The sequence below is a fragment of the Anomaloglossus baeobatrachus genome, chromosome 4 (genome assembly GCF_048569485.1).
Source record: "Anomaloglossus baeobatrachus isolate aAnoBae1 chromosome 4, aAnoBae1.hap1, whole genome shotgun sequence".
NCBI lineage: Eukaryota > Metazoa > Chordata > Amphibia > Anura > Aromobatidae > Anomaloglossus > Anomaloglossus baeobatrachus.
This window is the reverse complement of record NC_134356.1, coordinates 232144985-232217073: the sequence shown is the minus strand read 5'-3', so window position 1 is coordinate 232217073 and position 72089 is coordinate 232144985. Positions and strand designations below refer to the sequence as shown.

The window sequence follows — 72089 nt, the reverse complement described above, 5'->3', positions numbered from 1 at the left end:
GTATAGGAAGCAGGGGAGCCGGCCTGGAGCAGGGCTGCCGACGGGCGCCGGGAGCGGGGACCGGGCCGCCTGGGGACCGCAAGTGATGGAGGCTGGAGACCGTGGAGCGGGGGATGTCTGACAGAGGAGCCGGGGAGCGAAGCAGGGAAGCCGGGGAGCGTGGCAGGTGAGCCGGGGAGCAGAGCAGGGGACCCGAAGAGCGTGACAGTACCCCCCCCACGCCCCCTCCCCGCAACCGGGACAGGAAGGCACGTATCAGGGGAGTGCCCACATTCTCCCGGGGTTCCCAGGACCTATCCTCAGGACCATACCCTGCCCAGTCCACCAGGAAGAACTGTCGGCCCCGTACAGTTTTCATGGCCACAATATCCCTTACCGCATAGATGTCATCATCAGCGATAGGAGGAGGAGCCGAACTGGCAGCAGCGGTGAAGGGACCAAGGACAACCGGCTTGAGCAGGGAGACGTGGAAGGAGTTGGGTATCCTCATCGTGGCCGGGAGCTGCAGCTTGTAGGAGACCTCATTTATTCTGCAGAGGACTTTAAACGGCCCGATGTAGCGAGGACCCAGCTTGTATGAAGGTAGCTTCAATCGGACGTACTTGGAAGCAAGCCAGACGAGACCTCCTGGAGAGAAGCACAGAGGATCCAAACGCCTCTTGTCTGCGTGTCTCTTCATCCGCAGGGAAGCACGTCCAAGAGACGCCTTGACAGAGTCCCAAATTGTTGCAAAGTCACGGGCTACAGCATCAGCAGCAGGGACATCCGAGGAAGAGGATACAGGTAATGGGACGGAAGGCTGAAGTCCGTAAACGACATGGAAGGGAGAGCTGGAGGAGGACTCACTGACGTGGTGGTTATGGGAGAATTCAGCCCAAGGAAGAAGCGTGGACCAGTCGTCATGATGGGCGCTGACGTAGTGACGTAAGAAGGAGGTCAAGATCTGATTGACTCGTTCCACTTGGCCATTCGACTGAGGATGGTAGGCTGAAGAAAAGTCCAGAGTCACTCCCAGATGTTTGCAGAGAGCCCTCCAGAAGCGGGAGGTGAACTGAGTTCCTCTGTCGGACACAATGTGTGATGGAAAGCCATGCAACCGGAAGATGTGCTGTATGTAAGCGTCAGCGAGTTCCTGGGCTGAGGGCAGTCCAGCCATAGGGACGAAATGAGCCATTTTGGAGAACCGATCCACCACGACCCATATGACTGTGTGTCCGGAGGACAGGGGCAAGTCCGTAATGAAGTCCATTGCAATGTGTTGCCACGGAACTGAGGGTATAGGCAGAGGCAGAAGACGGCCATATGGCAGATGTTTGGGCGTCTTGTTCCTGGCACAAGAGGAGCAGGCTGAGACAAAAGAAGCGACGTCCGTACGAAGGGATGGCCACCAGTAATGACGTACAATCGTACTCCATGTTCTTTTCTGACCAGCATGGCCGGCTGTTTTCGAGGGATGGCCCCAGTGCAACACTTTTTGCCTGTCAGTCTCAGAGACATAGGTCTTCCCGGGCGGTATCTGGGCCAGGGTGACAGGGGCCACCGGAATGATTTTACTAAGGCAGATGATGGGCTTGGATGTCTCCTTCTCCTGCTCCATGGGCATGAATGACCTGGACAAGGCATCTGCTCGTACATTCTTGTCCGCAGGTCGGAAATGGAGCTGGAAATCGAACCTGGCAAAGAACAAGGACCACCTGGCTTGCCGTGGGTTCAGTCGCTGAGCGGACCGCAGGTATTCCAGGTTCTTGTGGTCCGTGTAAATGATCACGGGGTACACTGCTCCCTCCAGAAGGTAGCGCCATTCCTCCAGAGCCAGTTTGACTGCCAATAGCTCTCGGTCACCGATGGTGTAGTTGCGTTCAGGCGCTGAGAAGCTCTTGGAGAAAAAACCGCAAGTCACCATCTTCCCGGAGGAGGACTTCTGCATGAGCACTGCTCCGGCTCCCGATGAGGAGGCATCCACCTCCAAGGTGAACTGTCGGTTTAACTCCGGACGGTGGAGCACAGGGGAGGAAGCAAATGCCCGCTTCAGAGAGCCAAACGCGGCGTCGGCCGCAGGTGACCAGTCCTTTGGATTAGCCCCTTTCTTGGTCAAGGCGGAGAGAGGTGCAGTCAGAGCCGAGAAGTGAGGGATGAACTGACGGTAATAGTTAGCGAATCCCAGAAAGCGTTGGATCGCCTTCAGTCCAGAAGGAGGGGGCCAGTTGAGAATGGAAGAGACCTTCTCCGGATCCATCTGCAGTCCGGTATCGGAGATTACGTAACCCAGGAAGGGAAGAGAAGACTGCTCGAAGACACACTTCTCGTACTTGGCGTACAGACGGTTCTCTCTCAGTCTTTGTAGTACCAGCTGCACGTTCTCTCTGTGGGTCTGGAGGTCCGGAGAAAAGACCAGGATGTCATCAAGATACACCACCACACAGATGTAGAGAAGGTCCCGGAACACGTCGTTCACCAATTCCTGAAAGACTGCTGGTGCGTTACACAGGCCGAAGGGCATCACACAGTATTCATAGTGCCCATCGCGAGTATTGAACGCGGTCTTCCATTCGTCCCCAGAGCGGATGCGGACCAGGTTGTAGGCACCCCGAAGATCCAACTTGGTAAACACACGCGCTCCTCTAAGCCGATCAAACAATTCGGGGATGAGCGGCAGGGGGTATTTATTTTTCACGGTGATTTGGTTCAATCCCCGGTAGTCAATGCATGGACGTAGGTCGCCCTCTTTCTTCTTAACGAAGAAGAAGCCTGCTCCAGCAGGAGAGGAGGATCTCCGAATGAATCCCCTTGCCAGGTTCTCTGTGATGTAGGTAGACATGGCCCTTGTTTCGGCAGGAGACAGCGGATATATCCGTCCTCGAGGTGGTGTAGTTCCCGGGAGCAGGTCGATGGCACAATCGTAAGGACGATGTGGCGGCAGTACCTCTGACTCCTTTTTATCAAAGACGTCCGCATAGGACCAATAGGCCGAGGGCAGTCCCGTAGAGACTCTGGAACCGGAGGTCGTCGGATGGGTTGAATAGTCTTCAGACAGTTCTCGTGGCAAGAGGAGCCCCATCGGGTGATTTCACCAGTACCCCAGCTGACTGAGGGTTCGTGTGTCCGTAACCAGGGGAGTCCCAGCAGGATTTGATGGGACATGTGTGGGAGGACATAGAGAGCGATGTTCTCGGTGTGCAGGGCACCGATACGCACTTCCATCGGCTTGGTGATCCACGAGATGGTGTCAGAGAGGGGTCTCCCATCCACAGAGGCAATCACTATGGGTTTGTCGAGTGGAGTAACAGGCACCTGGTACTTGTCTACCGTGGCCTAATGGATGAAATTGCCAGCTGCCCCGGAATCGAGGTACGCCTCGGCCGTGAACCGCGTCTCTCCAGTTGTCACCTGAACAGTCCACGTAACCGGGTCTGAGGGAATCCCAGCACCTAGGGTGGCCTCTCCTACCAACCCTAGGTTTTGGAGTTTCCCGGCCTCTCTGGACAGGAGCGTAGAAGGTGTGTGCCCTCTCCGCAGTAGAAGCAGAGACCCTTGGCGAGCCGTTCTGCTCGGCATTGTTCAGACTGCCGCAAACGGTCGATCTGCATGGGCTCGTGGATGGAGACACCAGATGACGTTGACTGAAGTACGGCGGGCTTCTGCTGAGGAGAGGAATGCCGTATCGGACGTCTCTCACGGGACACCTCTTTGGATCGTTCCTGAAAACGTAGATCCACTCGAGTCGCTAGGGCAATCAGGGCATCCAGGGTGGACAGCACGTCACGACCAGCCAGCTCATCTTTAATACGACCCGAGAGGCCTTCCCAGAAGGCGGCGGTTAGAGCCTCATTGTTCCACCCGAGCTCCGAAGCCAAGGTGCGAAAACGGATGGCATATTGCCCCACTGTCAGAGTCCCCTGACGTAGCCGGAGGAGAGATGAGGCAGATGCGGAGGCGCATCCGGGCTCGTCAAAGGTGCCACGAAATGCCTGCAGGAACTCCTGGATGTTGGTGGTCACCGGATCCTCCTTCTCCCACAAGGGGTTCATCCAGGCCAGCGCCTCACCCTCTAGATGGGACATCATGAACGCGACCTTGGCTTGGTCGGAGGCAAACAAGTGCGGCAGCTGCTTGAAATGGAGAGAGCATTGATTGATGAAACCCCTGCAGGTCTTGGGATCTCCAGCGTACCGGGGTGGTGAGGCCAAACGAAGACTGGAGGCATCCGAGGAGGCTGCCACGGCAGCAGTGTCCGTGGATTGTACAGTGGAAACCCGAGATGACGAGGATGTGGCCGCTGCTTGTAGCGCGTTCAGGCGGGTATCCACAGAAGTCATGAAGTTCAGCATGCGGGTCTGGGTCTCACGCTAGCGTGTGAGTTCCTCCTGCAAGGCCGCTAGTGCTTGGGCGGGATCCATGGCCTGTTCTTACTGTTAGGGCCAGGTGGACGGGCAGACCCAGGAGGTGGATCCACTGGGCTGAACACCTTAATGAAGGCAAGGGGTCCGTTAGCCGGAGCACTACGGGTAGCAGGACAGTCCATGCAAAAGAGTGGAATGGAGAAGTCCCTGGGACCACGGAGTCACTGATGGTAGTCCGGGTGACGGAGCTCAGGTTCGGAGGCCGAGATGTTGTCAGGCAGAGTCCGGAACCGATGGAGAGAAAGGACGGGTCACCACAGGGATCAGAGATGGTACGGACTGACGGGATGGCAGATAGTCAGCGTTCGGGGTTCGGGAATCGGCAGGACCGGATGGCGAGGCAGGAGCGGCTCTAGAAGAGAGATAGGTAAGTATATCACAGAGACACAAGGAGACCTGACTCCTAGCTTAGGAAACACGAAGAACAGGCCCCGCCCACTTGGACATTAAACCCCTTTATACCCTGTACCTGTGTGTTCAATTTCCTGTCAGTGGATGCTGGCCCTTTAAGAGAGGGTCAATGACCGCGCGCGCGCCCTAATGCGCATGCGCGAGGCCCGGGTGCCAGAAGCCAGGGCAGGGAGCGGTGTATAGGAAGCAGGGGAGCCGGCCTGGAGCAGGGCTACCGACGGGCGCCGGGAGCGGGGACCGGGCCGCCTGGGGACCGCAGGTGATGGAGGCTGGAGACCGTGGAGCGGGGGATGTCTGACAGAGGAGCCGGGGAGCGAAGCAGGGAAGCCGGGGAGCGTGGCAGGTGAGCCGGGGAGCAGAGCAGGGGACCCGGAGAGCGTGACACCTGTGAGACCAAAATAAAGATTGCATAATATACAATGGCCTTTGTTATGCACGTGATAGCGTGTCTGATCTTGTACACTTTTGTAGCATTAGAGTCAATGAAATTGTGGCCCTAATGATACTGGGGCATGCCGTGCATTTACTGCATGGGTTACATTACCATGGTTGGCGATTGTAGTCAAGCCAGTAGTTGTTTTGTTAGTATTTTGGATTTTTACTAAGCAATCCTTCAGATTGCTGGACCTCCTGTAGGTAATGTTTGGTTTGGTACTGAAGTATTTGGAAAATATTAGTTCTGCCATGAGGATCAGCCTGAACCTGTCAATGCATACATACAATTTAGTGGATTGAGCATAGTAATTAGTAAAAAATCTTACTTGGTGAAATTGCTTTTTGGTAGAATTGGAAGACTATAATAGTTCTTGTCAAGATCTATGCTTAGCTCGGATATAAGCAAACTTGGTGGCCCTACGAATGTACCCTCTAGAATAAAAGTGGTCCTTGAGATCATTGACCTGAAGCTCAAAGATATTATCATATTATCATTGGAGCAGATACGGTGGAGCTGTAAAAATTGGTCAATTGGGATGGATCTAATCATGACCGGAGGGTGTGATGATGAAGCATGAAGTAAGGAGTTAACTGATGTGTTTTTGCGGAAGAGATCAGTCTGTAAGTTATTTGATGTATCTCATTAAATGATGACATCCAAAAACTCAATAGACATTTTGTGATACCTAAGGTGAATGTTGGAGTCATTCCTATTTAGTTCGCCCATAAATTGCTGTAGTGTCTATCTCTTCCGAGCCTTGCCAGATCATGAAAATGTCATTAAAAGAGGATATATTCCATGGATGGCTGCTGATCTGACAGGAAGAGGTCCCTCTCCCACAACCCCAGGAACAAGTTGGCATGCGAGGGCGCAAAGGATGCCACCATAGCTGTTCCCTGGAGCTGTAGGAAGAAGGATCCCTTAAAAACAAAAAACTTAGAGAATGTGAACTCCAGTAACTGAAGAATAAAACTGCACACTTGTTGTGAGTAAGTGGTTGTTCTACGGAATAACTGTGTAGCCTTAAGGCCATTCATGTGTCTGATGTTAGTGTATAGTGACTCGACATCACAAGTAACCAGTAAAGCCTGGTCATGAACATGTAGTCCCTCAATGTTCTTAAGAAAGTCCCCAGTGTCCATAGTGTGTGATGGAAAACGTTCCACAAGGGGCTGGAGTATAGAGTCAATAAATGTAATGGTGTTATCTAAATAGTTATTAGTAATTGAAATGATGAGTATGCCAAGGGTTGGTATGGATATTCTTGTGGATCTTTGGAAGTAAATAGAAAGTGGGGATGGTGGGTTCACTAACTTGCAAAGCTTGAAAAAGATCTTATGTGATGATGTTGTTGTCTTTGGCTGATTTGAGAATGGTATAAGGTTCAATCTGAAATGTGATAAGTGGGATGAAGGTTAGTTTGTTATAGCAGGAAGGCTTCAGCCTCATATACTGTATATGTTTTGGCCAGATAACCATGTTTCCACCTTTGTCGGCTGGTTTGATGACTATTGATGACTACTAGAGATGAGCGAACCAGAGATTTGTTTTTTGAACCGAACACCGACTTTAAAAAACAGAGATGCTTTATGCGCAAACTCCACTCGCACGATCATCACTGTACTCAGGAACGCTTGGTGCTCAGCCCTATGTGAGTTGCTTGCAGTGTTTGAACGGCTCTCCCTGGGGGTAACAACAGCGTGATTAGATGTGGTGTGTAACAAATTTTTTTTAAAAAAAAGTCCGCGCCCACCCTACCCCGGAAGTTATCTGCTTATAGACTGCATTATAGGCTGAGACTCAAACTGCCAATCAGTGATTTTGAACTTCACCATGCCATGTTCGAACCAGTGGAGATTCAGTTCATTTGCTGCAGCTTCCAAAGGTTCGCTCATCTCTAATGACTACATTGGAAAGATTTTTACACTTATTGAGGCTAGAGCTCTCATCCTAGTTCAGATTGTCAAATCCAATCTGGGAGGTGATCCGGTCAAATTACGTGCTTACCGTCTTGGCAAATAAGTCCAAGTTGGGGTAGACCGACAAAGGGTGACAATTTCTTGGAATTTGGTTTAATTTAGCATCTTACCTCCCTCACTGACTTCATTGTGTATTGCACCTTATAAAAGCCCCTTCCTTTTTTACACCTCTGACTCCCCTCTTTTGGTCCTTGTTCATTAACAACATTATAGAGCACATTCTATATACAAACATTCATGTAATTTTTTTTTGTCATATGCCTTCTCCCAATATTTAATTTTTATCACAGTCCCACTACAGTCATTCATTCTCACCTTACTTAACAAAATCCATCTTACACTCTGTAGTTTTATATTTATTATTTTTTATTATATTTCATTGATTTTTTTTCTCATTTTAAGGTCTATACGTTACAGCCATACTATTCCAACAGGCGGACAGCCCAACACTATATGAGTGAACCATACAAGGAGAAATGATAATTCCCACCATCAAGTCTATAGGGCCTGACTCCTTGTACCATCTTGAAGATGATGTGTTAGGGGCAGACAAGAGGAGGGCAAGAGAGGAGATCTTGTGAAGACATGAGATTTCTGGTAGGTGGTAACGGGAGATTATATAGGTATCTACACAGAGAAAGAATGGACAACAATATATAACATCAATTTTAATGTTTGTATTTATTCCTGGCACAACAAATTACACATTATGTGTTTCGCTGGAGGACAGATGGAGCAATCGTCCTCCACAGCGGCGGCAATAGAAGAGTCCGCTATTTTTTGGTAACGTCCAAATCTGCAAAGAGAGAAGAAATATTGGTTATCAGACTAGAATTAATGTTGGTTAGTACCAAGGATTATATGAAAAAGAACAAATTGAAAACCATTATATTAAGAACTGGTCCCAGTACAGAAAATATGCAGCATCCTTAACCCTACAGCTGCCAGCCGTCAGTCCATTCTGATATAAGTATAAAAGCATTATACGAACAGGACCGCACTGACGTCTCTCCACAGTGATTGTCTCAAGAAGCAAAAAATCTACTTACTTGTTATCACACAGAGTACATTGGCATTTGTACAAGTTGATGGTGTAATTGTGACATCTTGTCACCTCTGGAAGCTCAGGATGGATGTAATTTATCCTTTTTGCATACGCCTGCCATAGTGGGCCATGGTTATCAAGCTGTTCACTATTGATGATCCAACAAGCCGCATAACACATTTCGTATGCGACTGTGGATCGTAGTCGCTCTAAAATAAAAGGGATTATACATGATGAGAAAATCTAAGTACACCCTACTGGAACTCTTTACCTGTCAGGGCATAATATAAAATATATGTTCCTTAACCCCTTTGTGACCAGACCAAATTTTTCACATCTGACCAGTTTCTCTTTATGTGGCAGTAATTCTGCATTGTCTCACCATATTACAGTGAATTATGGGATTGTTTTGTTATGATATTTTTATAGATCTTATATGGTTATGATAAATATAGAATGATCATTTTTTGTGTTAATTTATACAAATATTAGTAATTTGACAAAAAAAAATCTAAAAATTAGCAATTTTCACACTTTGGATGATTAACTCTTTCATTCAGAAAGTCTCACCACACAAAATAGTTAATGAATAACACTTTTTGTTAAATAATGACACGGTATTTGCTATCATGTTTTTTTCTGAGATTGTATTCACTACTTTTCAGACCTTCTAAGGACCTGATGCGATTTTATTTTATACTGACATGTAAAACTTTCAAATTCAAAGAGGGTGTACTCAGTTTGTCTTAGAACAGTATGTAGGATGAGTATATAAGATGTATTATATCCTAAGGTGCAGCTTCTGCCCTGTATACAGGGTCTCTTATGAAGCTGCAGGATGGAAGTGATGTGTCACCTACCGGCAGAATCCAGAACTCTATTGGACAGCTGAAGTAATGACATACGTTGGTTATCCTTCATCTTGTGGAGGCAATGGGCAGATGTTGTCTTCAGCATCTTGTTCCACATCATATTTATTTTTTTAGGGAGCTAAAAAAGAAAAAACAAATACATTAAGTTTGGAAATTCTTTCACCCCAATGTAACAAAGTACCCAACTCTCATGTGTGATTTACACTACTGGGATCATTACTTGGGGTGTGAAGTCTTCTGAAAAGTGAGAACACAAATAAAAATATACTTATTATAAAATGTCCAGATATCAAGTATTTGCCAAACTAAGTGATTTTACCTGAGATAATCAATAACTACATTTCAGAACAGTGACATTGGGCTAGGGGGCCCTCCAGAAAGTTAGAGGTACTTTTTGGGGAAACGATTGTTTGAAGGTGGAGAAAATGGATAAGTCATATATCACCCAGATATAAGTGATAAGATAACTGAAGACTGTGCTGTTATAATGGTGGTATAGCTGCTCCACCAGCTCTTCCGTGTTACCTCAAAGTCGGTAACGTATATGGAATTAGGAGATATTATATTCTCCAGTAAGCAGCCGGGGATGTTACACAGCGGTCTCCTGGGAAAGATAAGGAATCATCTATAAATCTACAGGAAAAGTTTCTTACTATATAGAGATAGATGTGTCCAGAATAACTCACCTATGCTCTGCAGCATAACTTTCCTCACCATCACATGATAAATTATCTGTACAGAAATATGGAAGAGAGAAAATGATTTTTATATAGTTCAAATCAGACATGTCAGTGTGCAGGTCCATACTAGAGAGGGGTCTATAAACATGGAGTGTAGGGAGCTAATAAGACTACACATAAGGGATCAGATCAGAATACGTAGCTGACCAGACCACCAGAGAGCACAGGACCCTCCATTGGGACCAGGTTCTGAAATAATAATGGCGTTCAACCACAACAGGACCCTTGAGTTTCCACAAACGTTTACCCCACCTGTTACTTCGGTAATTTATTCTTAATAATAATGTATGTGCTGAGTACAAGATCAAAAATGAACCCGTCCTTAATAGCCAGTGTAGACCTCTGAGTTGCCCTCCCAAAAAAATCTGGAATTTTGTTTTGATTCTTTTTTTTTTGCAATTGCATCTTACTTAGAATTTTTTCCCATTTTTCGGTATATTATATGGTAACATGAATGATGTCATTGAAAAGAACATTTCATCAGACTGAAAACAAGCACTGATAAGGCAATGTGGGAGGAAATATAGTATAAAGTTATCTCTCAAAGAAGGAGAGGAAAAAACAAATGTTGTGGAAAAGCTAAAAGTTGACCAAATAAAGACACGGACTTATTTATAATTTGTCTTTAATTGTCAGATTTGGAAACTGTCCTGTGGCCATACAGAAAACTCATTGTTCTTTCTACATTAACATAACCTGGATTGTATCTAGAGTTGATCACTTACCATCACATGTGGAAATTCCTCCAATATTGGAATCCTCATCGTCACTGATAGTAATGACGGCATCGGAGCTGTGAAATAAAAGAAACAGAATATGAACCCAACATTAGTCATTAATCCCCATCAGATATCTGGTAATGGAGGAGATGTGAGTCTTACCAGGTGTTACTGTCCGGATCAGGTGTTGAAATCAGGTCTGTGGGAAAAACACAACATAAATCTCTTATTAGAATATTGTAATATAGCAGAAAGTAGTAGAGATGGATTTTTAAAGGCTGCGCCAATGACCAAAGGACGATGGAAATATAAGATTAATGTTGCTTTATTTTCATGCTCAGGTCAATGCGTTTCAGGAGACTCAGCTGCCTTCATCAGGACAAACAGGCAAAAGAAGATCAAATCTCTAGAATATTGTAATAGCAATGTTTGAGTCTCAACATCAAAGAAATAAATCCTAACAATTATTTATGACAAATCCTCAGGAAAGGTCGGTTGTCTGTCATCTGGAGCCTTCATCTAGTATAAGGTTAGAGGTCCTATGACCCCATCTACTGTTTCATGGCAGCCTCCATAGGTTTTAATGGAGATGTAGGATTGTTTGCTCAAGGCTCTCCGTCTATGGAAGTTACAGAAAATACCGAGCAAATGTATTGCACCCCTATAATAAATTCTATAGAGACAATGGAGACCATAAGTCATCATGGAGGTCACTGGTTCTCCCAGTTCTCCCAGTATAGAGGTGTCCCAGACATAGGGCACACACCAATAAAGCATATCTAAAATAGGATTATGCCTTTAACATAAATTTAAAAAGATACACATCCATCTGGAATTGGACTTCAATCATTAGATTTAGAAACGGACTTGTGATTGTACAGGAAATTCATTATTTCTTCTACAATATCCCTGGATTGTATCTAGAAGTATTACTTACTATTATATATGGAAGTTCCCACTCTACTAGAATCCTCATCATCAAATATTGTAATGATGTCAATGGATCTGTGAAATAAATGTAACAGATTATGAGCCCCACATTAATCATTAATTCCCATTAGGCATTGAGTAATGGAAGAGATCTGAGTCTTACCTAGTTGTACTCTCCAGATCATCAACTGAATGTGATGAAATCCTACCTGTGGGAGGAACACAACATAAATCTCTTATCAGTATATTATTAATATAAGTATTCCCTGTACCCCAGAGCCTTTACTGGATCAGAGCACAGTACCTGGTATACCCAGAGTTGGACCCGAATTGAAGCCAGTGTTGGTATTCTGGTCTGCAGACCTCGGTATTGGCTTCTTCAGTGGACGAGACTGAAAATGAGAAACATGTCAGATAAAATCTATAAACATGAAAATCTCCAATATATATAATTTAGTTTGTATTCCACTAACTCACATTTATTCACCTCTATGCATGTGATTACCATTGGCCTGTGAGTATTTTATGTACAGAGTATGACGGGTGTACGGGAAACTTATGGTTAGGATTTGGATAGGGGAGGTGGTGACATTTATATGTCTTCATTCAATATTATGAAATAACCTGTAAATGGAGATATCAGAAATACCAGGGTAGTCTTTACTCTGCAAACATGATCCAAACTATCCCCCAATATTCTCTCTCTTCAGAGCTATATTTTTTGTTCCATCATCTTTTTCTGGGATTTTTATCCTACATGTATTCTACTTATTTAAAAAAAGAAAAGTGACACTTACTTGATAGAAGTCGTCATCATCACTGCTGTCCTCGGTGTCAGTGAGAACAAAAACACGCTTAAAGCGCTTATTTTTTAGCATCTTTCCAAAACTCAACACACTCAACACCCTCCTCTCTTCTCAAATGCCTAAAACACCCTCAACGGAACTTAGGATGGTGGGGTGTTCTACATCATCCAGCCATTAGTAGCATAATCGGAATGCGGTTATTGTGGAGGTTTTTTTTTTACTATTTTATTTAAATACACAAAAAATAAAAAATGTACAAATACAAAAATGGAAATCAGAGAAAATAACAATCAATCTTATTCTTCCCCTACTACTATTTCCAATTATTCAGAAAAAAAATTACATCACCTAATATTAAAAAAAAGAAGCAAATAAATTAGACCCATTATTGTATAGGTGGCTGTTTATCCCTTTTCCCCAAATTTTAATCCTTTCCACTGATTAAAGGGAACCTGTCAGCAGAAATTTTGCACTAAACCTAAAAGATTCCCCTCTGCAGCTCCTGTGCTGCATTCTAGAAAGGTTCCTGTTGCTATTGTGCCCCCTGTGAGACCAAAATAAGGATTGCATAATATACAATGGCCTTGGTTATGCACGTGATAGCGTGTCTGATCTTGTACACTTTTGTAGCATTAGAGTCCATGAAATTGTGGCCCTAATGATACTGGGGCATGCCGTGCATTTACTGCATGGGTTACATTACCATGGTTGGCGATTGTAATCAAGCCAGTAGTTGTTTTGTTAGTATTTTGGATTTTTACTAAGCAATCCTTCAGATTGCTGGACCTCCTGTAGGTAATGTTTGGTTTGGTACTGAAGTATTTGGAAAATATTAGTTCTGCCATGAGGATCAGCCTGAACCTGTCAATGCATACATACAATTTAGTGGATTGAGCATAGTAATTAGTAATAAATCTTACTTGGTGAAATTGCTTTTTGGTAGAATTGGAAGACTATAATAGTTCTTGTCGAGATCTTTGCTTAGCTCGGATGTAAGCAAACTTGGTGGCCCTACGAATGTACCCTCTAGAATAAAAGTGGTCCTTGAGATCATTGACCTGAAGCTCAAAGATATTATCATATTATCATTGGAGCAGATACGGTGGAGCTGTAAAAATTGGTCAATTGGGATGGATCTAATCATGACCGGAGGGTGTGATGATGAAGCATGAAGTAAGGAGTTAACTGATGTGTTTTTGCGGAAGAGATCAGTCTGTAAGTTATTTGATGTATCTCATTAAATGATGACATCCAAAAACTCAATAGACATTTTGTGATACCTAAGGTGAATGTTGGAGTCATTCCTATTTAGTTCGCCCATAAATTCCTGTAGTGTCTATCTCTTCCGAGCCTTGCCAGATCATGAAAATGTCATCAAAAGAGGATATATTCCATGGATGGCTGCTGATCTGACAGGAAGAGGTCCCTCTCCCACAACCCCAGGAACAAGTTGGCATGCGAGGGCGCAAAGGATGCCACCATAGCTGTTCCCTGGAGCTGTAGGAAGAAGGATCCCTTAAAAACAAAAAACGTAGAGAATGTGAACTCCAGTAACTGAAGAATAAAACTGCACACTTGTTGTGAGTAAGTGGTTGTTCTACGGAATAACTGTGTAGCCTTAAGGCCATTCATGTGTCTGATGTTAGTGTATAGTGACTCGACATCACAAGTAACCAGTAAAGCCTGGTCATGAACATGTAGTCCCTCAATGTTCTTAAGAAAGTCCCCAGTGTCCATAGTGTGTGATGGAAAACGTTCCACAAGGGGCTGGAGTATAGAGTCAATAAATGTAATGGTGTTATCTAAATAGTTATTAGTAATTGAAATGATGAGTATGCCAAGGGTTGGTATGGATATTCTTGTGGATCTTTGGAAGTAAATAGAAAGTGGGGATGGTGGGTTCACTAACTTGCAAAGCTTGAAAAAGATCTTATGTGATGATGTTGTTGTCTTTGGCTTATTTGAGAATGGTATAAGGTTCAATCTGAAATGTGATAAGTGGGATGAAGGTTAGTTTGTTATAGCAGGAAGGCTTCAGCCTCATATATTGTATGTGTTTTGGCCAGATAACCATGTTTCCACCTTTGTCGGCTGGTTTGATGACTATTGATGACTACTAGAGATGAGCGAACCAGAGATTTGGTTTTTGAACCGAACACAGACTTTAAAAAACAGAGATGCTTTATGCGCAAACTCCACTCGTACGATCATCACTGTACTCAGGAACGCTTGGTGCTCAGCCCTATGTGAGTTGCTTGCAGTGTTTGAACGGCTCTCCCTGGGGGTAACAACAGCGTGATTAGATGTGGTGTGTAACAAAATTTTTTTTTAAAAAGTCCGCGCCCACCCTACCCCGGAAGTTATCTGCTTATAGACTGCATTATAGGTTGAGACTCAAACTGCCACTCAGTGATTTTGAACTTCACCATGCCATGTTCGAACCAGTGGAGATTCGGTTCATTTGCTGCAGCTTCCAAAGGTTCGCTCATCTCTAATGACTACATTGGAAAGATTTTTACACTTATTGAGCCTAGAGCTTTCATCCTAGTTCAGATTGTCAAATCCAATCTGGGAGGTGATCCGGTCAAATTATGTGCTTACCGTCTTGGCAAATAAGTCCAAGTTGGGGTAGACCGACAAAGGGTGACAATTTCTTGGAATTTGGTTTAATTTAGCATCTTACCTCCCTCACTGACGTCATTGTGTATTGCACCTTATAAAAGCCCCTTCCTTTTTTACACCTCTGACTCCCCTCTTTTGGTCCTTGTTCATTAACAACATTATAGAGCACATTCTATATACAAACATTCATGTAATTTTTTTTTGTCATATGCCTTCTCCCAATATTTAATTTTTATCACAGTCCCACTACAGTCATTCATTCTCACCTTACTTAACAAAATCCATCTTACACTCTGTAGTTTTATATTTATTATTTTTTATTATATTTCATTGATTTTTTTTCTCATTTTTTTCACATTGCAATGTTCTCCCAGAGTACAACTTGTCATGGGGGCCAGTTGCTGTTCCATGCGCTTTTAATTTTCAAGGTGATATGGTACACCGTATTTCGCCCTCCCCTGGCTGTCACCCTGCGAGGGCTTTAGTATATATCACATACTCTGATGATTCCTAATAGTCCCGTCTTGCATAAACTCAGCTATACACCACCTCTAGGCTCCTCCCTATAGCCACCGGCTTTGCTGCGTGTGGACCGGTCACTGGTCACTGCCCCCTCTATCCACAGTGCTCGGTGTAATCTGTGCACCGTGCTTCATGTGGATGTTGGAGGTCGGTGTTCTCCTGACTCCTCTCCACGTGACATGGCTGTATGTTGTAGCCTAGGTCTCATTGTGAACACTACTCAACACACCCCTCTGGTTTTTTTTTCTGACCCCTGAATGCTTCCTTGTGCGTCTGCTCGCAGTGCTGTTGTGGACTTGTCAGGGACTACTGTTCTCCACATCCACAATGTTCGACATGACTGCTTCTGATGGGAGTTACTATTTCCCCGTCACGCCCGCATCATTGGATCACTCTGCGCCACCCCCTCTGCAGTCATCACAGGATCGAGGGTGCACCACTCTGTTGTCTTTACCCACACTGCAGTAATCTTTCATTATGCCCAGAATGAGCATGTTACGCTCACCGCCAGGGAATGAGGCGGCGAGCAAGGGGGAATAATGGACTCACTGGACCCCAGGGGGAACCCAGGCTTACCCTTTAGTAAGAGGGGCTTGAACAAGCACCCGCCGTGAGGCAGAACACCAGGTGCTATTCCCAGGGCAGCGACCGGGATCTGTGGCAGCTAAGCAGTATAGGGTGACAGCAGGACTGGGAGAACAGCAACACAGAGCAGCACAAGGGGCACAGTCCAGATGAGGAACGGACAAGACAAGTACCATCAGGCACAGAACATCAGGCATAGGTGATCGGGCACAAGACATCAGGCACAGGTGGCATGGGTCATCAGGCATGGGTCATCAGGCATGGGTCATCAGCTGCACAGGTCATCAAGCCCAGGACATCAGGCATAGGTCCTGCGACTCAGGATCTCAGGCATGAGCCACAACAGGGTGATTCAGTCACAGCAGACCTTGACCACAGCAGGATGATGCCAACACAGAAGGTACTCAGGACTTCAGGTTGAACATGCAAACACAATTTTATTCATGAGATACAGCAGGACTTCGGGTACATAACACAGCAGGATATCAGGTAACACAAAAGGACTTCAAATACAGAACACACGAACAAGGCTGGAGTCTAAGGACATGCCGGTTACTGCATACGCCAGACCCTGAATACGCAGGTCCCTGAATATGCCGGATCCACGGTTAGCCGGACTACAGATAGGTTACCAGACGCAGACAGGTGACTGGACTCAGGCAGAACACCGGGCCTTCAGCAGCAGCAGACTCCAGCACTGCGGCAGCAACACAGACAGGACAAACACTCAGATAAACCTCATGAAATGCTATGCAATGCGATTCTCTGGTGCCTCCCGTCAGGGGGGAGCCTTATGTAGCTGGTGCCTCCCAGCAATAGGCTGGGGGCACCTTAGCAAGGTGCGCACATCTCCCTATAAAAGAATAGGAAGTGTGTATGCGTGCCCCCTAGGCTGGTAAGCAGGAAACCTCACACAACATGTGCATGTCCTACAGCCTAGGCTGGAGCACAGCTGACACTCATGTGGGCATCCATGAGAGGGACAAACCACGGACTGCACTACACGTGGACAGCGGGATAAGGGGAGAGCAAGGCCACTGCGCAAGTACGCAGAGAAGTGCCGGCATACTAGGGGAGCCGGCGCTACAGTGTAGCCAACACACATGTGAGCATCCAAGGGGGGGATGAGTCGGGGACCGCACCACATGTGGAGGGCAGGAACAGGAGAGAGTAGAGACAATGCGTAAGGATGCAGAGGCGCACCGTGGTACTAGGGAATCAGGTGTAACAGAGCACTCATTTGGGGAAGCTCTTTATTTAAGGCTGGACCTAGTGTGATGACCCCACCCCCTGATAAAGGTGATGGTGAAACGCATGTCGGGGTGGGTGCCACAGACACATTCGCTTCTTGGTTTGTGACACAGGTGATAACTACTTTTATATACATTGTTGTATACTCTTATGCGCACACACCTTTCTGTTCATTGAATGCAACCAGTAGAGACATATTTACCTTGTGTTCCCTTCCTTCCTTTCTCTACAGCTCACAATTGCATAGCTCACTATATCTAGGGTTATACACTCTGTACAATCACTCTCAGCTTTGAAATGAATCATTCACTCTGCTATGCAAATAGGTATGGTTGTATGTCTGCACACACACTGATACACCTTAAACCTTTTTGCATTACCATGTATTTGTAACCCTCTTCCCTGACTTCTTCTGGCACTCAGCACTTTATGGTCATTTGCAATACCTGATGACTCTGGTATTTACAATGTATGTAAAGCACTGCTTCGTACCTCAGTTTTAATTATTTTCCTGGCAGCATTCCTGTAATAACATTTCTGTTGTACACAATAGACCAAAAATACTATTTATGATAGCATGGTTTATCTGTATGTGTGGTGCCTCAGTCTTTGCAATCACATTGGAATACGCATTTTTAATTAATAAAGTTTACTACATGTTTGCATCGACCTTTTATTGGTTTTCCTCTTTTCTGTTGTCTAGAAGGTTCATCCATTAAAAAATAAGCTTTACCATATTCCATCAGCGGTCATTTTGTTTTATATCTACCAGGAGAGGACACTATAAATAACAAAAAAAATAAGAGAATCCTCTATGTAAGGGACGGTGCTGTACATAAGAAGAGAGGACACTATGTAATAAGGGGCAGTAATACACTTAATAAGTGTAGACTATGTAATATATAAAATATATATACACAAACAGTATATATAATTTGTACTTTTGTCGCTATAAAAGAAGAGGAGCCTAAACACCTTTCTTGCACTGGGTGTCAAACTGCCATTGTCTAGCCCTGCTTAAAATATAGATGTGTGCTCCCTGAGCTTTTGCTCTAGTCTCAATTAACCAGAAATGTGATGTGAGATGACCGGCACTCACAAAATGTCTATGTTATATGTACGGCCCCCAAGTGCTTGTGTAGCACCCACGGGGCAAGGGGTTAACTTTACTCATTGCCGGGCCGGTGATGTCGGGTCTGGGATGTCAGGAGTGGCCCCGCCTGGCTTCGTGGCCCCGAGGCGCACAATAAAAGGGGGTGAATGGAGGATGGGATGATGGGGATAGTTGTCTCGTGACGCCATCCGTGGTACGCGGCCAGAGCTGCAGGTGATGTCCTCCGGGGCTGATAGTGTCTCAGCCAAGATGGTTCTGCTTCCCACAGGTGGAGCAGGGCCCGGGGAGGATGACGAGGGTTGTAGTGGTGGCTGGCGCCAAAGTGCGGGGTGCTGACAATAAGAGGCAGAGTTAGCTGGTGCGGTTCCAGGTCTTTTTACTCACAGTTCCAATGCAGCCTCAGGGTACCGGTCTCTGCCGTGATGGGCTCAGCCGATCCCGGATAAGTTAGAGGTAGCCACCGGTATTTGAAAGTATCCTGTCCCAAGGGATGTCCCTCCAGAAGTGAGGAACCCGGGGCTGAGATTTCCACTCCAAGCCTCAGGCTCTGTGAAGAAAAGAAGAAGAGTGGTGTTGTGCTGTCAGTCCCGACTTGACTCCTCAAGTTTGTGTAAGAATTGCTCCTACTTCTACCCCAAGTGGTGTCCGCACCCCAGGTGGTTGTCCTAGTGACCGGGAAAGCCACATGCATCATGATGGCCACCCCCAGCCTACCCTAGTCCAGTCCCCGGTGGGAGGGTACCTAAGCTATATGTAATGTGAAATGTGAAAACACTGGTGGTTAACCCCTTCCTTAACCGAGATGAATACTGCACCTTAAGTGAGGTGGCGACTGAAGCCGCAGAGGCACCACATTCCCCCACCGTAAATGGCAGCACTCCCAGGCTGCAATAAAATAACAATGGTATACCGCATTTTTGTATGCAATTACACAGTTAAACAATCCTCCCTTTATGGGAGGCATTTCCAATCAACAATTTCAAACATTAAAGGGGGCTTTACACGCAGCGACATCGCTAGCGATGTCGTTGGTGAAAGCACCCGCCCCTGTCGGTTGTACGTCATGGGCAAATCGCTGCCCGTGGCACACAACATCGTTAGGACCCGTCACACGGGACTTACCTGCCTAGCGATGTCGCTGTGGCCGGCGATCCGCCTCCTTTCTAAGGGGGCGGTTCGTGCGGCGTCACAGCGGCGTCACTAAGCGGCTGCCCAATAGAAGTGGAGGGGTGGAGATGAGCAGGCCGAACATCCCGCCCACCTCCTTCCTTCCTCATTGCGGGCGGCCGCAGGTACGAGGTTGTTCCTCTTTCCTGCGGTGTCACACGTAGCGATGTGTGCTGCTGCAGGAACGACGAACAATCAGCGTCCTGCAAATGCAACGATTTTATGAAAATGAACGACGTGTCAACGATCAACGATAAGGTGAGTATTTTTGATCACTAACATTCTCTTGGAGCTGTTACACACAACGACGTCGCTAACGACGCCGGATGTGCGTCACGGAATCCGTGACCCCGGCGATATATTGTTAGATACGTCGTTGCGTGTAACGGGACCTTAACAGTTACCGGTCATCAGTGTGATCAATGCAACAAAACATCAATATTTGCATATGAAAACATTTTACTCTTTCTTGGCTGCTGGTGGTGCCAGAGGGCTGATCCCAGCCCCCTGGTTCTGGGCACTCAAGGTACATCCTAGGGCAAAGTGTCCAACCTTGTCACAGTGCCGGCAGATTGGTTGTTCATCAGCGTCGTAACGATCAAGAACTGGAGGCAGCGGGTTTCACCCGCATCGCAGCCATGGGAGGTCATCAGCACCAGAGGCCAGTTCAATGGTTTTAGGTTGCTGAGCCCCTTGCTTGGATTGCACCGCTTTGGTCAGAGTAGCCATAACTTTGATCAATTACAGGATCTGAAGCCGCAGTTCATTGATGGAGTCCTTACCCAAGGTTTGTTCCTTGGCTTCCACCATCACCGGTGTAGCTGGCATCAACTCCGGTTGCTAAACTATGTCACTGCGGTGCCTCAGTGGACATGTCCTTGCAGGCACAGGGTTTCCTGCTGGTTTCTGGCAGTGGGGCTCTCTTTCTCGCTCTTTCTGGGCTCCACCCATGCTTCACACTCTTTTTGGGTCCTGCCTATGATGGCACGCCCCTTCTTTTCTCACGCTGCCCAAATGATGGCAACTCTCCTTTTCAAGAAACACAGTTCAACACAGTTCTGTAAGGTGCACACTACCTGTTGTTGCGGGCACATAATCCTGTTTGTGATGCCAAGTTGTAGCACCCACAGGGCAATGGGTTAACTTTACTCGTCGCCGGCAGGTGATGTCGGGTCTGGGATGTCACAGGTGGCCCTGCCCAGCTTCGTGGCCCTGAGTTGTACACTAAAAGGAATGAAGATGGGATGGTAGTTTGTCTCGTGAAGCCAAGTTGTAGCACCCACAAGGCAAGGGGTTAAAGTGTTCAGATTACAATGAAGGATAAATGTGAGCCGTGCCTAACTGCAATACAGCCAGCAATAGATGTACAGAACTCATCCTGATCTTAGTTTGGGATTAATTTTGAAAACACTCTTAAGTTTTCACTCTCAAACAGGCAAAGGAGATGCAAGTTATGAGGTATGATAGTATGGGACACATGCTTGTGAAAGGTGGGCACAGACCACCAAGAGAAAAATTCATGGCTGGGGATCGAGTACCGAAGGATGGCTACCTCCATCAGGTTGCAGAAAGCCCAGAAAGCCTTGGTGTCCACCTGCCTAAATAGCAACATTTCCAGGACAAGCAGTTTGGAAATGTGGCTGTTTAGTGCTTGGACCCGTCGGTGGCTGAGTATTGCCGCTTATTTTGTGTCAAAAATCTTTACCAAAATATTGCACTTTAGGCAATGCTCCTTCTCAATAAACCATGGCCATCTAATAGCTATATCAACTGAAACATTTATTGTCAAAATAGCTACACCCAAAAGGGTTTAACCTTTTCGCACCAAAGCCTGTTTTTGCCTTCGTGACCGGGCCAATTTTTTTTTATTTCTGACCAGTCTCACTTTGACAGGTTATAACTCTGGAACGCTTCAACGGATCCTGGTGATTCTAAGAGTGTTTTTTCGTGACATATTGTACTTCAGAATAGGTATAAAATTAAGATGATATATTTTGCATTTATTTGTAAAAATATCGGAAATTTGGTGAAAATTTTTAAAATTTTGCAATTTTGATACTTTTAATTTTTATGGCATTAAACCAGAAAGTTACGCTACAAAAAATAGTTACTAAATAACATTTCCCACACGTCTACTTTACATCAGCGCAATGTTTCAAACATAATTTTTTTTTTGTTAGGAAGTTAGAAGGGGTCAAAGTTTAACAGCAATTTCTCATTTTTCCAACAAAATTTACAAAACCATTTTTTTAGGGACCACATCACATATGAAGTGACTTTGAGAGACCTAGGTGACAGAAAATACCCAAAAGTGACACCATTTTAAAAACTGCACCCCTCACACTGCTTAAAACCACATCCAAGAAGTTTATTAACCCTTTAGGTGCTTCATAGGAATCAAAGCAATGTAGAAGGAAAAAATGAAAGCTTTACTTTTTCCCACAAATATGTTATTTTAGCCTCACATTTTGCATTTTCACAAGGGTAACAAGATAAAATGCACCATAAAATGTATTGTGCAATTTCTCCTGAGCATGCAGATGCCTCATATGTGGTGGAAGGCTACTGCTTGGGTGCATCTCAGTTGCACGGAAGGGAAGGAGTGCCATTTGAATTTTTGAAAGTTAAATTGGCTGGAATCATTTGCGGATGCAATGTCACGTTTCGGGACCCCATAATGTGCCTAAACAGTGGAGCTCCCCTACAAGTGACCCCATTTTGGAAACTAAACCCCTCAAGGAATTTATCTAGATGTTTGGTGATCCCCGTGAACCCACAGGGGATTCACAGAAGTTTAGAACATTGAACCATGAAAATAAAAAAAATAAAAAATTAACACAAAATTGTTACTTTAACCATGTAGCTTACTTTTTCACAAGGGTATCAGGAAAAAATGCAACATAAAATGTATTCTGCAATTTCTCCTGAGTACGCAGATATGTCATATGTGGTGGAAATCTACAGTTTGGGCGAATGGCAGGGCTCGGAAGCGAAGGTGCGCCATTTGACTGCAAAATTACCTGCAATAATTAGCGGACGCCATATTGTGTTTGGAGAACCCCTGAGGTGCCTAAACAGTAGAGCTCCCCTACAAGTGACCCCATTTTGGAAACTAAACCCCTCAAGGAATTTACCTAGATGTTTGGTGATCCCCTTGAACTCACAGGGGATTCACAGAACTTTAGAACGTTGAACCATGAAAATAAAAAAAAAAAAATTTTAACACAAAATTGTTACTTCAACCATGTAGCTTACTTTTTCACAAGGGTAGCAAGAAAAAATGCACAATAAACTTTCTTCTGCAACTTCTCCTGAGGACGTAGATATGTCATATGTGGTGGGAATCTACAGTTTGGGCGCACGGCAGGGCTCGGAAGCGAAGGGGCGCCATTTGACTGCAAAATTAGCTACAATCATTAGCGGACGCCATATTGTGTTTGGAGAACCCGTGAGGTGCCTAAACAGTGGAGTTCCCCCTACAAGTGACCCCATTTTGACACCACGAGGAATATATCTAGACGTTTGGTGAGCACCTTGAACCCCCACTGACTTCACAGAATTTTATAACACTGGAGGCGTGAAGATGAAAAATGCATTTTTACCACAAAACTGTTATTTCAACCAGATAGCATTTTTTTCCACAAGGGTATCAGGAAAAAATGCACCATAAAATGTATTCTTCAATTTCTCCTGAGTATAGCGATACCCCATATGTGGTGGAAATCAATTGTTTGGGCGCACAGCAGGGCTCGGGAGGGAAGGAGCGCCAATTAAATTTTAGAGTGCACAATTGTCTGGAATAGATAGCGGATGCCATGTTGCATTTGGAGAGACATCCATGTGAGGTCTTGTTTTTTACGTGACAAATTGATGTTTCTATTGGTACCATTTTTGGGCACATAACATTTTAGGATTTTTTTTTTTTTTTTTTTTTTATTTTCATTTTTGGTAGGTAGAATTAACATGATACAGAAATTCAGGATTTTTTTTTTATGCCGTTCACTGTTTGGTAAAAGTAAGAACACAGGTTTACTCTTCCGGTCAGTATGGATACACCAATACCACATTTACATATTTTTGTTATGTTTTACACAATAAAAACAATTTTTTAGAAAATAGAAATTTTTTTGCATTGCTGTATTCTCAGAGCTGTAACTTTATTATTTTTCCACTGATGGAGCTGGATGGCAGCTCGTTTTTTGCGGGACAAGATGTAGTTTTCAGTAATATCATTTTTGTTTATGTTCAATTTTTTATGGGGTTTTATTCCCTTTTTTCTGCAGTATGATGAAAAATCATTTTTTTTATGCATTTTTTAAAAAACTGTTCACTGAAGGGGTTAAATAGTGTGACAGTTTTACAGATCAAGTTGGACCGAATGCAGCGATACCAAATACATTTACATTTTTTGTTTATTTTTGTTTTTATATAAATAAATGTGTTTTTGGGTATAATTATTTTGTCTCTTTTATTTTTACATTTTGCAGGGGGGGGGGGGTTTGTTTGTTTGTTTTTTACTTTTCTTTGCTTTTTACCTGTGGGACTTTCACTTTTCTAAGTCTGATCACTGGTATAATGCATTACCATGCAGCAGCAGCAGCACAGCAATGCATTATACTGAAAGTGTCAGGGTGCACTGCAGAATGCCTGTCACATTCAGCTGCAGGCTGGACCTCTCAGGCCACCGTAGATGGCAGAACCGGAGTCATGTGACCTCCAGTTGCCAGGACAACCCAAAGTCCTGCGTGATTTGACACACGAGACCCAGGAGAGGTAAGGGTGCCTTCACACTTTAGCGATGCAGCAGCGATCCGACCAGCGATCTGACCTGGTCAGGATCACTGCTGCATCGCTACATGGTCGCTGGTGAGCTGTCAAACAGGCAGATCTCACCAGCGACCAGTGACCAGCCCCCAGCCAGCAGCGACGTGCAAGCGACGCTGCGCTTGCACGGAGCCGGCGTCTGGAAGCTGCGGACACTGGTAACTAAGGTAAACATCGGGTATGGTTACCCGATGTTTACATTAGTTACCAGCGCACACCGCTTAGCTTAGCGCTGACTCCTTGCTCTCCTAGCTACAGTACACATCGGGTTAATTAACCCGATGTGTAATGCAGCTACATGTGCAGAGAGCAGGGAGCCGCGCACACTGCTTAGCGCTGGCTCCTTGCTCTCCTAGCTACAGTACACATCGGGTTAATTAACCCGATGTGTACAGCAGCTACATGTGCAGAGAGCCGGAGCCGGCAGCACAGGCAGCGTGAGAGCTGCGGAGGCTGGTAACTAAGGTAAATATCGGGTAACCACCTTGGTTACCCGATGTTTATCTTGGTTACAGCTTACCGCAGCTGCCAGATGCCGGCTCCTGCTCCCTGCTCGCTTCATTTCGTCGCTCTCTCGCTGTCACACACAGCGATCTGTGTGTCACAGTGGGAGAGCGCCTTTGAAGAAAACGAACCAGGGCTGTGTGTAACGAGCAGCGATCTCGCAGCAGGGGCCAGATCGCTGCTCAGTGTCACACACAGCGAGATCGCTAATGAGGTCACTGCTGCGTCACAAAAAGCGTGACTCAGCAGCGATCTCGGCAGCGAGCTCGCTGTGTGTGAAGCACCCCTAAGAGAAGCAGCTCTTTGTTCTGTACCTCTGAAACTTCTATGTTTATGATCACTATTGATCACAACAGATAGACGATCACAATGGGTTAACGTCACCAGGACCTAATCCAATCAGATCCTGGTGATGTCTCCGGACAGAACTATTGTTCTGCACCGGAAACCCAATGATGGCAGCATGCAGGGGGCCGTGATCGCCTCCTGAATGCAGACCATTGATAAACGTCAGTTCTGCACAAAGCCCAGCAGATACTGACGTTTATCTACCGTCGGCGGTCCTGAAGCAGTTAAAGCGGCGTTATTATAAGTATAAGGGATAGATTATTAAAAGTGTTGAGGGATAGAAACAGTTATGCAGCTTTTCTGTTACCCTGAGAAATAGGGTAGAGAAAAGAAGCATTGAAGAACTAATACGAGAGGAACCGCATTACATAACGGAAGAGATCGGGAAGACTGGAGTGCGGGACTGATGGGAAGGAGAGTTAATTAAGAAGGCCTTTTATTACGCTAAGTGTCTCAATTTTAAATTTATTTCCTTAGCAGTAATACATGTCCCAAGTTCCTGTATTTAATGTCTGTATACCTTAGCATTTCAGAGTGCAGCTGTTTATTTGTTCTTTATTTCATGTTCACTATTCACCTGTTCACACTTGTCTGTTAAGAAGTGATGTCAGTTTTCTTATTGTGCATTTGTATTCAGTCCAATGTAATCTGATACCTCTAAATAAAATCCTGAGTAAGCAATTGCCTCCAGAAGTCCCCTAATTAGTAAATTGAATCCACCTGTGTGTCATTTATTCTTTGTATAACTACAGCTGTTCTGTGAAGGCCTCAGAGGTTTCTTTGAGAACATTAGGGATCAATAATTATTATGAAAAGCAAGGAACACACAATACTGGTCAAGGATAAAGTTGTGAAGAAGAGTAAAGCAGGTTTATGTTAAAAAGATCCAAAATCTGATCATCAAAAGGAACACTGTTCAATCCATCATCCAAAAATGGAAGGAGAACGGTAACAACTATAAACCTAGCAAGACATGGCCGTCCACCTAAACTGACATCCCAAGCAAGGAGAGCACTAATTAGATAAAAAGCCAAGAGGCCCATGATTACTCAGGAAGAGCTGCAGAGATCCACAGCTCAAATGGGAGAATCTATCCCCAGGATAAATATTAGTCATATACTCCACAAATATGGCCTTTATAGAAGAGTGTCAAGAAGAAAGACAATTTTAAAAGCAAGCCATAAAAAGTCCCGTTTGCAAAAAGCCATGTAGGGGACATAGCTATGATGTGGAAGAAGGTTTTCTGGTCATATGAGACCAAAGTTGAACTTTTTGGGCTAAATGCAAAGCGTTATGTGTGGTGGAAAACTAACATTACCCTGAAAACGCTATCCCCACTGTCAAACACGGTGGTGGCAGCATCATGATGTGGTAATACTGTTTTCAGTAGGGACAGGACAGTTGACCAGACCTGTTGGGAAGATGGATGGAGCTAAATGTAGGGCAATCCTGGAGTAAAACCTGCTAGAGGTTGCAAAAGACTTGAGACTGGGATATAGGTTCACCTTCCAAAAGGAAAACGATCCTAAACATACTGCCAGAGCTATAATGTAATGGTTTAGATTTATGTATGTGAATGGCACAGTCAATGTCAAGACCTAAATCCTATTGAGAATCTGTTGCAAAACTTGCAAATTACTGTTCACAGATGCCTCCATCCAGTCTCACTGAGCTAGAGCTAGTTTGTAAAGAAGAATGGGCAGAAATTTCAGCCTCTACATCTGCAAAGCTGGTAGAGACATAATGCAAGAGACTTACATCAGTAATTGCAGTGAAAGGTGGTCTTACAAGACTCGGAGAAGATGAATACAAATTCACATTACAATTTTCAGAATTATATTTTAAAAACATTTAGAAAGCCATGCAACATTTTCTTTACATTTCATAAATACTTGCTACTTAGTGTTATTGTATCACATAAAATCCCCATAATATACATTAAGGATTGTGGGTGTAACATGAAGAAGCGTGGAAGAGTTCTTAGGGCATGATCACATTTTCAAGGCACTGTATAAAAGACCCTGCATTTGTTCTTTTGGTATATGTTCTAGCCATTATTTTTATGGATAGATCAGTGACCCATTATTACCAATATGCTTTTCTCAGAACGATATTTGAGAAAAAGAAAATGAAGATGTGTCCTACTTTGATCCGTGTTGTGGATCAAACTCACCACCACAAGACAATGGCCCAGTGATATAGCCATGGGCTGTCTATATTCTACAGTTTAAGGGGTAGGAGAAGATAAGAGAATTATTTATTTCAAAAAGAAAAACAGGTGCAACAAGTATTGCACAAATTGACACAGGGACCAAAAATGGGTCTAATGCACTGAAAAATAGAAGGACTATTTTTTACTTATGAGGACAAAAACAATGCATAAATCCAGACTTAAAAATAAGAAGATAGTGGGCTTAGAATTAAGAGAATGGGGGACGTGCTGATGAGTCGCCCACCTGTAGCGGTCGACCCAGGGACATCGCTCCACCTTCTGGGATGCCATGGGGGCTTCACTTTGGTATCTCTGCTGGCAACAGGTATGTCAGGTTTATTTACATGGTAGTCGTGACGCCACTCACAGTTTGCGGTCAGGGTTGTGGGTGACCGCCACTGCAGGTTTAACGAACGTCTGGGGCTGATGGTGTCTACAGTCTGGATGGTGTGGTGTCCCATGAGTGAGGCTGGCCCCAGGGGCTCGTGTGTGTAGAACAACAGGTTGCAGAATAACTCAGTCACAGTCCAAAATGTCTTTCAACTTGTTTACTCACTTTCTGGTGTTTTGTGAGGTAACCCGGGCGATGCTCAGATGAACCAGATGGAACCAGGTATTCCTTCAGGCTGGTCTAAGGGTAACCGTTAACTCGCCTTCCTAGCACTTCTTGTTTCGGATAACCCCTGACTTGAAGTACCGGGGAATTCATCCAGGGAAGTCGCTACTGCCTTTTCTCCCCTTTTTGGCCCGTTTGCTGGCAGCGTGGACCAAGGAAGATGGCTCCAAGCTCGATCCTCCTTATGGCCCCCTCGTTGCTGCTGATGCTCGGACTCTAGTTGGTTGGTGAGGGACTTGCAGCTCCCCTCACCGGCAGGTTTAGCAGATCAATAAATGGACGTCTGCTCTAGGGACCTGTTCCCATGCGTGCCTAGCCACCAGGAGTCTCCGTACATGACCTGCTGACTTCCTCAGCGTCTTTCTGTCCAACTGGCTGGTGACCGTTCTCCCCCGCTAATGGCTACTACACGTGCAGGGTCTGACTAGCGTGTCCGCGTGCCTGCTCGCTCCTTCTTTCCTGCGCTGTCCGCTTCAGACTGGCTCCTCTCTTACTTTCCTGACAGCCACTGCCACCTTAGCTCCCAGCCCCTCCCCTACACCCCTAGCTGAGATGTGGAGGAACGCACCCTCTTGAGTCTGCCCAAGGGTCCCCTCTAGAGTGTGGGAGACCTGGTTGCTATGTGTCTGTGCGTACACACCCTATTTCAGCCTTTGGAATCACCTGGAAGCACTGACCCAGCATGGGTGCAGTACTCAGTGGTGCCTGACCAGGCCAGGGGCGCCACACTAGTGTAAGAGGATCAAAAATCCTTGAAAAATCATACATAAATATAACACTGCACTCTCAATGGGCAAAATGAATAAAGATATAACTCTTTTTCTCAATGCTAATAGATTTTTAATACAGAAGACAATATAGCAACAAATGAAAGACATGCGACAATAGCGACAATAACATTTCGGTCCTCCAGGACCTTGATCACATTAATCGCTAAATTACTGTGAAGAAAAGAGTTTTTTGGAGTTTCCTTAATGATTAACAAACAGTAGCCTCCTTACTCATAGGCATGTGTATAATGACGTTCGTCCAGGGTAGGGGTATCCTGTCCTTCCTGGGCAGTTAGGGAAAATTAACGCCTGTATAGAAATGCAGGAAGATCCTTCAGGTAATCAATGCATATATCTTATGAGTGGGCTCATAAAATGAATATGTGCTCCAGACCCTCCGGGGTTAATGCTGTATTTGCCTTTTGTGTACACGTTAAGCTGAATTGCAGTCTGTGTCCCCAGGAGCTGTGGCCTATTTCTCTGTTGTATGTGGCAGTATTCAGTCACTATGTGGTGGTAATATGTTTTCTGGTCACGGTGTGGCAGTATTACTCTCTTGTATGTGGTTGTATTCGGTCACTGTGGAATGGTAATATGTTGTCTGGTCACAATATGGCGGTATTTCTCCCTTGTATGCGATATTATTGGTCTTAGTATAGTGGATTGTGTTGTGTATGGAGGTCACTTTTTCTCTCTATACAAGGGAGATTATTTCCAATAGAGATTAAATACTTGAGCATTAAACCCCTCCCTGTCCTGTGATTATTACACTGCTGCAAATATGCAGTAACAGAGGTTCTCCGGTCAAAACAAGTATTCGCCTATTCTAAGGCCACGTGCACACAATGTGTATTTGGTGAGTTTTTACCTCAGTATTTGTAGCCAAAACCAGGAGTACGGTAGTAAAATCAGAAGGAAGTATAATAGAAACATGAGCACCACTTCTGTATTTTTCACCCACTCCTGGTTTTGACTACAAATACTGAGGTAACATACTGACCAAATACTGAATATGTGAATGAGGCCCTAAGGATAAGTGATAACTTATTGATCAGTCAGGGTCTGATTGCTGGGACCTGCACCGATCGGCAAAATGTGCAACTTTTATCCCCCATCAGACTTGAGTTGATGTCTGACCTGACCCCTGAACCATTCATTCCCTCAGTGGCTGCGAGCGCTGTGCTTGGCTTTTTCTGTCATCCCCAAAGAGGATGAATGGAGCTGCAGTCACACATCCCACCTGCTGCCGCTGCATTTTATAATGGTCATAAAAGTGCCCTGTTAGGGATAAAAGTTCCCCATTCTTCCGATCAGTGCGGTTTCCACTGGTCTGGTTCCACCGATCAATAATATCACCTACCGAACCTGTGGATCGGTGATAACTTGTCACCAAAGACCCTTTACTGCAAACTACTGTAATTATACATCACAGATATGGTGTGCAAAATAGATGTGTGTATACAGTCAATGCAACACAATAATAGTGATAATGCTAATGGGTATTTATATTTAGCTGTATGGTGGGCCCCTAGAGTCAATTTCCCTGGTGGGCCCCAGACACCCCAGTTCGGCCCTGCATATATGGAGCAGGTACAGGAATGATGTATACAGAGCAAATGACTGCTGTAATTTATAGTCAGCATCTGCCTGTAACCGCAATATCGGCAATACTTCCAATCACCGCAGTTTGACTATTTAAATGTCACTGTCAATAACTCACAGTGGCAATTAAACAGTGTGATTGACAGTGCCTACCAGCCACCCGAGACACAATCAAAGGGAATGGATGGTAGCTGCCATCTTTTTTACTCCCCTGAGGCTCATCTATATGCTGAGCTTCAATATAGACATCCATTTAAACTATATACTGCAATACTGTATTATTGCACTATATATTATAAGTGATCAAATGATCGCAGGTTAAAGTCTTAAAAGAGAACAAAAAAATAGGGCAAAAAAAAATCAATGTTTTAAAAAATTATAACAAAAATAAAATAATATAATTGAGTAAATTGCCCCCTTTTTCGAGTGTTAAAATAAACTATTAAAAAAAAAATAATAATAATTAGAAAGTTACCATCATTGACATCACTGTGTTCATAAGTGTCAGGTCTTTCAAAATATACATTACATTTTTGTTTGTCCACCCATCTCTTGATGATTGCCCACAAGTTCTCAATGGGATTAAGATCTGGGGAGTTTCCAGGCCATGGACCCAAAATCTCTATGTTTTGTTCCATGAGCCATTTAGTGATCACCTTTGCTTTATGGCAAGGTGCTCCATCATGCTGGAAAAGGCATTGTTGGGCGCCAAACTGCTCTTGGACAGTTGGGAGAAGTTGCTCTTGGAGGACATTCTGGTACCATTCTTTATTCATGGCTGTGTTTTTAGGCAAGACAGTGAGTGAGCCGATTCCCTTGGCTGAGAAGCAACCCCACACATGAATCGTTTCAGGATGCTTAACAGCTGGCATGAGACAAGACTGGTGGTAGCGCTCACCTCTTCTTCTCTTAATAAGCTGTTTTCCAGATGTCCCAAACAATCGAAAAGGGGATTCATCTGAGAAAATTACTTTACCCCAGTCCTCAGCAGTCCACTCCCTGTACCTTTTGCAGAATATCAGTCGGTCCCTGATGTTTTTTCTTGAGAGAAGTGGCTTCTTTGCTGCCCTCCTTGAAACCAGGCCTTGCTCAAGCAGTCTCCGCCTCACAGTGCGGCAGAAACACTCACACCAGCCTGCTGCCATTGCTGAGCTAGCTCGGCACTGCTGGTAGTCCGATCCCGCAGCTGAAACAGTTTTAAGATATGGTCCTGGCGTTTGCTGGTCCTTCTTGGGCGCCCTGGAGCCTTTTTGGCAACAATGGAAGCTCTCTCCTTGAAGTTCTTGATGATGCGATAGATTGTTGACTAAGGTGCAATCTTTGTAGCTGCGATACTCTTCCCTGTTAGGCCATTTGTGTGCAGAGCAATGATGGCTGCACTTGTTTCTTTAGAGATAACCATGGTTAACTGAAAAGAAACAATGATACCAAGCACCAGCCTCCTTTTAAAGTGTCCAGTGGTGTCATTCTTACTTAATCATGACTGATTGATCGCCAGCCCTGTCCTCATCAACACCCACACCTGTGTTAATGAAACAATCACTAAAACAAATGTTAGCTGCTCCTTTTAAGGCAGGAATGCAATGATGTTGAAATGTGTTTTAGGGGTTAAAGTTCATTTTCTTAGCCAATATTGACTTTGCAAGTAATTGCTGTTAAGCTGATCACTCTTTATGACATTCTGGAGTATATGCAAATTGCCATTAGAAAAACTTAAGCAGTAGACTTTGTAAAAATTAATATTTGTAGCATTCTCAAAACTTTTGGCCATGACTGTACTACCTGGCAGCGGAGGTCGGCAACCTAATTCACGATATGGCGCACGCACTCACCTTCGATTATCCCTGAATTTTCCCTATATATCCCTGCCAGAAAAAAGTTGCTTGTGACTAATTAAAGTGATGCAGTGCAAAAGATAAAAAACAAATAGAATAACCTGGCAGAGGCAAACAAATATTAATAACAGGGAAGTCAAAATATTGTAGTACTTATCATTCTCCTACACTGCTAATTGATGGTCTTGCCTGACATATCGCCTCAATGCGTTTTCCCATTTCGGTTCACCAGGACGCAGATGAAAAAATTGTTTGCAGTAGATTAGTAAGATAGAAGTAAAGTTAATAGTCAATACTCATAATTACAGCATCATACAGCATCACATATCATCATAGCCCCAGATGATATGTGATGTATCAAGATGGTGGCCATGCTGATAGCATTTAAATAATGCGCCAGAATCCCTTTCACCACCCCCAAAAAAGATCCCCTCCAATAGCTAGACTTGAATCTTACTCCCCCCCCCGTTGTTTGGGGTGTTCGTAGATGATGTGCCCCACATAGCATGGTGGCCGCCGCATAGACCCGATGTTCGGCTGCTCTATAGTGACTGCGCAGGCGCCTAGAGACTTAGGGAAGATCAGTGCGCCTCTTCACTGAGGAGTTTGTGGACAAAAAAAGAAAGAACCAGTTCCAGGGAGTTTATGGACAGGTGCATTCAAGAGACAGGCACTGCGAAATGCGCATGCCTGAACATGCATTCCACCCTGGGACATATGGAGTCCTCACTGCGCAGGCACAGAGACCTGGAGGCCAAACCACACAACGCAAGCGCGGTCATCCATGTCCCAGGCAGAGAGCGCATTGCCAGAATCCCCAACATCCCTGGTTATCATCTACGGGTTCACAATGGAATCCTGCTCCTCCCTGATAATAAATTGTAATGGAGAGGACAAGAACATATTAATGGAGTCTGGATTTTAATAGGTTTGGATTTCTTTGTCCTTTAATAATAAAGACCTTCATTTATTAACTACATTTTGTTTTTACTTGTGTTGTCATTGTTAAATATTTAAATTTGTTGGGTGATCTGAAACATTTAAGTGTGACAAACATGCAAAAGAATATGAAATCAGGAAGGGGGCATACACTGATTCACAACATTGTACTTCTTAAACTATCCTCCTCTGGGTTGATTATCCTGCAGAGTTTAGTATCATTCGCAAACAGTAAAATTTTACTATGTTATACTCCCTACAAAGTCATTAATAAGTATGTTAAAAAGAAGGCCCAATACTGACCCCTGTGTTACCCCACTGTTAACTGTGATTCAGTCTGAGTGTGTTCCACTAAAAAACACCCTTTGTTTTTTTTTCTCATTGAATCAGTTTTTAACCCAGTTACACATATATTCTTCTATACCCATTATTCTTATTTTATGTACCAACTGTTTGTGTGGCACCTTCTCAAACACTTTTGAAAAGTCAATATAGACAATATCCTCTATATTACCCTGGTCCTATCTGGAACTTACCTTGTCATAGAAGTTGATCAGATTAGTTTGTCATGACCGATACCTCATAAATCTATGTTGATACTAGGTCATCAGGCTATTCTTTTTGAGATACTACAGGATAGTATCTCTGGAAACTGTGACAGTGTCCTTCTCCCACATCACACAATCAACAGAGCGAGAGATGGCTGTACAATACAAAGAGCATTTATTCCAAGCAACTCAAATGGTCCATAACATAATCCACCATACGGAGGTTAAAAATAGTAAAGAAACACGAATATAGTCCAGAAAGCGATAAATGTTCAGGTCTCTCTCACCTTCAGCCCAGAGTATCAACCTTCGTCCTTCTCTCTTCAAGTTCTCAGACTGCCTCATCCCCCAGGTGAGCAAAGAGGTTGGGTGGATCTCAGGCACCCTTCCCCCAGAGTTAGGGACAGGAACACTACAGGGGGTGATTACCTACAGAAAATACAATGTACACACAAGCAATAAAAATAATGGACAGTGAACCAAGCATAAAATATGAACCTACACAACATGATACACAGTACACCATATCCCACCATCATAGAAACCCTAAAGGATTTTACCCACAGTAGAGGTTAAACTTACTGGTCTAAATTTTCCAGGCTTAGATTTTGTCCCCTTTGTGAATATTGGCACCACATTTGCTGTGCTGAGTGTCCTGTTATGATGGATTCTGTGAAGATTGAAATAATGGTGTGTTTATCATGGTACTTAATTCCTGCAATACTTGCAATACTCGAATGTGTATACCATCCGGGCCTGGAGATTTGTCTACTTTGGTGATTTTGAGGCGGTGCCATACTTCCTACTGTGTTAAGCAGGTGATATTTAATAGAGAATTGATGGTATCCCTGATCATGTCATCTGTCATGGGATTTTCTTCAATAAATACTGTAGAGAAAAAGGCATTTAGCAGGTTGGCTTTTCCTTCATCCTCTTCAACCTTTTCACCAAGACTATGTTTGAGGGGGCCAACACTCTAATGTTTGAGTTTTTTACTGTTTATGTAGCTGAAGAATATTTTTCGATTATTTTTACTTTCTCTGGCAGTTTTCAGAGTTTCCCCCCACAGAACCAACATTTTAAGAATGCCGCCACAGACCCTGTTTTCAAAGATCCCCCACACAGCACATAGCACCCCTTTAAAATAAAATAGAATAAAAAAAATAATAATCTTGAACCAGGAGGCAGAGGTCCAAGTGGAGGAGGAGGTGGAGGTGAATGTGGTGGTGTATTTGGAAGAAGTGGAGGAGGTAGCCAACATTGTTTTCTTTTTTAAAATTTTGGGAGGTTCCAAAACATTGAAAATGGCAAATAGAACAAACTGTGGTGGAGTAAAATAATAGCTGGGTGTGGCTAGTATATTTCTCTAGTCAGCCAAAGGTAAGGACAAGTCCTGTGAGATCCACGCCTGGTTCATTTTAATAAATGTGAGCTTGCCCACGTTGACTGTGGACAAGCGGATGCGCCTGTCTGTAATCACACCCACTGCCATGCTAAACACACATTCTGACAGTATGCTTGCCGCATTCATAAAGGGAAGGCTCAGGGCATGTGTCAAATTTGGAGACTCAGACGTTAAATGGGACAGACCCATCACTCAGTACATGGAGACTTGGACACATACTCTTCCACCATGATTGTTGAAGCACTGCCTGCTGCTAATACGGGCCATATCAGATGGTTGCGCTGGATGTTGAAGCATGCTGAAGAAGGTTTTCCACATTTTGGCCAGGCTATCCTTCAATTCCGAGGTAGTGCCAGTGCCCCAGCTGCATTGACGACTTCCGCCTCTGTCTTGTGCTTCCACTGAGTCTGCGGTAAGGTGGGAACATTGTCAGTAGTGCGTATATCAATGTGCACTTGTATTCTCATATTTTCCAATCATACTCTAATGATGGAAGTAAGGTTGGCACGCTGTCCTTGTAGTGGGGGTACAGCAGGGTGGACACCCAGTAATCAGCACTGGTAACAATCCAGGCAACTCGGCTGACGTTACGCAGGCACTGCAGCATATATTCGCTCATGTGTGCCAGACTGCCCAGAGGCAACAACAAGCTGTCCTTGATGGGAGGTCTATCATTTGTGTCCTCTGTAACTCCTCAGTCACTTTCCAGCGATGCCCATGAGCTGCTTTGGGTGCCACCCAGCTGTGAACATGGTTTCTCTTAATCCAAAAATGTCATCTGGCTGGACAGTTGTGTACCTAGCCACTGTTGGTACAGGAACCCCGCCTCTGAGCCATGTGTGAACGACTAGCCTGGTAATTGTGTGAATGGTCCCTGTTCCTCATCCTCCTGTAACATCACCTCATCTATCATCACCTCAAACTTTTTTTCAAAGAGGCATAAAAGTGGGATAGTAACGCTGATGATGGAGTCACCAGTGCTGGCCATGTTCGTGGAGTACACGCATGGCGGTCGAAGTGGTGTTCTTCCGCAGAGCAACTCAGCTGTAAGTACTGCAGCTGAAACTACACTATTGTCTGCTGCTGCTCGCACAGTCTCTCAGATGCCTTCCAAAATGTGACATTTTTCTAATTTTGGAAGGCATCTATGTGACGCCCTGGCCTATCAGGTCATCACAAGGGTGCCGTGCAATCTGCCCTACTGCATGGCACCCGCTCCTCCTTGGTTACGGGTCCTGCCCATTTGGTGTTGCTACCAACAGGTGTATCAAAATCCTGAGGAACACTCTGCACCACACCCACCAACCACCCATTGGGCAGCCTTAGGGGAATAGGGCCACCCAGATGAGTAGATGGAAGAGGGAGGGCAGAGATGTCAGTTGTACAGTTGTAGAGTTGTAGAGTGGAGGTGGAGCAGTAAGCAGCGGTGACAGGACAGGTCACGCTGTGGAGCTGGGCTCCTGTACCCGTCCCAGGTGCCAGACGATGGCCTGCCAGAAGGAGCTGGAACCCCGGTCGTAGGGGGTAGTGACAGGGGGTACGGTGCTGCTACAGAGAGCAGGCCGGCTACCTTGTGCTACAACCGGCCAGGGGCCAGGGCACGACGAGGTACGCGGACCCTAGGTTGGGAAGTAGCTTCATGCAGCCCAGTAATTTACCTGACGGGAACGGAATCTTCAGGAACCGTTCCCCACCCGCTCCAGAATCGGGGTACTAGCGCAACGAGGGGGATAGGACTTCACACAACCGTCCAGAAAATCCCAAGCGTGAACCCTGAGAGCAGGCTCACCCTGCTAGTCACGCAGGTGAGCGGGACCCAAATCGCTTCATGTGAGAGGGATACACAAGTTGGACACACAGTGCCAAGGCACAAGGCTTCAGGCCAACCTGCAACACCAAAAGGGCACGGACCCAGCGTACTCGCCCAAAGAGAGCAGGATACTCAAGAGTTTGGTTTACCTGGTGTCAGTGTCAGTGATTTTCGACTGGGGGGTACCCGATATCCCTGTTCACCCGACGGATCGCCCACTTCATCCACCACCGGGTCCCGGGACATCACTCCCCCTGCCCACTGAGGGGTTAACATCTCGAGCTGCCACACACCATCGTCCCCGGGCTCCCCCACAATGGCAGCGGTGGTCCCTCACATTATCACACACCGTGGGTGGCGTCACAAACATCCCTTTCACCACCCAAAATAACAACATCCCCTTTTTATTTCCGAGGTAGCCGCGCGACCCCGCCTCGGATCCGGAGACCCCTCGAACCACTGTGGATCCGGGTCCGAGAAGCCCGTCGGCTGTCGCGTGGGCGGCACACTTACAGGAAAAACTTGGCGTCACGAACAGGATTCAAACCGGACCCACTAACCTGGGTGACGTGCGCCTTGAGAAGTGAAAATCGCAATCCAAAATCCCGTTTTCTGCGACGCCCGTCATTTTTCCGCTGTTTTCGCACCAAAAACACCATTTTCTTGGAAAAGGGCGCGAAGCAGAAGCCCCGCCCTTTGTCTTCAGCCTGAGGCCGGAACCGGAAGTTCCCAGAGGGCCACAGTGCGCAAAAGAGTGCTGGGAGAAAACCAATGGGCGCGCGATGATGTCGGCTCCAGATGACTGGAGTGTGGCAGTGCTGCCACCACCCGATCAGGGTAACGCTGATGCCGCGGGTGCCGCTCCGGCCGCAGGAGTGGCGGTGCAGGCACCTGACGCCGTAGCGCCAATCATGCCCATAACCCTGCCCTATGTGCCAGGCGCGGCCTGGCTTCCCCAGTATGACGGCCGGCCAGACGTACTGCAAGGATTCAAGCGGAAGATTCGCAATGTGCTTGACATGTATGCCCTGAATGGGCGGCAGCGGGCATCGGTAGTACTCGGGCAGCTGACCGGCACGGCAGAGCTGGAAGTGGAGACCTGGACGGAAACAGATCGGATCTCCGTAACCGCCATTTTTCAGAGGCTGGGAGCTGCATTTGAGGCCCGTACAGAGGCTGAGCTGCGGATGAGGTTCTACAGCTGTAAGTAGCGGCCCCAAGATAGCATCAGGGACTATGCCCTGAAACTACAGGCAGTGCTGCGGACCCTAAGGCTGAATAACAACATCAGTGAGCCGGAGGGAGACCGAATGTTAGTGGAACAATTCCTGCAAGGTCTTGAATCAGTAGAGGACCGCAAACAGTTGCGGCTGTGGGCCTTGGAACACCCCGCTCTGGACTTTGCTACCTTGAAAGAACAAGCGATCAAGGCCCGGCAGCCCCTGGAGGCGCCTGACTCCCCCCTCCTGGCGTGGCAAGCAGAGACATCCCCGCTGCAGGTGAGGACACCCGCATTGGCCCTGCGTGCACCACCCCTGTCTGGGCCCGAGACCAGTGACCTGTCTACCCAAGTGCAGCAATTGACCAGAGATGTTGCCTGGATTCTGGAAGCTATGCAGCTCAAGACCAAGACCACCCCGTCCAAGGAGATTCAACTGGCCAACTACCCTGAGGATGTCCCTTGGATGAGGAGGCGGACCTCTGCATACAAAGGACGGAGCGGCGACCGATATAGACCACCTTTCTGTTACAAGTGCAGCCAGCCCGGCCACTACGCCAAGAGCTGTCCTTTAAACGAGCAACCCCTGGGACCAATGGCCAATCCCCAGGAATAAACTGCCAAGGCCCAACTGATTGGAGAGAGCGGTATGTCGGAGGGCGGCCCATCGTCTCTATCACCTTGGATGGGATCCCGACCTCTGCACTTCTTGATACCGGCTGTCAGGTAACAACTATCCCTTATGTACTGTATAAGAAGTTCTGGTTGGATGACGACTTGACCCCACCGGACAATACCCTAACTATCTATGCTGTTAATGGGTTGCCAGTGACTCAAATCAGGTTCAAAGAGGTGACCATTAAGGTGGGCCGTGTGGAGTTAGTCCGACAAGGCCTTATTGTAGTCCAGAACGACCCTAGTGATCGGAACCCGAAGATCATTTTAGGAATAAATGTGATAGAGAATTGCATGAGTGAAGTGTTGTTTTTGCTTCAACAGCTGTCAGAAACTGTAGGAGCAGGGCGACAGAGGATCCTGCAACGTGAGATCTGAGCCCTCCTGCAGCGGCAACAGGTAAATCTCAGCCCTCAGAGCATCGGCCCACTGTATGTATGGCCAGAGGGGTAGTCGATGTCTAGAAGGGTAAGGTGCCCGTGCGAGTACTTAACTGTGGGGAGGAGGAGGTCACATTGCCTCGGTATGCCACCATAGCCAAGCTTTTTACAGTGAACCCAAACGACATTCATGCAGCCGACTCACAGGGAAGTTCCCATCAGTGTCAAGAACTACACGTGGGCACTGACGCTACACCTGCACATCACAAACAAGGGGTCTACAGGGTTGTCAGGGAGTACGAGCAGGTTTTCAGCAAGCACCCATTGGATTTTGGGCGGATTAAAGGGGTACAGCATCACATACCCACAGGCACCGCACCCCCCCCCATTAAGGAGAGATACAGGCCCATACCACCTGCCCATTATCAATGTGCTAAAGACATGCTCCGAAGTATGAAGGAGTCAGGAGTGATCAGAGAAAGCTGCAGCCCCTGGGCGGCCCCACTGGTCCTTGTGAAGAAGAAAGATGGGACCATGCGGATGTGTGTAGACTATCGACAGATAAACAAAATCACCCATAAAGATGCCTATCCTCTACCCCGAATTGAGGAATCGCTAGCCGCCTTGAAGTCTGCTACTTATTTCTCGACCCTTGATCTCACCAGAGGGTACTGGCAGGTGGCGGTGGCTGAAGAGAACAGAGAGAAGACAGCATTCGCGACCCCGATGGGATTGTGCGAATTCAACAGTATGCCGTTCGGGCTGTGCAACGCACCCGGGACGTTCCAGAGGCTGATGGAGTGCTGTTTGGGCCACTGTAACTTCGAGACAGTCCTGTTGTATTTGGATGACGTCATCGTCTACTCTAGAGGATGCTTTACACACTACGATATCGCTAGCGATCTCGTTAGCGATGTATCACGCCAGATCGCACATACGATTTGCCGAGATCGCACTTGTGACTGGTGCTACAAAAAATGACCTATGTGCGATCTCGGCAAATCTTATCTGTGATCTGGCATGTCACATCGCTAACGGGATCGCTAGCAATGTCGCAGCGTGTAAAGCACCCTTAAGACGTACGAGGTCCACTTGGAACATCTGGCCGAAGTGTTTGATGTCCTATCCAAATATGGGATGAAGCTCAAGCCGTCCAAATGCCATCTACTCAAACCCAAGGTCCAGTACCTGGGGCATGTGGTAAGTGCCGAAGGCGTGGCGCCAGACCCTGAAAAGATCACTGCCATCCAGAGCTGGCCACGGCCCACCACTGTCAAGGAAGTGCGGCAATTCTTGGCCTTATGGGGTATTATCGGATGTTCATCAAGGGCTATACCCAGATGGCAGCCCCCTTGCAAGATCTCCTGGTGGGTCAGACCACACCTGGGCGACCCTCCAGGCTGACGGCTCCTATGGGGCCTAGAACAGGAGAAATCTTTTGAACAAATGAAATCTGTCCTGACTGGAGATGAGATCCTGGCTTACCCCGATTATGGCCTCCCGTTCGTGTTGTACACAGATGCCAGTAATGTGGGACTGGGTGCTGTCCTATCCCAAGTGCAGAAGGGCAAGGAGAAGGTGATTGCCTACGCCAGCCGGAAGCTGAGGCCAACGGAAAGAAACCCAGAGAACTATAGCTCCTTCAAGCTGGAATTCTTGGCACTCGTATGGGCTGTGACGGAGAGGTTCAGGCACTACCTTGCTGCTGCCAAGTTCACTGTAGCAGCGATGGGTGGCACGACTGGCTAACTACGATTTAATTATCAAATATAAGGCTGGCCACAAGAACACCAATGCGGATGCACTGTCCAGAATGCCCCACCTGCTGGATGAAGAAGGGGATGAAGACGACCTGGAAGAGATTGAGCTACCCGCTTTTCACCAACCCTCTGTGGGAGAGCGACCCCGAACAAGTGTCCGCCAGCAGGAGATAACCTGTGACCCCCTGCCTCACCATGGCTGGCATGAAGTTCAGGACCAGGATTGTGCAAATAAGCTAGTCAAGTTGCTGCTGTCCAGAGTTGATGCCCGTCCGGGACCAAATGCCCCAGAGGAAGCTAGAAAGTTGTGGCAAGATCGAAGCCGGCTCTACTTACAACAGGGCAAGCTGTGTCGGAATCTGACCAATCCCAAGACTCACGAAAGGATCTGCCAGATAGTGGTTCCCAAATCGCATGTCCCAGTAGTGCTGGAGGCCTAAGCTGATGGGACTGGGCACTTTGGATGGAAGAAGTTGGAGATGCTACTGAGGAGTCGCTTTTATTGGATTGGGATGCGAGATTCCATCGAGGCCTGGTGCAGGAATTGCGGACCCTGCGTCTTGAGGAGGCAAGATGGCACCAGTCAGCGAGCACCACTTCAGCCGATCATCACCCGGCAGCCCTTGGAGATTGTGGCTCTGGATCATGTTAAGCTAACTCCCAGTCGCAGTGGCTACACGAATGCACTCACCATGGTTGTCCACTATTCACGGTTCCTAGTGGTAGTACCTGTCAATGACTTGATAGCCAGCACAGCAGCCAACGCGTTCCAAGCCCATTTCTGCAGACCACATGGGTATCCTGAACGAGTCCTGACAGATCAAGGCCCCGCTTTTGAAGCCGAAATCTTCCAGGAGTTTTGTAGTTTATATGGGTGCAAGAAGATTCGCACTACCACTTACCATGCCCAAACCAATGGGATGTGTGAGAAGATTAATCACCTGGTAATTAACTTGCTGAAGACCCTTCCCTTGGAAGAAAGGAATCTGTGGCCTGAGAAGCTACCGGACTTGGTGGTTATGTACAACCATACTCCAGTTGGATCCACGAAGTGCACCCCGGAGTACCTGATGAGGGCTAGGCCCGGAAGACTCCCAATAGATTTGGAGATGGGGGTTGAATTACCAGAGACATACGCACCCGGGGAAGATTGGGACACCCGTCGCCAGGCCCAGTACAAGCAGATCCAGTGGTGTGTTGAAGAGTATCTGAGTCACTCCCGGGAGCGGCAAGAAAGGAACTTCAATAAACAAGCCAAAGCAGCTCCCTTTGCCCCCCGGCGAAGTAGTGCTAAAAAGAAAACGGAAGCAGCACAAGTTAGATGACCAATGGGAAAAAGAGCCGTATGTGATACAGCCGTCCAACTTCGATAAACACAAAACATCCTTAATCAGCAAGGATCATGAGAAGATTACAGCCATGTCCCGGGACCATCTAAAGAAGTGCCCAGAGCCGCTCAGGCTAGCAGAAGAGCCTCAACCCCAACTTCCAGTGGTTGAAAGAAGGAAGAAAGTGATTTGAACCATTCTAGGTGACTTTCCGGAAGACTGGCCTATGCAGAATGGAGCAGTAATAGTCCCTGTGTTAACATTCCCACAACCCGTGGAAGAAACAGAACAGGAAGGGCTTACTGACACTGCACCCACTCCAACACCTAGGGTAACACCTATTCCCTTGCCACGCACACGTAGGGTCTTGCCTGCAACACCCAGCGCAGGAAGCGAAGAAGTTGTAGGGGAGGTAGCTGTGTCATCAGAAGGGGATGAGGGTCCAGAGTTAAGGAGGTCCACCCGTGTTAACTTTGGCCATCCTCCATGGAGGTACAGAAAGGAATGTTGATATAAGCAAAAATGTGATACCGTAAAATCGTTAGGTATCTGTGTTTTCCGTTTGTTATTTTACACAGTTTGTTATTTTCCATATAGAAAATGTTAGAAAATGAAAGAATTAATGAAAAGCTAATTGCATGGGAAAGTAACCTGATTTTCTCTAGATTGACAGCAGTTACACTACGGTACAGGGACTTTTGTTAAGGTTTTACAAAGACTTCCACATTTTATAGTTGATTAAAAATGGACCACGGTCACAGGACTGGCGTGACCAACACAAACTTGTGTCTTGTAAAAAGACTTTACCCGTTGTGTCTAACGGAGTCATCTGACCTACCCCGGAACCTTAACCCGGCCCAAGAACCCATTTAGGTTTCCAGGGGAACCAGGTTGTTTGGGAGGGGGGTTATTGAGATCCGGGACGTTGGGACTGGACTGTCGCAGGGAGGGACCAGAACGTGGAAGGTTGGGTCTCTGCTGCCATCAAAACCGGTGGCGTCACATGTGGCAGACGAACTCAAAAGTAAAAGTTAGTAATGGTTTAAGAAAAGCACCTCCCTAATGTGGGATGAACCTGTTAAAATAAAAATGTTTGTTAACCCTTTTCTTCCTTAAAAACAAAAATAAATGCTTGGTGTTCTGTAGCTCGCGGACGAGCTACGTTTAACCAAGAGGGAATGTGATGCCCTGGCCTATCAGGTCGTCACAAGGGTGCCGTGCAATCTGCCTTTCTGCATGGTACCCACTCCTCCTTGGTTACGGGTCCTGTCCATTTGGTGTTGCTACCAACAGGTGTATCAAAATCCTAAGGAACACTCTGCACCACACCCACCAACCACCCATTTGGCAGCCTGAGGGGAATAGGGCCACCCACATGGGGGGATGGAAGAGGGAGGGCAGAGATGTCAGTTGTACAGCTGTAGAGTGGAGGTGGAGCAGTGAGCAGCGGTGACAGGACAGGTCACGCTGTGGAGCTGGGCTCCTGTATCCGTCCCAGGTGTCAGACGTTGGCCTGGCCAGAAGGAGCTGGAACCCCGGTCGCAGGGGGTAGTGACAGAGGGGTACGGTGCTGCTACAGAGAGCAGGCCGGCTGCCTTGTGCTACAACCAGGCAGGGGCCAGGGCACGATGGGCTACGTCGACCCTAGGCTGGGAAGTAGCTTCACGCAGCCCAGTAATTTACCCGATGGGAACGGAATCTTCATGAACCGTTCCCCACCCACTCCAGAATCGGGGTACTAGCGCAACGAGGGGGATAGGACTTCCCACAACCGTCCAGAAAATCCCAAGCATGAACCCTGAGAGCAGGCTCACCCTGCTAGCCACACAGGTGAGCGGGATGTGAATCGCTTCATGTGAGAGGGATCCACAAGTAGGACACACAGTGCCAAGGGACAAGGCTTCAGACCAACCTGCAACACCAAAAGGGCACGGACCCAGCAAACTCGCCCAAAGAGAGCAGGATACTCAAGAGTTTGGTTTACCTGGTGTCAGTGTCAGTGACTTCAGACTGAGTGAGTACCCGATATCAATGTTCACCCGACGGGTCCTCCACTTCATCCACCACCGGGTCCGGGACATCACTCCCCCTGGCCACGGAGGGGTTAACATCTCGAGCTGCCACACACCATCGTCCCCGGGCTCCCTCAAAAACGGCAGCGGTGGTCCCTCGCGTTACCACACACCGTGGGTGGCGTCACGAACATTATCCCATTCACCACCCAAAACAACAACATCCCCCTTATTTCCGAGGTAGCCGCGCGACCCCGCCTCAGATCCGGAGACCCCTCGAGCCTTCTTAACCCAGTTTCCAAAAGCAGAAATGAATTCACCTGATCAATATTAGCCCGATTAATGAATTGAAAGAAAGCAAACCACTTCATATGCTCAATTTGGCCCATTCACTTTTCACACTTTCCCCCTTTTTTTATCTTTTACACTTTTTACTTCCTTTATTCAACCAAAAGCTGCGCCGAATAGCAAACTCATCGCAACTCAACCTGACCAACTCTGCTATGTTCCGTGCAGTATCTTGCTCTCAATCTTATCTACAGCATTTGCAATTGGATGGAATAGATCCCTTTTGGACAAAGTGGATTCAGCTGCTGCTGCAGTGACTGCAGGTGTGAGAAGATCTAGAATTGGCATTAGGTGCTATCTATCAACTTCCACTCCAATTAAAGTTACCTGTTTATTCCTACCATGCATTGTTTTTTGGTGTTTTCTTTGAGCAATGATGATCTTTTTCCTGATCTGTTGGCTCACTCTCCTGGAGGAAGAGTTTGCTTGCTCTTGGACTTTCAAAAAGAGAGGTCATGATAGACATTTAGCTTCTGAGCCCAACTGGGGACAGGCATGGGTGATGAATGTGTTGCAACCTGCTGCGAAGCCTGATACTGCAACATAAGTAACGTCAAATACTAAGAATGGGCGGCCTATGAAAGAATTAGTACTTTCATTAAGCATACTTAAACGGCTAATTGGCAAAAGACAAACTGTAATAAGCCCTCTCAGAAAGCCCCTCTCTAACCTTTGTTAGTAAGCTTTTCTGTAGTCTGCCTGTTGATTTATTTTTCGTTTGAACAGTGCACAACATGAAGAGACGGAACACTGGCTTGTCACAATGCACCCCGCTTGGTCGGTGCTGGAAGGTGCCTGGGATTGCACGACTGTCGGCCTTGGGGGAGTGTGTGCGCCTTCTGGTAACACATATCCCTCTAGGCCTGGACGGTTCCCAGGCAATGAGGGGCGATCACCTTTTTTGTTTTGAAGTTCTGCCGATTAAAAAAAAAAATAATAATAATCTGCTCTTATCAGTTTAATATCTGATACGTCCCCTATCTGGGCACCATATATTAAATGGATTTTTAGAACAGGGAGATGGAAAAAGAGCTTGCTCTGTCCACTTCATGCATTGACCTGGTATTGCAGTACCTCCAGGACCGGTGCACCCCTTCTTAACCCAGTTTCCAAAAGCAGAAATGAATTCACCTGATCAATATTAGCCCGATTAATGAATTGAAAGAAAGCAAACCACTTCATATGCTCAATTTGGCCCATTCACTTTTCACACTTTCCCCCTTTTTTATCTTTTACACTTTTTACTTGCTTTATTCAACCAAAAGCTGCGCCGAATAGCAAACTCATCTCAACTCAACCTGACCAACTCTGCTATGTTCCGTGCAGTATCTTGTTCTCAATCTTATCTACAGCATTTGCAATTGGATGGAATAGATCCCTTTTGGACAAAGTGGATTCAGCTGCTGCTGCAGTGACTACAGGTGTGAGAAGATCTAGAATTGGCATCAGGTGCTATCTATCTATCTATCTATCTATCAACTTCCACTCCAATTAAAGTTACCTGTTTATTCCTACCATGCATTGTTTTTTGGTGTTTTCTTTGAGCAATGATGATCTTTTTCCTGATCTGTTGGCTCACTCTCCTGGAGGAAGAGTTTGCTTGCTCTTGGACTTTCAAAAAGAGAGGTCATGATAGACATTTAGCTTCTGAGCCCAACTGGGGACAGGCATGGGTGATGAATGTGTTGCAACCTGCTGCGAAGCCAGATACTGCAACATAAGTAACGTCAAATACTAAGAATGGGCGGCCTATGAAAGAATTAGTACTTTCATTAAGCATACTTAAATGGCTAATTGGGAAAAAACAAACTGTAAAAAGCCCTCTCAGAAAGCCCCTCTCTAACCTTGGTTAGTAAGCTTTTCTGTAGTCTGCCTGTTGATTTATTTTCCCTTTGAACAGTGCATAACATGAAGAGACGGAACAGTGGCGTCACAATGCCCCCCGCTGACATCACAATAGCGCTGCTGCCTAGAAAGCCAGTTGCGCAGCAGAAGTTGCTCTTTGGGTGGGATGGTGGGCTAGGGGAATGAGGGGGCAAACACTTTTCTTCCCGGGTGGTAGGGGGATGACAAGGGAAGGGATGCGGGTGGTGGGAGGGGTGCAAAGGGCAGGGATTGGGGGCTGGGAGGGGAAGGGAAAAGATTAGGGTTTGGGGATGGTGGAAGGGTTTTCTACGGGTAAGGATGGCAAAGGGTGGCAGTGACGGAAAGTCAGGCAGCCTGTCCTGTCCTGTCCTGTCTTGTCTGTCTTTTTGTATCATGAATTGGAAAAACCGCAAGAGGGAGGGGAGATGCTTGTGCCCAAAAGGAGGAGTTATTCAGATTCATTGCAGTGGGCGGCGGCTGCAAAACGCACCATTCTTCTTGTTTTTGCTCTGCAAAACAGCCTTTTGAAGGGTTGGCTTGGGTGACAAAATGTCTTCTGTAGGCGTGGGTTTGTCTCCCTCTCCCTAAGATGTGTCCAGCATAGGCCAGGGTGCCACCCAAGGCCAAAAATAAATCGGGTTATTGCTTCTTGGCCTTTTGGCTAAGATCAAGTGTAGTTTCGGAGGATGCTACCTTGGCCGGTGCTGGAAGGTGCCTGGGATTGCACGACTGTCGGCCTTGGGGGAGTGTGCGCGCCTTCTGGTAACACATATCCCTCTTGTCCTGGACGGTTCCCAGGCAACGAGGGGCGATCACCTTTTTTGTTTTGAAGTTCTGCCGATTAAAAAAATAAATAAATCTGCTCTTATCAGTTAAATATCTGATACGTCCCCTATCTGGGCAACATATATTAAATGGATTTTTAGAACAGGGAGATGGAAAAAGAGCTTGCTCTGTCCACTCCACGCATTGCCTTGGTATTGCAACCTGCTGCGAAGCCTGATACTGCAACATAAGTAACGTCAAATACTAAGAATGGGCGGCCTATGAAAGAATTAGTACTTTCATTAAGCATACTTAAACGGCTAATTGGGAAAAGACAAACTGTAAAAAGCCCTCTCAGAAAGCCCCTCTCTAACCTTTGTTAGTAAGCTTTTCTGTAGTCTGCCTGTTGATTTATTTTCCGTTTGAACAGTGCACAACATGAAGAGACGAAACACTGGTGTCACAATGCCCCCCGCTGACATCACAATAGCGCTGCTGCCTGGAAAGCCAGTTGCGCAGCAGAAGTTGCTCTTTGGGTGGGATGGTGGGCTAGGGGAAGGAGGGGGCAAACACTTTTCTTCCCGGGTGGTAGGAGGATGACAGGGGAAGGGATGCGGGTGGTGGGATGGGTGCAAAGGGCAGGGATTGGGGGCTGGGAGGGGAAGGGAAAAGATTAGGGTTTGGGGATGGTGGAAGGCTTTTCTACGGGTAAGGATGGCAAAGGGTGGCAGTGACGGAAAGTCAGGCAGCCTGTCCTGTCCTGTCCTGTCTTGTCTGTCTTTTTGTATCATGAATTGGAAAAACCGCAAGAGGGAGGGGAGGTGCTTGTGCCCAAAAGGAGGAGTTATTCAGATTCATTGCAGTGGGCGGCGGCTGCAAAACGCACCATTTTTCTTGTTTTTGCTCTACAAAACAGCCTTTTCAAGGGTTGGCTTGGGTGACAAAGTGTCTTCTGTAGGCGTGGGTTTGTCTCCCTCTCCCTAAGATGTGTCCGGCATAGGCCAGGGTGCCACCCAAGGCCGAAACCAATTCGGGTTATCGCTTCTTGGCCTTTTGGCTAAGATCAAGTGTAGTTTCGGAGGATGCTACCTTGGTCGGTGCTGGAAGGTGCCTGGGTTTGCACGACTGTCGGCCTTGGGGGAGTGTGTGCGCCTTCTGGTAACACATATCCCTCTAGTCCTGGACGGTTCCCAGGCAATGAGGGATGTTCACCTTTTTTGTTTTGAAGTTCTGCCGATTAAAAAAAAAAAATAAATCTGCTCTTATCAGTTTAATATCTGATACGTCCCCTATCTGGGCACCATATATTAAATGGATTTTTAGAACAGGGAGATGGAAAAGGAGCTTGCTCTGTCCACTCCACGCATTGACCTGGTATTGCAGTACCTCCAGAACCGGTGCACCCCTTCTTAACCCAGTTTCCAAAAGCAGAAATAAATTCACCTGATCAATATTAGCCCGATTAATGAATTGAAAGAAAGCAAACCACTTCATATGCTCAATTTGGCCCATTCACTTTTCCCACTTTCCCCCTTTTTTTATCTTTTACATTTTTTTCTTGCTTTATTCAGCCAAAAGCTGCGCCGAATAGCAAACTCCTCCACTCAACCTGACCAACTCTGCTATGTTCCATGCAGTATCTTGTTGTCAATCTTATCTACAGCATTTGCAATTGAATGGAATAGATCCCTTATAGACAAAGTGGATTCAGCTGCTGCTGCAGTGACTGCAGGTGTGAGAAGATCTAGAATTGGCATCAGTTGCTATCTATCTATCTATCTATCTATCTATCTATCTATCTATCAACTTCCACTCCAATTAAAGTTACCTGTTTATTCCTACCATGCATTGTTTTTTGGTGTTTTCTTTGAGCAATGATGATCTTTTTCCTGATCTGTTGGCTCACTCTCCTGGAGGAAGAGTTTGCTTGCTCTTGGACTTTCAAAAAGAGAGGTCATGATAGACATTTAGCTTCTGAGCCCAACTGGGGACAGGCATGGGTGATGAATAAGTTGCAACCTGCTGCGAAGCCAGATACTGCAACATAAGTAACGTCAAATACTAAGAATGGGCGGCCTATAAAAGAATTAGTACTTTCATTAAGCATACTTAAACGGCTAATTGGGAAAAGACAAACTGTAAAAAGCCCTCTCAGAAAGCCCCTCTCTAACCTTTGTTAGTAAGCTTTTCTGTAGTTTGCCTGTTGATTTATTTTCCGTTTGAACAGTGCACAACATGAAGAAACGAAACACTGGTGTCACAATGCCCCCCGCTGACATCACAATAGCGCTGCTGCCTAGAAAGCCAGTTGCGCAGCAGAAGTTGCTCTTTGGGTGGGATGGTGGGCTAGGGGAAGGAGGGAGCAAACACTTTTCTTCCCGGGTGGTAGGAGGATGACAGGGGAAGGGATGCGGGTGGTGGGAGGGGCGCAAAGGGCAGGGATTGGGGGATGGGAGGGGAAGGGAAAAGATTAGGGTTTGGGGATGGTGGAAGGCTTTTCTACGGGTAAGGATGGCAAAGGGTGGCAGTGACGGAAAGTCAGGCAGCCTGTCCTGTCTTGTCTGTCTTTTTGTATCATGAATTGGAAAGACCGCAAGAGGGAAAGGAGGTGCTTGTGCCCAAAAGGAGGAGTTATTCAGATTCATTGCAGTGGGCGGCGGCTGCAAAACGCACCATTCTTCTTGTTTTTGCTCTACAAAACAGCCTTTTCAAGGGTTGGCTTGGGTGACAAAATGTCTTCTGTAGGCGTGGGTTTGTCTCCCTCTCCCTAAAATGTGTCCGGCATAGGCCAGGGTGCCACCCGAGGCCGAAACCAATTCGGGTTATTGCTTCTTGGCCTTTTGGCTCAGATCAAGTGTAGTTTGGGAGGGAACTACTTTGGTCGGTGCTGGAAGTTGCCTGGGTTTGCACTACTGCTGGCCTTGGGGGAGTGTGCATCGTAGGATGTCGTAGCCCTCTTGTGCCGGACGGTTTCCTGGGCAACGAGAGGCGGTCACTTTTTTATTTTCAAGCTCATCCTTCATAAAAAAAAAATCTGTGCTGATCAGTTTAATATCTGATACGTCCCCTATCTGGGGACCATATATTAAATGGATTTTTAGAACAGGGAGATTGAAAAAAAGCTTGCTCTGTCCACTCCACGCATTGACCTGGTATTGCAGTACCTCCAGGACCGGTGCACCCCTTCTTAACCCAGTTTCCAAAAGCAGAAATGAATTCACCTGATCAATATTAGCCCGATTAATGAATTGAAAGAAAACAAACCACTTCATATGCTCAATTTGGCCCATTCACCTTTCACACTTTCCCCCTTTTTTTATCTTTTACACTTTTTACTTGGTTTATTCAACCAATAGCTGCGTCAAATAGCAAACTCATCTCCACTCAACCTGACCAACTATGCTATGTCCCATGCAGTATCTTGTTCTCAATCTTATCTACAGCATTTGCAATTGAATGGAATAGATCCCTTTTGGACAAAGTGGATTCAGCTGCTGCTGCAGTGACTACAGGTGTGAGAAGATCTAGAATTGGCATCAGGTGCTATCTATCTATCTATCAACTTCCACTCCAATTAAAGTTACCTGTTTATTCCTACCATGCATTGTTTTTTGGTGTTTTCTTTGAGCAATGATGATCTTTTACCTGATCTATTGGCTCACTCTCCTGGAGGAAGAGTTTGCTTGCTCTTGGACTTTCAAAAAGAGAGGTCATGATAGACATTTAGCTTCTGAGCCCAACTGGGGACAGGCATGGGTGATGAATGTGTTGCAACCTGCTGCAAAGTCTGATACTGCAACATAAGTAACGTCAAATACTAAGAATGGGCGGCCTATGAAAGAATTAGTACTTTCATTAAGAATACTTAAACGGCTAATTGGGAAAAGACAAACTGTAAAAAGCCCTCTCAGAAAGCCCCTCTCTAACCTTTGTTAGTAAGCTTTTCTGTAGTCTGCCTGTTGATTTATTTTCCGTTTGCACAATGCACAACATGAAGAGACGGAACACTGGCGTCACAATGCCCCCCGCTGACATCACAATAGTGCTGCTGCCTAGAAAGCCAGTTGCGCAGCAGAAGTTGTTCTTTGGGTGGGATGGTGGGCTAGGGGAAGGAGGGGGAAAACACTTTTCTTCCTGGGTGGTAGGGGGATGACAGGGGAAGGGATGGGGGTGGTGGGAGGGGTGCAAAGGGCAGGGATTGGGGGCTGAGAGGGGAAAGGAAAAGTTACGGTTTGGGGATGGTGGAAGGGTTTTCTACGGGTAAGGATTGCAAAGGGTGGCAGTGACGGAAAGTCAGGCAGCCTGTCCTGTCTTGTCTGTCTTTTTGTATCATGAATTGGAAAGACCGCAAGGGGGAGGGGAGGTGCTTGTGCCCAAAAGGAGAAGTTATTCAGATTCATTGCAGTGGGTGGCGGCTGCAAAACGCACCATTCTTCTTGTTTTTGCTCTGCAAAACAGCCTTTTCAAGGGTTGGCTTGGGTGACAAAATGTCTTCTGTAGGCGTGGGTTTGTCTCCCTCTCCCTAAGATGTGTCCGGCATAGGCCAGGGTGCCACCTGAGGCCGAAACCAATTCGGGTTATCGCTTCTTGGCCTTTTGGCTCAGATCAAGTGTAGTTTGGGAGGGAACTACTTTGGTCGGTGCTGGAAGTTGCCTGGGTTTGCACTACTGCTGGCCTTGGGGGAGTGTGCATCGTAGGATGTCGTAGCCCTCTTGTGCCGGACGGTTTCCTGGGCAACGAGAGGCGGTCACTTTTTTATTTTCAAGCTCATCCTTCATAAAAAAAAAAATCTGTGCTGATCAGTTTAATATCTGATACGTCCCCTATCTGGGGACCATATATTAAATGGATTTTTAGAACAGGGAGATTGAAAAAAAGCTTGCTCTGTCCACTCCACGCATTGACCTGGTATTGCAGTACCTCCAGGACCGGTGCACCCCTTCTTAACCCAGTTTCCAAAAGCAGAAATGAATTAACCTGATCAATATTATCCCGATTAATGAATTGAAAGAAAACAAACCACTTCATATGCTCAATTTGGCCCATTCACCTTTCACACTTTCCCCCTTTTTTTATCTTTTACACTTTTTACTTGGTTTATTCAACCAATAGCTGCGCCAAATAGCAAACTCATCTCCACTCAACCTGACCAACTATGCTATGTCCCATGCAGTATCTTGTTCTCAATCTTATCTACAGCATTTGCAATTGAATGGAATAGATCCCTTTTGGACAAAGTGGATTCAGCTGCTGCTGCAGTGACTACAGGTGTGAGAAGATCTAGAATTGGCATCAGGTGCTATCTATCTATCTATCAACTTCCACTCCAATTAAAGTTACCTGTTTATTCCTACCATGCATTGTTTTTTGGTGTTTTCTTTGAGCAATGATGATCTTTTACCTGATCTATTGGCTCACTCTCCTGGAGGAAGAGTTTGCTTGCTCTTGGACTTTCAAAAAGAGAGGTCATGATAGACATTTAGCTTCTGAGCCCAACTGGGGACAGGCATGGGTGATGAATGTGTTGCAACCTGCTGCGAAGTCTGATACTGCAACATAAGTAACGTCAAATACTAAGAATGGGCGGCCTATGAAAGAATTAGTACTTTCATTAAGAATACTTAAACGGCTAATTGGGAAAAGACAAACTGTAAAAAGCCCTCTCAGAAAGCCCCTCTCTAACCTTTGTTAGTAAGCTTTTCTGTAGTCTGCCTGTTGATTTATTTTCCGTTTGCACAATGCACAACATGAAGAGACGGAACACTGGCGTCACAATGCCCCCCGCTGACATCACAATAGTGCTGCTGCCTAGAAAGCCAGTTGCGCAGCAGAAGTTGTTCTTTGGGTGGGATGGTGGGCTAGGGGAAGGAGGGGGAAAACACTTTTCTTCCTGGGTGGTAGGGGGATGACAGGGGAAGGGATGGGGGTGGTGGGAGGGGTGCAAAGGGCAGGGATTGGGGGCTGAGAGGGGAAAGGAAAAGTTACGGTTTGGGGATGGTGGAAGGGTTTTCTACGGGTAAGGATTGCAAAGGGTGGCAGTGACGGAAAGTCAGGCAGCCTGTCCTGTCTTGTCTGTCTTTTTGTATCATGAATTGGAAAGACCGCAAGGGGGAGGGGAGGTGCTTGTGCCCAAAAGGAGAAGTTATTCAGATTCATTGCAGTGGGTGGCGGCTGCAAAACGCACCATTCTTCTTGTTTTTGCTCTGCAAAACAGCCTTTTCAAGGGTTGGCTTGGGTGACAAAATGTCTTCTGTAGGCGTGGGTTTGTCTCCCTCTCCCTAAGATGTGTCCGGCATAGGCCAGGATGCCACCTGAGGCCGAAACCAATTCGGGTTATCGCTTCTTGGCCTTTTGGCTCAGATCAAGTGTAGTTTGGGAGGGAACTACTTTGGTCGGTGCTGGAAGTTGCCTGGGTTTGCACTACTGCTGGCCTTGGGGGAGTGTGCATCGTAGGATGTCGTAGCCCTCTTGTGCCGGACGGTTTCCTGGGCAACGAGAGGCGGTCACTTTTTTATTTTCAAGCTCATCCTTCATAAAAAAAAAAATCTGTGCTGATCAGTTTAATATCTGATACGTCCCCTATCTGGGGACCATATATTAAATGGATTTTTAGAACAGGGAGATTGAAAAAAAGCTTGCTCTGTCCACTCCACGCATTGACCTGGTATTGCAGTACCTCCAGGACCGGTGCACCCCTTCTTAACCCAGTTTCCAAAAGCAGAAATGAATTAACCTGATCAATATTATCCCGATTAATGAATTGAAAGAAAACAAACCACTTCATATGCTCAATTTGGCCCATTCACCTTTCACACTTTCCCCCTTTTTTTATCTTTTACACTTTTTACTTGGTTTATTCAACCAATAGCTGCGCCAAATAGCAAACTCATCTCCACTCAACCTGACCAACTATGCTATGTCCCATGCAGTATCTTGTTCTCAATCTTATCTACAGCATTTGCAATTGAATGGAATAGATCCCTTTTGGACAAAGTGGATTCAGCTGCTGCTGCAGTGACTACAGGTGTGAGAAGATCTAGAATTGGCATCAGGTGCTATCTATCTATCTATCTATCAACTTCCACTCCAATTAAAGTTACCTGTTTATTCCTACCATGCATTGTTTTTTGGTGTTTTCTTTGAGCAATGATGATCTTTTACCTGATCTATTGGCTCACTCTCCTGGAGGAAGAGTTTGCTTGCTCTTGGACTTTCAAAAAGAGAGGTCATGATAGACATTTAGCTTCTGAGCCCAACTGGGGACAGGCATGGGTGATGAATGTGTTGCAACCTGCTGCGAAGTCTGATACTGCAACATAAGTAACGTCAAATACTAAGAATGGGCGGCCTATGAAAGAATTAGTACTTTCATTAAGAATACTTAAACGGCTAATTGGGAAAAGACAAACTGTAAAAAGCCCTCTCAGAAAGCCCCTCTCTAACCTTTGTTAGTAAGCTTTTCTGTAGTCTGCCTGTTGATTTATTTTCCGTTTGCACAATGCACAACATGAAGAGACGGAACACTGGCGTCACAATGCCCCCCGCTGACATCACAATAGTGCTGCTGCCTAGAAAGCCAGTTGGGCAGCAGAAGTTGCTCTTTGGGTGGGATGGTGGGCTAGGGGAAGGAGGGGGAAAACACTTTTCTTCCTGGGTGGTAGGGGGATGACAGGGGAAGGGATGGGGGTGGTGGGAGGGGTGCAAAGGGCAGGGATTGGGGGCTGAGAGGGGAAAGGAAAAGTTACGGTTTGGGGATGGTGGAAGGGTTTTCTACGGGTAAGGATTGCAAAGGGTGGCAGTGACGGAAAGTCAGGCAGCCTGTCCTGTCTTGTCTGTCTTTTTGTATCATGAATTGGAAAGACCGCAAGGGGGAGGGGAGGTGCTTGTGCCCAAAAGGAGAAGTTATTCAGATTCATTGCAGTGGGTGGCGGCTGCAAAACGCACCATTCTTCTTGTTTTTGCTCTGCAAAACAGCCTTTTCAAGGGTTGGCTTGGGTGACAAAATGTCTTCTGTAGGCGTGGGTTTGTCTCCCTCTCCCTAAGATGTGTCCGGCATAGGCCAGGGTGCCACCTGAGGCCGAAACCAATTCGGGTTATCGCTTCTTGGCCTTTTGGCTCAGATCAAGTGTAGTTTGGGAGGGAACTACTTTGGTCGGTGCTGGAAGTTGCCTGGGTTTGCACTACTGCTGGCCTTGGGGGAGTGTGCATCGTAGGATGTCGTAGCCCTCTTGTGCCGGACGGTTTCCTGGGCAACGAGAGGCGGTCACTTTTTTATTTTCAAGCTCATCCTTCATAAAAAAAAAAATCTGTGCTGATCAGTTTAATATCTGATACGTCCCCTATCTGGGGACCATATATTAAATGGATTTTTAGAACAGGGAGATTGAAAAAAAGCTTGCTCTGTCCACTCCACGCATTGACCTGGTATTGCAGTACCTCCAGAACCGGTGCACCCCTTCTTAACCCAGTTTCCAAAAGCAGAAATGAATTCACCTGATCAATATTAGCCCGATTAATGAATTGAAAGAAAACAAACCACTTCATATGCTCAATTTGGCCCATTCACTTTTCACACTTTCCCCCTTTTTTTATCTTTTACACTTTTTACTTGCTTTATTCAACCAATAGCTGCGCCAAATAGCAAACTCATCTCCACTCAACCTGACCAACTCTGCTATGTCCCATGCAGTATCTTGTTCTCAATCTTATCTACAGCATTTGCAATTGAATGGAATAGATCCCTTTTGGACAAAGTGGATTCAGCTGCTGCTGCAGTGACTACAGGTGTGAGAAGATCTAGAATTGGCATCAGGTGCCATCTATCTATCTATCAACTTCCACTCCAATTAAAGTTACCTGTTTATTCCTACCATGCATTGTTTTTTGGTGTTTTCTTTGAGCAATGATGATCTTTTACCTGATCTATTGGCTCACTCTCCTGGAGGAAGAGTTTGCTTGCTCTTGGACTTTCAAAAAGAGAGGTCATGATAGACATTTAGCTTCTGAGCCCAACTGGGGACAGGCATGGGTGATGAATGTGTTGCAACCTGCTGCGAAGTCTGATACTGCAACATAAGTAACGTCAAATACTAAGAATGGGCGGCCTATGAAAGAATTAGTACTTTCATTAAGAATACTTAAACGGCTAATTGGGAAAAGACAAACTGTGAAAAGCCCTCTCAGAAAGCCCCTCTCTAACCTTTGTTAGTAAGCTTTTCTGTAGTCTGCCTGTTGATTTATTTTCCGTTTGCACAATGCACAACATGAAGAGACGGAACACTGGCGTCACAATGCCCACCGCTGACATCACAATAGTGCTGCTGCCTAGAAAGCCAGTTGCGCAGCAGAAGTTGCTCTTTGGGTGGGATGGTGGGCTAGGGGAAGGAGGGGGAAAACACTTTTCTTCCTGGGTGGTAGGGGGATGACAGGGGAAGGGATGGGGGTGGTGGGAGGGGTGCAAAGGGCAGGGATTGGGGGCTGAGAGGGGAAAGGAAAAGATACGGTTTGGGGATGGTGGAAGGGTTTTCTACGGGTAAGGATTGCAAAGGGTGGCAGTGACGGAAAGTCAGGCAGCCTGTCCTGTCTTGTCTGTCTTTTTGTATCATGAATTGGAAAGACCGCAAGGGGGAGGGGAGGTGCTTGTGCACAAAAGGAGACGTTATTCAGATTCATTGCAGTGGGCGGCGGCTGAAAAACGCACCATTCTTCTTGTTTTTGCTCTGCAAAACAGCCTTTTCAAGGGTTGGCTTGGGTGACAAAATGTCTTCTGTAGGCGTGGGTTTGTCTCCATCTCCCTAAGATGTGTCCGGCATAGGCCAGGGTGCCACCCGAGGCCGAAACCAATTCGGGTTATCGCTTCTTGGCCTTTTGGCTAAGATCAAGTGTAATTTCGGAGGACGCTACCTTGGTCGGTGCTGGAGGTTGCCTGGGATTGCACGACTGCCGGCCTTGGGGGAGTGTGTGCGCCTTCTGGTGACACATAGCCCTATTGTGCCGGACGGTTCCCAGGCAACGAGAGGCGATCACCTTTTTTGTTTTAAAGTCCTACCGATGAATGAAAAAAAAAAAAATCTGTTCTTATCAGTTAAATATCTGATAAGTCCCCTATCTGGGGACCATATATTAAATGGATTTTTAGAACAGGGAGATGGAAAAAGAGCTTGCTCTGTCCACTCCACGCATTGACCTGGTATTGCAGTACCTCTAGGACTGTGGATCCGGGTCCGAGCAGCCCATCGGCTGTTGTAGGGGCGGCACATCTACATTTGAGGCCACTTTTTTGGGGGAGAAACGGGTCGAGATGAAATAAGAAATAGAGATATGAAATAAAAAGAATGTCTCAGCACACCAACTGTTTTCTGTGGGATGTCAGATAAGCAAGATAACATTTTATTGGTTATGCGCACATTTGTGATTCTGCATATACACAATTTCATCATTAGATTGGTGCCCTGATAGGGAGTATAGGGAGAGAAACAGGGAAAGCCATCGAGGAATGGGGGCACCATTTAAATTAGGGTGTTTACTGCATTGACAGGTAAGGGGTGGATGGTGTTGAGAGACCATTTAGATATGTACACTATTATTACCATTTTTGACATAAATTAATGTGTCACTATTTCCCTCTCCTCCCTTTATTAGTAACCTGAATTGCTGTCTCTGTGCCGCCCCAACAGCGGATCGAACCGCTCGGATCTGGGGGTAGTGTCCGTTCGTGGCTCGAGGGTCTCCGGACCCGGGGGCTTAGGGGCCACACTCCAATGTAAGGGGGTATTTACAGGGGATTTGATATAGTTTGTGACGCCACCTATGGTGTGCGGTAATTGGGAGTACCGCTGCTGCCGTTGGGAGTACCCGGGGTGATGGAGTGGGGCAGCTAGGTGACGTTGCCCTCCACGGGTAGGAGTAGGCCCCGGGTCTCTGAATGGTGATGTGCACTGATGTGAATTTGGTTACTAGGGATTCTATATCTTTCTTCTCCCTTCCATTTAAATATTCAGCTATATTGATATATTCTGTGTATATTCACAGCTTGTATGTTGTTTTGAATATTGTCCTATGTGTTGTGTTTGTCTGGGGTAGTTTTTAACTTGAATTTAAATCTATATTTTTTATATTCTGTATATTGGGTATATGCACTGACATTACTGTCATGTGTATAGGGACAGGTTCAGGGCTAGTTTCCATCTTATCATCTAGACCATGCACTAGTAAACAGTTTTTTTTCTTTTGGGCACTTGTGGGGTTAATGCACTTTCTGTTGCAGCAGCAGACTTGCTCAACTGGCAGCAGTTATTTAATAGCCTCCCAGGATTTAAGCCCTCTGCTTCCTGGACTTGTTGGTTATTCTATTCAGTTAGGAGCTAGCCAGGAAGCAGAATGGATGTGTCTAGCTGCTGCTATTCTGTGATTATTGTAAGTGGTTTCTTCTACCCCCTTTTTTGTTGTACCCTTACCCCTTACATCTTGGTCTTCCCCTGGTGCAGGTTATTGGTGTGTATAAGTTTTTGTTTACTCCCATCAGTTTCTATTTTGATGGGGTATTGGGCTCCATCTATACTATCCCATTACTACAGTACCATCTATATTATCCAAGTAAACCCCAGTACTATCTATACTATCCCATTATAATTACCCTCCGCTTACCGCTCTGGTCCCCTTGCCTCCTTCCCAGTCCCGTGGCCCCAAGTCTCCCCTTCACTCCCGTCGGCACCCCCACGGTTTCCTGCGCTAGAGCGCCAACGGTCTGCTCCAGTCTCCTCCTCTGTGCTTCCTGGTCTGACGTCTGAGTCCCGAGGTATATCTATGCGCCCTAGGGTGTGGCCATGCTCTCACCCCTATTCTTAAAGGGCCAGCGCCACTCAACCCGGATATTACTCCTATGAACCTTGCAGGCACTGGATATTTAAGAAATCCTCCCCCATTGGGAGGTGCCTATTCAACGTGTCTCCATGGCCAGTCTGTCCATGCTAGTTGTCAGGTCCACCGTGCTATTCTGCACTCTGTATTAGTTTGTGACTTTGTCTCTGCTTCCATCTAGTATTGGCCATGCTACTACTTGTGCCCGTCTGGTCACTGCCATTTCCTGCAAAGCATCTACCACCTGCCTGTTACTACCAATACCAGCCAGTCCCGGACCACACCCGACTCTGCCTAATCTGTCCCAGTTCCTGGTCTTCTTCCTGTGGCACCAGCTGCTGAGGTATCGGGATCCCTGGAGCTGCCTCCGGGCAGACACTTACAAGCGTGTGTACCTGCTGCCACCTCTGGTGGTAGTAGTAAAGACTCGGTGGCCACCCAGGTCCGCTCCTCCCGGTCAGTGAACGGTACCTTGGTCCAGTACACTCACTTCCACCTCGTCCGGTAAACTGAGCATGACACGCACATTATAGTGACTGGGTCAAGCTGCTACTTTGGGCTGAGTTTTCGTATAAAAGTCATACAAGAAAGTCCACTGCTAGGTCCCCATTCTTTATTGTCTATGGACAACAGCCTTGCATTCCTCTTCTAGTCTCAAACGGCCGCTCATTCCTCCTTCACTGTGCCTGTGCATCCTCTGGCTTCCGAGGCCTGCGTATGTGCAACAGGGATCTCAGGAGCGCAATTAGGGCGCGGCCTCACTGCTCTCTTAAAGGGCCAGCATGACCTAACCCGGAAGTGCCTCTCAGCCTGTAGCTGACAGGCACAGTGTATATAAGGCACCCTGCTCCTTTGGGAGGTGCCTGTTCAACATATCTCTATAGTTAGTCTGCTCGTGCTAGTTATCTGGTCCCTGTGCTTCTACCCGCACTCCATATATTGTCTTTGACCATATTTCTGCTTCCACCTAGTACTGTCGGTGAATCCTGCCTGTACCTGAACTGAGCTTGCCTGTCTCCGCAAGTACTCATCCACTGACCTGTACCCTCCGGTATCAGTCCGCGCCATCCTCTACCTCATCCGTACCAGTTCCTATCTTCATCCTGTGGCGCCAGCTGCTGAGGTACCAGGATCCCCCAGGGCAGCCTTCTGTCGGCTACCTATCTGCGTGTGTACCTATTTCCAACTCCTGTGGTTGTAGTGAAGACTCAGTGGCTGCTCAGGTCCACGCCTCCGAGTCAGTGAACAGTATCTTTCACCAGTGAATCCACTTCCCTCTCATCTTGTTTCCTGGGCGTGACAGTACGACTCTTGTGAGGCGGTGTGTGGGAAGGCAGAAGTGACGCTGCAGCACAGACAGGCGAGCAGTAGCAGGGTGAGAATGCCCAAAGTGTCTACATACGGCCCACACTTTCTGCAACAGCTCTGACATCTCGGGGTAATTTTTCAGGAACCTCTCCACCATCAAATTCAGCACATGCACCAAGCAAGGGATGTGCGTGAAACCATCTAGGCCTGCTGTAGAGCAGGTACGAGATTTCGCCCACTATTGCACACCCCCAGGCCAGGCTTGAGGTTCAGAAGCACCAATCTCTCCTCTGTCTGTTGTTCGATCCCTATCCATAGATCCTGTGCGGTGTGGGATTTTCCCCCCAAACATATGAGTTTGAGAACAACCTGCTGTCATTTCCTCCTAGCTATGCAGAAGTTGGTTGTGCAGGTGTTACCCTGACCGTATGAGAAGGATGTGGAGGAAGTGCAGTAGGAGGAGGAGGAGGCAACACAGAGAAATGTCCAGCAATACTCGGTGATGGTAGGACAAGTGTCAAAATGTTTTTCTCCTCAGGACCAGGCGCCACTACATTTACGCAGTGGGCAGTTAGATATAACATCGTTGCCCATGCTTACTGGTCCATGTATCATTGGTTATGTGGACCTTGTCACTGATGGTGTTGCTTAGTGCACACCTGATTTTCTCCGCAATTTGTTCATGCATGGCAGGGATGGTCCATCTGTAAAAGTAGTGTCAGCTGGGAACCGCATACTGTGGGACAGTCACTACCATACGTTTTTTTTAAAAAGTGTCCGGCTCCACCAGCCAGAATGGATGCATTTCAAAGGCCAGGAATTTGGAAATGTTTTTATTCAGGACCAGGGCTCCTGGGTGAGTAGGGGGGTACTTCCTCTTTCTCTCCAGTGTTTAGGGGATGGAGAGCTGAATGCTTCCATGCGACAGTGTGGAAATACTCGTTAACAATGCTGATAGTGGTACTGTCACATCCTCCTTTTGTGGGAAACCAGGTGGCCCTCTTGCTCCGGAGGGAAATGAAGAGGTTGAGAATGCAGCAGAAGATGGAGCAGGATGAGCCTTAGATCTTTCCTGGTTTTTCAGGTATCCATTGCAGCTCTTGCTTTGCAGTCAGATGCCTCATCATGCAGGTGGTGCTCAGGTTAAGCACATTTATGCCTCACTTCAGGCTCTGACGATTTAGTGTGCAAACCACCCGTGTAGTGTCGTCAGCATATTGCCTGAAGATATCCCTCAGTCTGTTGGCGCAATAGGCACTAGCAGCCAAAGGACTGGCTAGGGGCAGTCGCAGTGCTTTTGAATCTTGGTCCCTCTTTTGCTATGCAGCTGGAGCAGCGTGATCGCCACCTCTTCCACTGGACTGGCCACATCATTTAGATGGCCTTGAGTCCATGTTGGGCCTAGTACCTCATCATCCCCCAAATCATCATCTTCCATCCACTCCTCACCCCTGCCCTGCAGTTAGCACCTTTGTTATATCATCATCATCAATATCATCATCATCAATATCATCATCATCATCAATATCATCATCATCATCAATATCATCATCATCATCATCAATATCATCATCATCAATATCATCATCATCAATATCATCATCATCATCATCAATATCATCATCATCAATATCATCATCAATATCATCATCATCATCATCAATATCATCATCATCATCAATATCATCATCATCATCAATATCATCATCATCATCATCATCATCACCAATATCATCATCAGTCGCAGTGCTTTTGAACCTTGGTGCCTCTTTTGCTATGCAGCTGGAGCACCGTGATCGCCACCTCTTCCACTGGACTGGGCACATCATTCAGATGGCCTTGAGTCCATATTGGGCCTAGTACCTCATCATCCCCCAAATCATCATCTTCCATCCACTCCTCACCCCTGCCCCCCCTGTCAGTCTGCACACTGCAGAAAGCCGCAGCAGTTAGCACCTGTGTTATATCATCATCATCATCATCATCATCATCATCAATATCATCATCATCATCATCATCAATATCATCATCATCATCATCAATATCATCATCATCAATATCATCATCATCAATATCATCATCATCATCAATATCATCATCATCATCATCATTATCATCATCAATATCATCATCTTCATCAATATCATCATCAATATCATCAATATCATCATCATCATCATCAATATCATCATCATCAATATCATCATCATCATCAATATCATCATCAATATCATCATCAATATCATCAATATCATCATCATCAATATCATCATTATCATCATCATCATCATCATCAATATCATCATCATCATCAATATCATCATCATCAATATCATCAATATCATCATCATCAATATCATCATCATCAATATCATCATCAATATCATCATCATCAATATCATCATCAATATCATCATCACCATCAATATCATCAATATCATCATCAATATCATCATCATCATCAATATCATCAATATCATCATCATCATCATCATCAATCATCATCTCCATCAGAGATGTACTGCGGTGGTCCAGTGACCGCATGTACTGGCCCTCCCACGTCCTCATCCTCAAACTGAACAAGTGGTTGGAACCAGTGCACTCAATCTCTGACTTCTGGGGCAGGGAAAGGTGGATGGCCTATGGAACCTTAGACAGCAGAGTCATCAAAAAGCAGAAGTGATTGCTGCATGACTTGGGGCTCAAACTGCTTGCCTGATTTGCTAGGGGGTGAGGTGCCCATGGGCCACAGGTGCAAACTCTGCGCTTTCAGCAGGGAATAAGGTGGAAGACAAAGCAAAGGAATTGGACGCACTCTCAGCCATCCAATCTAAAACCACCTCTACTTGTTCTGGCCTCACCATTTGGGCAGCGGTACTCAGGTTTAGGAAATTGCATAGAACGTCCTGTCGCCTGCGTGTACCAAGGAAGGTGTTTCATTTGGGTGCTTAGCAGGCACACATCAAACACGTCCTCTACCTGCAACAGCTCCACCAACAGCACCACATCTCCTATTTGATGCTCTCCTCATTCTTTGACCCCAAAAAAGTGCAGAGTATTACATGGTCTGTGTACAGAGAGAGTGCCTAGCAAACTATTACACTGCTTGTATGCAGTGTGCATCCACAGAGCCTTTTTTGAGAATACTCCATACAGGCTTTTTAAGTATATCCCCATGGAGCCTGGCACAGAGTGACCACAAAAAGCCTTTTTTTAAGAGTACCCCATCTGAGCTTGGTGCAGAGTGCCTACATAAAGCCTTTTTTTAAGAGTACCCCACAGAGCCTTTTTAAGTGTACCCCCACAGAGCCTGGTGCAGATTGGCCACTCAAAGCTTTTTTTCAGAGTACCCCCACATACCTTTTTTTTTTTTTTTGAGTACCCACACAAAGCCTTTTTAGGGGTACTCCCACATAATCTGGTGCAATGTGACCACACAGAGCTTTAACTTTAACGCTGCATTTGTGGGAGGTGTAGGGAGAGTGGTGGACCAAATCGAATTTGTACAAACCCGCTGGATCAACCTCGGGCCCTGGACCTTCAGGAAAGAAGCCGTCAAAGTGGCCAGTTGTCCACGTGTTATCAGGTCAGGACTCTGAGGTGAGCGTCCCTGGGTTAGCAACTGCTATTCCCTGGTGTCCCCTGATATCCATCTTATTTGTATATTCAATAGTGTAGTCATGTTTCTGTACTTTATGGATTATCTAAATTGCTTGTCCTTATTGATTGCTATTTGATGCTTGTTTGCGGTGTATAATGGTGTCATTTTGGTGGTTCCTTTGATATTTGATGGACTTTTTCTTGTGGTTTCAAGTGATTTTAATGTTACAAATTCAATAAATTTATATCCTTTTACATTAATGGTGAGCTGAGTGCTCTTTTGTGCCTACGCTTTTTTCTTCTTATTTGCCCCTTTCAAGACCACATGACCTAAGGGCTTGGCGAAAGGGTCCACAACGACATAGTGAACGAGCTCCGTCTAACAACTGTCCCAATGGTTTCTAGAAGCTAACCTCCTGACGGGACAGTATTGTAAAAGTCTATTTTACTTTTTGTGCAGACTAATGGGCATACTTGCAGTATAAGGGACCAGAAGTGACAAGGTGTGACCGCCCAGAGACAGTGGGTGGAGCAGAGACAATAGGCAGGATTGCCCCTAGTTAGTGGGCGGGAGCAATGATAGTGGGCGTTGGTCCACGTGGTAATGGAGTTCTTTTTAATAGAAGTGGGGGTCTGGGGCTAATTATTAATAATCAATTATGCAAGGAATAATTTATACAATGGGGGCTTCACCCCTCCTGCACCTCCCAGGCTTATCTACAAACCCCCACTTCTATTAGAAAGAACAACATAATGACCAGATGAACTTAAAAATTCATGTTTATTCAACTGCGCCACAAAGGGAAACTCCGGGCCATCTAAGCTGGTCACTCCCACCTTATATCTGATCCCACCCACTGTCTGCTCCACCCACTATCTCCAGGTGGTCACATCCAGTCAGTTACGATCCCCGATACCGCAAGTATGCCGACTATTGAAGTTGGGCGGGAAAATGTGGAATGTCACAGTAACAGTGGAAAGTGTGAAATGTGTGGCCCTTGTAACTTTAAAGTAGAGTGCCTCTGATATACCTGCTCAGCAAAGAGTTATGTGCGGTTACAAGTAAAGTACTGTTTGACTACTGCCCCGCACCATCCGTACACAAAGTGCCAACACAGCCTTTTTTAAGAGTACCCTCACAGAGCCTTTTTAAGAGTGCTCATACAAAGCTGGGTGCAGAGAGGCCACACAGAGCCTTTTTTAAGAGTACCCCCGAAAAGCCTTTTTTAATAGTACCTCCCAAAGAGCCTGGTGCAAAGTGCCCCCACAGCATTTTTTAAGAGCGCCCCCACAGAGCTTTATTTCAGAGTACCCTGACAAAGTCTTTTTTAAAGAATACTCGGTAAGACCCCAAAATGTTATAGTTCGGGTTCGCTCATCCCTACTTATTATCTCTGTGAGCAGTGTGATAACGTTATGTGAGTCTGGTGGTGGCATTTGGAAGCCTATTACCCCTGTGGGCAGTGTGGTAACGTTATGTGAACCTGGTGGCAGCACATGGAAGCCTATTACTCCTGTGGGCAGTGTGGTAATATCACGTGAGCCTGGTGGCAGCACATGGAAGCCTATTACTCCTGTGGGCAGTGTGGTAATATCACGTGAGCATGGTGGCAGCACATGGAAGCCTATTACTCCTGTGGGCAGTATGGTAATATCACGTGAGCCTGGTGGCAGCACATGGAAGCCTATTACTCCTGTGGGCAGTGTGGTAATATCATGTGAGCCTGGTGGCAGCACATGGAAGCCTATTACTCCTGTGGGCAGTATGGTAATATCATGTGAGCCTGGTGGCAGCACATGGAAGCCTATTACTCCTGTGGGCAGTGTGGTAATATCACGTGAGCCTGGTGGCAGCACATGGAAGCCTATTACTCCTGTGGGCAGTGTGGTAATATCACGTGAGCATGGTGGCAGCACATGGAAGCCTATTACTCCTGTGGGCAGTGTGGTAATATCACGAGAGCCTGGTGGCAGCACATGGAAGCCTATTACTCCTGTGGGCAGTGTGGTAATATCACGTGAGCATGGTGGCAGCACATAGAAGCCTATTACTCCTGTGGGCAGTGTGGTAATATCACGTGAGCCTGGTGGCAGCACACAGAAGCCTATTACTCCTGTGGGCAGTGTGGTAATATCATGTGAGCCTGGTGGCAGCACACAGAAGCCTATTACTCCTGTGGGCAGTGTGGTAATATCACTTGAGCCTGGTGGCAGCACATGGAAGCCTATTACTCCTGTGGGCAGTGTGGTAATATCACGTGAGCCTGGTGGCAGCACATGGAAGCCTATTACTCCTGTGGGCAGTGTGGTAATATCACGTGAGCCTGGTGGCAGCACATGGAAGCCTATTACTCCTGTGGGCAGTGTGGTAATATCACGTGAGCCTGGTGGCAGCACATGGAAGCCTATTACTCCTGTGGGCAGTGTGGTAATATCACGTGAGCCTGGTGGCAGCACATGGAAGCCTATTACTCCTGTGGGCAGTGTGGTAATATCACGTGAGCCTGATGGCAGCACATGGAAGCCTATTACTCCTGTGGGCAGTGTGGTAATATCACGTGAGCCTGGTGGCAGCACATGGAAGCCTATTACTCCTGTGGGCAGTGTGGTAATATCATGTGAGCCTGGTGGCAGCACATGGAAGCCTATTACTCCTGTGGGCAGTGTGGTAATATCACGTGAGCATGGTGGCAGCACATGGAAGCCTATTACTCCTGTGCGCAGTGTGCTAATATCAAGTGAGCCTGGTGGCAGCACATGGAAGCCTATTACTCCTGTGGGCAGTGTGGTAATATCACGTGAGCCTGGTGGCAGCACACAGAAGCCTATTACTCCTGTGGGCAGTGTGGTAATATCATGTGAGCCTGGTGGCAGCACATGGAAGCCTATTACTCCTGTGCGCAGTGTGCTAATATCACTTGAGCCTGGTGGCAGCACATGGAAGCCTATTACTCCTGTGGGCAGTGTGGTAATATCACGTGAGCCTGGTGGCAGCACACAGAAGCCTATTACTCCTGTGGGCATTGTGGTAATATCACGTGAGCCTGATGGCAGCACATGGAAGCCTATTACTCCTGTGGGCAGTGTGCTAATATCACGTGAGCCTGGTGGCAGCACATGGAAGCCTATTACTCCTGTGGGCAGTGTGGTAATATCACTTGAGCCTGGTGGCAGCACATGGAAGCCTATTACTCCTGTGGGCAGTGTGCTAATATCACGTGAGCCTGGTGGCAGCACATGGAAGCCTATTACTCCTGTGGGCAGTGTGGTAATATCACGTGAGCCTGGTGGCAGCACATGGAAGCCTATTACTCCTGTGGGCAGTGTGGTAATATCACGTGAGCCTGGTGGCAGCACATGGAAGCCTATTACTCCTGTGGGCAGTGTGGTAATATCACGTGAGCCTGGTGGCAGCACATGGAAGCCTATTACTCCTGTGGGTAGTGTGGTAATATCACGTGAGCCTGATGGCAGCACATGGAAGCCTATTACTCCTGTGGGCAGTGTGGTAATATCACGTGAGCCTGGTGGCAGCACATGGAAGCCTATTACTCCTGTGGGCAGTGTGGTAATATCATGTGAGCCTGGTGGCAGCACATGGAAGCCTATTACTTCTGTGGGCAGTGTGGTAATATCACGTGAGCATGGTGGCAGCACATGGAAGCCTATTACTCCTGTGGGCAGTGTGGTAATATCACGTGAGCCTGGTGGCAGCACACAGAAGCCTATTACTCCTGTGGGCAGTGTGGTAATATCATGTGAGCCTGGTGGCAGCACACAGAAGCCTATTACTCCTGTGGGCAGTGTGGTAATATCACGTGAGCATGGTGACAGCACATGGAAGCCTATTACTTCTGTGGGCAGTGTGGTAATATCATGTGAGCATGGTGGCAGCACACAGGAGCCTATTACTCTTGTGGGCAGTGTGGTAATATCATGTGAGCCTGGTGGCAGCACATGGAAGCCTATTACTCCTGTGGGCAGTGTGCTAATATCACGTGAGCCTGGTGGCAGCACATGGAAGCCTATTACTCCTGTGGGCAGTGTGGTAATATAACGTGAGCCTGCTGGCAGCACACAGAAGCCTATTACTCCTGTGGGCAGTGTGGTAATATCACGTGAGCCTGGTGGCAGCACATGGAAGCCTATTACTCCTGTGGGCAGTGTGGTAATATCACGTGAGCATGGTGGCAGCACATGAAAGCCTATTACTCCTGTGGGCAGTGTGGTAATATCACGTGAGCCTGGTGGCAGCACATGGAAGCCTATTACTCCTGTGGGCAGTGTGGTAATATCACGTGAGCATGGTGGCAGCACATGGAAGCCTATTACTCCTGTGGGCAGTGTGGTAATATCACGTGAGCCTGGTGGCAGCACACAGAAGCCTATTACTCCTGTGGGCAGTGTGGTAATATCACGTGAGCATGATGGCAGCACATGGAAGCCTATTACTGCTGTGGGCAGTGTGGTAATATCACGTGAGCCTGGTGGCAGCACATGGAAGCCTATTACTCCTGTGGGCAGTGTGGTAATATCACGTGAGCCTGATGGCAGCACATGGAAGCCTATTACTCCTGTGGGCAGTGTGGTAATATCACGTGAGCCTGATGGCAGCACATGGAAGCCTATTACTCCTGTGGGCATTGTGGTAATATCACGTGAGCCTGATGGCAGCACATGGAAGCCTATTACTCCTGTGGGCAGTGTGCTAATATCACGTGAGCCTGGTGGCAGCACATGGAAGCCTATTACTCCTGTGGGCAGTGTGCTAATATCACGTGAGCCTGGTGGCAGCACATGGAAGCCTATTACTCCTGTAAGCAGTGTGGTAATATCACGTGAGCCTGGTGGCAGCACACAGAAGCCTATTACTCCTGTGGGCAGTGTGGTAATATCACGTGAGCCTGGTGGCAGCACATGGAAGCCTATTACTCCTGTGGGCAGTGTGGTAATATCACGTGAGCCTGGTGGCAGCACATGGAAGCCTATTACTCCTGTGGGCAGTGTGGTAATATCACGTGAGCCTGGTGGCAGCACATGGAAGCCTATTACTCCTGTGGGCAGTGTGGTAATATCACGTGAGCCTGATGGCAGCACATGGAAGCCTATTACTCCTGTGGGCAGTGTGGTAATATCACGTGAGCCTGATGGCAGCAAATGGAAGCCTATTACTCCTGTGGGCAGTGTGGTAATATCACGTGAGCCTGGTGGCAGCACATGGAAGCCTATTACTCCTGTGGGCAGTGTGGTAATATCACGTGAGCCTGATGGCAGCACATGGAAGCCTATTACTCCTGTGGGCAGTGTGGTAATATCACGTGAGCCTGATGGCAGCACATGGAAGCCTATTACTCCTGTGGGCATTGTGGTAATATCACGTGAGCCTGATGGCAGCACATGGAAGCCTATTACTCCTGTGGGCAGTGTGGTAATATCACGTGAGCCTGGTGGCAGCACATGGAAGCCTATTACTCCTGTGGGCAGTGTGGTAATATCACTTGAGCCTGGTGGCAGCACATGGAAGCCTATTACTCCTGTGGGCAGTGTGGTAATATCACGTGAGCCTGATGGCAGCACATGGAAGCCTATTACTCCTGTGGGCGGAGTGGTAATATCACGTGAGCCTGGTGGCAGCACATGGAAGCCTATTACTCCTGTGGGCAGTGTGGTAATATCATGTGAGCCTGGTGGCAGCACATGGAAGCCTATTACTCCTGTGGGCAGTGTGGTAATATCACGTGAGCATGGTGGCAGCACATGGAAGCCTATTACTCCTGTGGGCAGTGTGGTAATATCACGTGAGCCTGGTGGCAGCACATGGAAGCCTATTACTCCTGTGCGCAGTGTGGTAATATCACTTGAGCCTGGTGGCAGCACATGGAAGCCTATTACCCCTGTGGGCAGTGTGGTAATATCATGTGAGCCTGGTGGCAGCACATGGAAGCCTATTACTCATGTGCGCAGTGTGCTAATATCAAGTGAGCCTGGTGGCAGCACATGGAAGCCTATTACTCCTGTGGGCAGTGTGGTAATATCACGTGAGCCTGGTGGCAGCACACAGAAGCCTATTACTCCTGTGGGCAGTGTGGTAATATCATGTGAGCCTAGTGGCAGCACACAGAAGCCTATTACTTCTGTGGGCAGTGTGGTAATATCACATGAGCATGGTGGCAGCACATGGAAGCCTATTACTTCTGTGGGCAGTGTGGTAATATCATGTGAGCATGGTGGCAGCACACAGAAGCCTATTACTCCTGTGGGCAGTGTGGTAATATCATGTGAGCCTGGTGGCAGCACATGGAAGCCTATTACTCCTGTGGGCAGTGTGCTAATATCACATGAGCCTGGTGGCAGCACATGGAAGCCTATTACTCCTGTGGGCAGTGTGGTAATATCACGTGAGCCTGGTGGCAGCACATGGAAGCCTATTACTCCTGTGGGCAGTGTGGTAATATCACGTGAGCCTGATGGCAGCACATGGAAGCCTATTACTCCTGTGGGCAGTGTGGTAATATCACGTGAGCCTGATGGCAGCACATGGAAGCCTATTACTCCTGTGGGCAGTGTGGTAATATCACGTGAGCCTGGTGGCAGCACATGGAAGCCTATTACTCCTGTGGGCAGTGTGGTAATATCACGTGAGCCTGATGGCAGCACATGGAAGCCTATTACTCCTGTGGGCAGTGTGGTAATATCACGTGAGCCTGATGGCAGCACATGGAAGCCTATTACTCCTGTGGGCAGTGTGGTAATATCACGTGAGCCTGGTGGCAGCACATGGAAGCCTATTACTCCTGTGGGCAGTGTGGTAATATCACTTGAGCCTGGTGGCAGCACATGGAAGCCTATTACTCCTGTGGGCAGTGTGGTAATATCACGTGAGCCTGATGGCAGCACATGGAAGTCTATTACTCCTGTGGGCAGTGTGGTAATATCACGTGAGCCTGGTGGCAGCACATGGAAGCCTATTACTCCTGTGGGCAGTGTGGTAATATCATGTGAGCCTGGTGGCAGCACATGGAAGCCTATTACTCCTGTGGGCAGTGTGGTAATATCACGTGAGCATGGTGGCAGCACATGGAAGCCTATTACTCCTGTGGGCAGTGTGGTAATATCACGTGAGCCTGGTGGCAGCACATGGAAGCCTATTACTCCTGTGCGCAGTGTGGTAATATCACTTGAGCCTGGTGGCAGCACATGGAAGCCTATTACTCCTGTGCGCAGTGTGGTAATATCACTTGAGCCTGGTGGCAGCACATGGAAGCCTATTACTCCTCTGGGCAGTGTGGTAATATCATGTGAGCCTGGTGGCAGCACATGGAAGCCTATTACTCCTGTGCGCAGTGTGCTAATATCAAGTGAGCCTGGTGGCAGCACATGGAAGCCTATTACTCCTGTGGGCAGTGTGGTAATATCACGTGAGCCTGGTGGCAGCACACAGAAGCCTATTACTCCTGTGGGCAGTGTGGTAATATCATATGAGCCTGGTGGCAGCACACAGAAGCCTATTACTCCTGTGGGCAGTGTGGTAATATCACGTGAGCATGGTGGCAGCACATGGAAGCCTATTACTTCTGTGGGCAGTGTGGTAATATCATGTGAGCATGGTGGCAGCACACAGAAGCCTATTACTCCTGTGGGCAGTGTGGTAATATCATGTGAGCCTGGTGCAGCACATGGAAGCCTATTACTCCTGTGGGCAGTGTGCTAATATCACGTGAGCCTGGTGGCAGCACATGGAAGCCTATTACTCCTGTGGGTAGTGTGGTAATATCACATGAGCCTGGTGGCAGCACATGGAAGCCTATTACTCCTGTGGGCAGTGTGGTAATATCACGTGAGCCTGATGGCAGCACATGGAAGCCTATTACTCCTGTGGGCAGTGTGGTAATATCACGTGAGCCTGATGGCAGCACATGGAAGCCTATTACTCCTGTGGGCAGTGTGGTAATATCAC

General features: G+C 46.7%; 5 non-coding genes and 4 pseudogenes across 5 annotated transcripts; all 9 read left to right on the top strand.

Annotated features, from left to right (window-relative positions):
* Positions 1–45625: 45625 nt before the first annotated feature.
* On the top strand, positions 45626–45830 carry LOC142305041 (U2 spliceosomal RNA; annotated as a pseudogene).
* Positions 45831–47411: 1581 nt separating this feature from the next.
* On the top strand, positions 47412–47613 carry LOC142305134 (U2 spliceosomal RNA; annotated as a pseudogene).
* Positions 47614–48402: 789 nt separating this feature from the next.
* Positions 48403–48547, top strand: LOC142305168 (U2 spliceosomal RNA; annotated as a pseudogene).
* Positions 48548–48573: 26 nt separating this feature from the next.
* LOC142305066 (U2 spliceosomal RNA) lies at positions 48574–48773 on the top strand. Its single transcript, XR_012753703.1, has one exon. It is a non-coding gene; the product is annotated as a U2 spliceosomal RNA (small nuclear RNA).
* A 1583-nt stretch (positions 48774–50356) lies between these two features.
* On the top strand, positions 50357–50551 carry LOC142305100 (U2 spliceosomal RNA). Its single transcript, XR_012753736.1, has one exon. It is a non-coding gene; the product is annotated as a U2 spliceosomal RNA (small nuclear RNA).
* Positions 50552–52111: 1560 nt separating this feature from the next.
* LOC142305089 (U2 spliceosomal RNA) lies at positions 52112–52307 on the top strand. The gene has a single exon (XR_012753725.1). It is a non-coding gene; the product is annotated as a U2 spliceosomal RNA (small nuclear RNA).
* A 1560-nt stretch (positions 52308–53867) lies between these two features.
* On the top strand, positions 53868–54063 carry LOC142305077 (U2 spliceosomal RNA). Its single transcript, XR_012753714.1, has one exon. It is a non-coding gene; the product is annotated as a U2 spliceosomal RNA (small nuclear RNA).
* A 1564-nt stretch (positions 54064–55627) lies between these two features.
* On the top strand, positions 55628–55823 carry LOC142305122 (U2 spliceosomal RNA). The gene has a single exon (XR_012753757.1). It is a non-coding gene; the product is annotated as a U2 spliceosomal RNA (small nuclear RNA).
* A 1563-nt stretch (positions 55824–57386) lies between these two features.
* On the top strand, positions 57387–57587 carry LOC142305111 (U2 spliceosomal RNA; annotated as a pseudogene).
* Positions 57588–72089: the final 14502 nt, after the last annotated feature.